This window comes from Haliotis rufescens, unplaced genomic scaffold, assembly GCF_023055435.1.
Source record: "Haliotis rufescens isolate VD_foot unplaced genomic scaffold, xgHalRufe1.0.p SCAF_9, whole genome shotgun sequence".
NCBI lineage: Eukaryota > Metazoa > Mollusca > Gastropoda > Lepetellida > Haliotidae > Haliotis > Haliotis rufescens.
The window spans coordinates 10691322-10747046 of NW_025964383.1; the positions used below are offsets into that span (position 1 = coordinate 10691322).

Genomic DNA, 55725 nt, shown 5'->3' on the forward strand with positions numbered 1-55725 from the left:
AAGGGTAGTTTCTCCAGGAGAAGGGAACCTGGCCCCTGATGTCTCGGGAGACTTGCACGTACTGGTTTTTTTCTGCCTATAAAAAGAAAAAAAATTCACAGTATTCAGTTATGAATATATATGTAAGTACGTTACATAAGGAATACATTTCTTGTACATATGTCTAAAAATGTTATTTATATCAATATATTTTCTGTATGTACACACCTTGTATATATTGAGCATGCCTGGCGTGCCCCAGTGAAATGTTTGATGGGTGTGAGTTGTAACCTTTGCATATATCTCAGCTCCAGTTAAACTGGCTAATTTCATACCCTGTTGACAATATATACATTTCTTTTATGGAACAGATGAGTGAGTGAGTGAGTGAGTTAAAGCTTTACGTCACATCGGCAATATTTGAGCCATATCGTGACGATGGAACAGATGAAACAACAGATGATGCATGTATTGGACATCCAGCTGCCAGATGACACCGAATAAATGCATGTAAAGGATCTGTCCACTGAGGTTGACATGTGGAGGAGACACCTTCGAAAGAATGGCTACCTGTCCCGTCCCCAGGAGCAAGGTGTCCAGGTCACATTGTCAGGGATCCCAGTGGACAAGGTTCTTGTACATTTTGCATCTAAATGCAAGAAGAACCGGACGGATTATTGCCAGGATGTTGTCACTTCCCAGGATAACGGTCGTATCCATCGTCTGGAACCAGTCTTTATATTTACCACAGACCGTGATAAATATTTTGACCTCAGCCGCCGGAGAAATGAGGACATTAAAGCAGTTATCCTTGGGGACATTGAGGTGATCCGTGACATGGGTGCCGATGATGTTGCGGATGCCCTTTCATTAACCTACCACAGGGACATCAAGCACAGTAGGGAAAACCTCTTGTTGACATTCCTGCGTGATGTTGCAGAGGTTCGATACCAATGGTATGTTTATACTTATAGCTTTACAATTCATTTGTTTTAATTTCACATTTCATTGACACATTGTATTGTGTCATCAACAATTACCTTTTTGAAAAAAAAAAAAATTCCGCATGTGAAGCGCACTTGATCTTTTTTTGCTGCCATCCAGATAAGTATTTCCTCCTTTCCCACGTTGGTGAATTTTAGCTCTGGAACAATGCCGTCCCCTGTTGGGAACATTTATTTGTTGGGACATTATAAAGTAATCAGTAGTTTATAAGGTACATGTCTACGTTGCAGGAACCTCTGGCGGCCCTCACAACCACGTGACAATAGAGAATTATTTTCATTTTAATAAGGTAATATATTTTAAACCTCACGTATTCGCCTCACAATGTTGCTTATGTCACAAATATTATATTGTATGATTTTTTTCTGATTATCACTATTACTTTTCAGATCAAATTCTTTACCTTGCTTGCTATTGTGGATGGGGTTGCTGCTTCTTCACCGGATTCCGTGTCAGACATTTCCATTTTGCTCCATGTGATGAGTATGTTATCTGATATGTTGAGCCTTTATATACCCAGTGAGACTTGTGTATTTTTGTCCGACCAATGACATTACTCCATTGGGCAATTATTGCAATCCACGGAAAGGCAATAAATGTTATCTGTTCCTAACTACTTTCTTATTTTGTCCCCTACACATCACCATAGAATTTGTTGTCGACTATTATTTATTACCCTTTTGCGGAAAATACGATATCTCACCCGGCATCCGGTCATGTGCAGTAACCCATTGCAGATGTCGGCTACCCACATGTGTTTCGTGTAAGTTTGGAAGGTAAATTTCAGCATTTTGTTGGTTTATTTTTGTATTTAGTGAATTGCTTGTGTATTTGGACTTTTATTACTCCTCGACAGTCGCTATTATGTAGGTGCGTGGGCTTTCGTCTGTGCATAATATGAATTTGCATTTGTCAGTCGAACTCATGCCTGACAACCGCTTTGCGGAAGTACGCATTAAAGGCACACTCCCTTGTTTTGATCGATTCACCCTTGCAATAGACCGAATGAATATGTATTGTAGCTCATTTCATCTATTATAGCTGGTATCATCTATTATAGCTCGTTTTAGGGGTAACCCGGACCTGAAGAAATATTCACATGTACCTGTTAAGTATAGAATCGTGTCCACAAGCTTCTTTCCCACAGCATGTTTTCATCAGTCTCGGTGATTATTTCTGCCGACTTTCTGGAGGCTGCTCCCAAACCAGCCGCTGCTCGTTCCTTCATGACAGCGTCCAATGCTGCTCTGGCCTCTCTAAATTCGTCGTCTTCAAACAAATTGGATTTTGAATACTGAGCTTTCAAGTGCGATTGAAAAGCCCCATACAAGCCATACAAGGTGTTGGATGGATAGTTGGTACGATCTTTCTTTGCCGCTTCAAATAGAACATACTTCAAAGCGATGTTCAGATCAGCTGCACTCATTTCGCTCAGTTCAGTTTTTAAACACTCACTTGGTATGTCCAAATTATTATCAATACTCCTACTTCGCCTTTCTTCTCGCCATCTCTTGAACACTGACAGAGCCCAGTCAATCTTGTTTTGGGGAATTCGCTTTTCAATTTTATCTGTCAGCTCTTTCTCGTTCAAAGGTTCCTTGAAACGAAACAAAAAGTCATCGTCACTCTCTGCTTCATCACTCTTTTCAACGGTTTTGGACTGGGTTATGAACAGTTCTCTGTCGCAGTCTGACACATCCATCTTGTCTCCGTCAAATGAATATTCTAACAGGTCATGTGATGCCGCGTAATGAAAATTCCGTGCAGCAAGTGCGGCCGTGCGCGCTGTTTTAAGATTAGGCCATGCTCCTCGATATACCAGCTGGGTACCACCAAGCGCGGTATAAACAATGCAGCGTTAGGACCGGCAGTACTTGGATAAAGGATACTGTTTTATTTGATCATTAAAATGTAATCTTTTCATTTGACGGTTCATATGTTGGATAAAGTACTCGTCCCCGGTCGCGGTCGGTCTTACTTTTACACTTCTTTCTCACTGAGGTCCTTACTTTTCCAATCATGATGGAGGACGAGTACTTTATCCTACACATATGGGCAGAAGTAGTTGCACCGGTCTCAGCGATCGCCAGTCGGTCGCAAAGGAATTCAGTCGCCATAGTTGCATCGCGGTCGCATTGTCTGTGTGACTGTAGCTTAACGCGTTGCCCATGCGTGTAAAAGGAATGAACTTCTAGGCTGTAGTGTATCAACCAGTTATGTTCTGTAGTCGACGTGAGCCACATCTTAACGTTGCCAGAGCCACAGGAAACGTTTTGTATAGTGACATAACCAGTCTATGGTTCGACGCCAAAAAAAATAGGTTTAAATATATAGAGTACGAACACGTTTTAGAGCCTAAGGATAGGGAGGCATGCCAATCCTGTTCATATGTTGTGTTCTCACCATAAACTCTGAAACAAAAGAATCCATATTGCCACTAGACTTTTATTCCCAGACAAGACCAAATCATATCTTACAGGTTAATAAGAACACGTTTATATTTCCATGCTAGCATCCAATAATAAAAGAATATAACCTGTTTTGGGAAATCGACAACAGCTTATTTAATAGAGCGTTTTTTAAGAATATATATATATATATATATATATATATATATATATATATATATATATGTGGGGGATACCATGGACAATGTGGTTGGGTGTGGATAGTCTCGATACAAACAGCTAATAGCAGATTCTTTAATTAGCATTAAAGATACTCTCGTCTAAAAAAGTAAAGATAGCTTTGTTTGCTATATCGTCAAAGCTATGGTATACTCATGTACATAAGGATTTAATAGGTCACAGACCAATTAACTGGAGTTTTGTTGCAATTACAATGGTGTAGAGTGCAGCCATCGTAGCCAAGAGCCTACACCCTGCCATGATGCAGTTTGACCAATTCTAGAATTGTGTGTATCTCTCAAGAAGGCCGATTTGCCTGGTGCCTCGTGGTTGGTGAAAACGTCTAATCCTTGCCCTCCATATGTCCACAGACGCTGCGAATAACACACGGAATTCGATACAGGCCCCTCCATATTACTTATATGAACGACTGTTGTAACCGGCTTTTGGTAGCTTTGGACATCACCTGATATTGTCCCTCCAATACGAGTTACCGGCTCCAGAGGTGGTAACTCCAGGGTTAAAAAAATATATATTTACACAATGTGGTATTAATAAACAAAGAAAACACTAATGACAAGAACCTAATTATGATCATGTCCAAAGATGATCTCTTTAATTTACTCAACCGGTTTCACCAATGTGAATTTCAAGAGGACATTTATACCGATTTGCTATGTTGATGTCACAGTACACTCTAACATAGTTTGATGTTATTTTGTAATTTAAAATAATCATGACGTCACAGTACAGAGGCGCAGAGCGTTGTGAGGGCCGTGTCTGCTACACATACCGTATTACCAAAATAAGTATTACGGTAGCAGGAATATGAACAATAATTATATAAATTAATTCAATTATTTGAGGCCGTTTAATATTGGTTTGAAAGTATTAAATATAAAATAACTTTCCATTGTCTTTCTCAGTGCATCATTTTCACATTTGTAAAACGGGAATATAACAAAATTTCGTGCTTTTTTCCTGGCACACTGATCAATGTGTTGACTGGATGGGATGCATCGCCAAGAAGGATACCGGTATTGTTTTGTTGTTGGTGGATTCTCATTCTCGGTATTAGGGTATCCCCTGTCTGTCCAATGTATAATGTACACTACTTCGCATCTAGCGCATTGTATGACGTTAAGCACGTTATGAGAGTAATGGGTTATACTGGACTTCCTCATTGATAACATCTATGCACAATTTGGGGGAAGACATGTAGGCAAGATGTAGGTGTCCCCATGGGCACGAATTGTGCTCATCTCTTGCGGATATGTTTCTTGATGCATATTAATGGGAACTTCTGCTCGGACTGGCACAGCCAAAACAGGGTAATTTAGCCGAGAAGTTTCTATTCAGCATCAGGTATAGTGATGATCTGATATCGTTCAATAACCATCAAATAGCCATTCCGATCCCTTCCACTGATTTACCCATCTGAACTAGTGAGATTAGTGAGACCGGCCCATCCACTTCATATTTAGATCAAGATTCAGAGTGACCAAACAAGACAAGACAAGAGACAAGAGGGATTACTTCATGATCAACTTTCCAATAGTCAACTTTCCCCTTATGTCGATTATTATCCCAGATTCAGCCTTTGGTGTTTAATTTTTTATATACAATCGAGCATGATCTTTATACCAAGATTTCAAAGCGCGTCATACGACTCTTGCTCGGAAGTTGTTAGATAAAGGTTACAACATTCAAGGCCTCAGGAAAGCTTTCAAAACGTTTTATGGTAGACATGTGGAGGACATGTGAAATTTGACGCATCACTGACAAAATGATGTCCGATGCAATACCCTATTTTGACTTGTACCATACGTTCCCGTGTTTTTTTCAGGTGAACAATTGTCTTTCCTTTGTGTGTGTTTGTGACAGGTGCCCCCGATTTTCGCGAACACCTGGTGTCATCACTATTTGATAGTGATTCATAAACACATGCTCCTAATAGAGTTGGCGTCCAAATAGCCAAGTACGAGCCCGCACTTTAGGCGTTGAGAATGTGAACATATTCATCTTTAAAGACTAAGTAATACAGATTTCTACGAACTGACTCTGAAATGATTGATGTCTTGTTGCTAAATGGCCCGTTGCAAACAATATAAACAACATGCGTGAAATCAACGTGAAGCAAATCTTTATTTCCCAGTGAGACAAACTGAAAATAACGTTCACTGTCCCACCTGCCCCTACGGTAAATATGTTGAATGGTGTTTTAATATTCAGTTTATATTATGATAGGAAAATCTGAATTGATGTACCACCAGAAGGAAATTAATGCTTGGAAGACAACTGATTGAACCTTAATGAACAAAGCAAGTTATCAATACATGTGGACATTACATCACATTACACGGTATATCCATGCAATAAATTGTTTTGTAAGTACTGCAAAAACAGAAATTGTGAGGTTTTAAGCTGACAATGTTTTAGCATATCAAGCGATAACAGAAGTTGGATATATACAAGTTTTGGACGACAAGTAACAAATCTGGCCTCTACAGATCTACTATATCAAGCACTGTAATATGTTAAAGGAGGGGTAGCACTTCTCATCGGGTACTTTTTTTCTATGGAAATAACTCCTCTTTAGAGCCCCATCTGAACATGGTTTCATCCGCATGTGCCCCCAAATGGCCTACCTTGCATCTGTGCACCTGAGTGCTGATTCGTACTCCGGATTGTAATCACGGATCAACACTCAATGATGTTGTATATAGCTAGCCACCATGTGTTTCCGGATCGGTTGCACGATGACAAAGGACGGAATTTTGAATCTAAGCTTACTTGGGCTTTGGGCAGGATTGCAGGTACAGTGACCACTAATACCCCACTTTGTCATCCTATGGTGAATAACATGGCGTGAGGGACGGTGGGATAGCCTAGTGGTTAAAGCGTTCGCTCGGCATGCCGGAGCACCCAGGTTCGATTCCCTCCATGGTTACAATGTGAAGCCAATGTCTGGTGTCCCCTGCCGTTATGTTGCTGGAATATTGCTAAAATCGGTGTAAAACCTTCATAAGCTTTCTCACTCACTGATATTGCGGGAAGGAGGTGTATATTTCATGAATACAATATTATTAGACACGCTGATAGCACAGGTCCGATCCTATTTCTTTCCAATATTCAGGCTTCATCCATTGATAGTTTTATATGTCTTTTCAGCTCGGTTATTTTATAATACTTATAATTTCAGAGTTATTTTATAATACTTTTCACTAATGACATAAAGATCATACGACAAATTTCCCAAGATATTGGTTCTCCAAGCTATCTCATTTTGGCTTGTAGAGCCCACCTTTTCGTGGTCTATCATATGCAGCCCATACCATTACTATAGAGGCAAAACAGATATATATCTCAATATAGTTACTTGTGGGATGCTTCCACTACGCATCAGGCAATCCGGCCATCACAAGACGCACTCAGTAATAGTCATATCTTATGGTTTTAAATACAACACCTTGATAATCTAGTCGTCTTTGTTGACGAATTTTATATATTTCTAAATGTATTTATTGTGATAGTATCATCGCTATAAGAGTGCAATATTGCCGATGCGATGTAAAATGTTAACTCACTCACTCTTGCATACACACACCTAAAAAAATCGGTTGCTTTTGAAACATACCCCACAGTCGCGTTTCAAGCTGTCACCTGGCAATTATGTTTATGTTGTATTAAACATGTAAATTAACATATATATTAATTTGGGCTGTCGCTTGCATAAACGCACGTAAATATATTATCAAATGAAGCAAAATATATGTGTCATCAACGCATTTACACTCTTTAAAAAAGGAAACGCACCGGTAGATTTTTACTAAATTTATTGTATCTAATAAAGTCAATATATTTGATTTAATATCATAGATACAAATATGAAATTTTTGAGCTCGATAGTCACATGTTGTCGTTGTACAAAGGCATTGAAAACTGTTTATTATCATGTCACATAAGGCCACAAAGTTGCGCTGAACTCAGTATCTTGTGTGACCGCCACGGGCAGCAATTACAGCCCTGCATCTCCTTGGCACTGTGGATGGATAAGTTTACGAATTCTGTCCTGCGGAATTCAGCGACATTCTGCTTGTAACGCGTTGGCAAGTTGTGGGAGTGTCTGCTGCGTGTTCTGACGATGACGTACACGTCGATCGAGTGCATCCCAGAGGTGTTCAAATTGGGGACTTCGCTTCGAAACATATTTTGACAAATTCTCGATTACACATTTGAAACCTGAACAAAAAACATTCTGGAATGGCTAATAGATGGTCTTGATTGTAAGGATTCAGTCGTTAAACTCGTAACTATTTTTCGGAATACACTATGTTAAAATGTGTGAGGTTGTATGATTAGAAATCACATTCCGACTGTCACTTTCATAATCTGGTAAGCGACGCACTGATTGGTCGGATGAAAGGTCGTTCTGACGTGACTCCTAACGGGATGTCTTCAGATCTTTGTTTAGCGGTAGCGAGAACTAAGGTCTGATTTTAATGAGATTGAATATAGAATTTATGTGGCTGACATCTTGAACCATTGTCATGAGAAGCCTGTGGTAACATTGTGCGATAATTTGGTTAATGCCAGATATTTGAGATTCTTATGTTTTGGTAATGTGTGTTACATATATAAGTTCAGCTAGATTACTAGATCATGTGATGCATGATGACGCGAGTTGGGAAATACTCGTTCCATTAATAGGCACATGTACAGTTAAATGTCGTTATGTAAAATCCAGATATCTAGAACAAGAACGTCTTCCTGCAAATTGTGTTCAATAAGGGTAAGTGACAACAAAGTCAGGAACACCCTGGTCGGATAAATGGGAGAACATATTCTTAGCACAGCCCCTTAATTGCCACGACCGTCAACAGTAAAATCCACAGCATGCTGTTGACTAATAAATATTAATTCCAACGCTTTATGTGAACATAAGATATACACTTAATTATATGTGATCATGATGAACATCCCATTCCCATACTATATTTGTCTTGTCGCCGTTTAGATGGAATCCAACGCAAATGCAGCAACAATTTTTCATGGATGGTTTGTACATTCGACCAAAGATAATGACCTTGTTACAATGAAAGATATGGTCATAGGAGTAAACAAGGGAAAGGTAAGTTGGTTTTGGTTAGAGAGCGAGATGTTACTCATAGATAATCAGAAATGTGAATGGGACATGAGTCATAGCAGACTATCCTTTGACATTTCAACTATGAATGATGGTAGATGGTATTGATGTAATATTTATGTTTCGAATTCACACCTTTGTAAATTTTATGGTTCCGAATTCTACACAGTAATCAGATAAAGTAGTTCATGATAATATATACCCTTTTTTAAACTATTTTCTTCAGATAATATTCATCGAAGACGAAACATGTCTGTCAGAGTTGATGAGTGAATACAATATACCTCCTGGGAATGTCCGGCATCTGGACAAAAGGTAAGGGATGATAAAGTTATGTTAACGTCAAACATATTACAATTATTGTGCAATATAAGTAAGTACAAATCCGTGAAGACCCGGTTCAAAATCGGTCTGCCATGTTCGCAGACTTGGCTGATGCATGTCATCGTATCCCAATTGCATAGTTCGATGCTCTTCTGGTCAATCACTGGATCACCTGGTCCAGACTCGATCATTTACACATGTCTTCTGCTGGAATATTGCTGAGTTCGGCGCCAAACAATAGACAAACAAATAAGTAAATGCACAAGAATAGTTTTGGCACGTACATGTATCTGTTTGTGAACGCCGCGGTCAGTGATATTACCGTTTTATTGCGGCAACATGTACATTATCGAGTCTAAGACGTTAAAAGTACTGTTGACATCTCCATCACCGGACCTTTATTGAGATACGACTGTGTCGCCTCTGTCGGCAAGCAGAGAGTGCTCGGTCCAACGCCGAACCGGTCCTTACCTTCAGACTACATCCTCCCGCATATTCGTGTACAGTATCCGTCTGTATGGTGAGGTCAGTACAGGTTGGTTATCTCCTAGGCAGTTCCTGATGCCCGGCATGGTGGACACCCACATCCACGCTCCGCAGTATGTGTTCGCTGGTTCTAACATGGATCTGCAGCTGCGACAGTGGCTCAGCACATACACATTGCCCACTGAAGCGAAGATGAAAGATCTGGACTTCGCCAATGACGTCTGTGATAAAGTCGTGGTGAGATTAATAATTCCATGAAGTAACATGCGAGTCGGTTCTAGAGTTGCTTTGAGCAGTAGGAAAGCATTCATGGGTGCGGGATTTAGAAGTTTACTGAATTTGAAACCGAAATTATAGTGTCTGCAATCCTAAACAACGCGAATCTGGGAGTTGAACCTAATGTAAATGATGGCCCATCTGTGGGACACAGAGCACCTTAGATCACCGGACCACCTATGAAGAAATTTAGTTTCCTAAAGAATAATCTTTTTGTTGATATTGCTGTTCTATTGCCTCAAAGGAAAGGCTAGTTTCCAGCCTTCCGATGATCATTGACATCATATTAAGATATCTACAGAAATATGTTGTGTTTTCTGCTTGTAACAGAACCGTACACTCAAGAACGGAACAACAACAGCGTGTTACTATGCCACAATGTACAGAAATGCCTCGGACGTGCTTTGTAAAGTTATTGGTAAATCCATTTTCACCCACTTCACCTCATGATATGCTTAATGTGAATACATCGCATCCGTAAAGGGTTTATGTACAGAGATGACTTGAACGATAGTTTTTCGATACGTGTTATATTTTGTATCAGAGAACTCACGACTGAGATACTCTATGTCCTGTTGTCATGTAAATTGTGTGATGTTGAACACTAATTTTTTGAACGCTCTCACTCTCTGTGTTGCCTAAGTTGGTCAAATTTTGTGCTGAGTGCGTTTTGGCAACGAGTGGATAACTCAAATGTTTGCTCGCAGGAATCACCATAAATTCCTCGAATAAGCGTATTCTTTATATATAGTTCACAAGGTCCTTTGACCCGAGTTTTATTGGAGGTGGACGTGCTTTTGCAAAATTGCTTTGCAATAGTGTTTCAAATGTCCCCCTCGATGACACTTCATTGCGTCAGTTGAACCTGCATTTATGCTACGGTAGACAGGCATATGGACCAATACCTTGACAGTTAATATAGACTCCATATAAGTGCTATTTAAAAGTTGGTTAATTCTTCAATGCTTTTCATGTTTGCAAAACATGTGAAGGTTGTGTTCATTTCTGTATTAACTTATAATAAGCTGTTGAATCTTATTTGACAAACAGAAAAAAAACTATAAATCAGAAAAGTGCTGTACTGTTGCCTGTTGCAGTTTATAAATATATACGTTTCTGTTGTTGAGCTTCCCAAGCAGGAGGGAAGAATTGCTGTCCAGAGGCAAACCTTTGTCAGAAATGTACACTGACGCCCACATGCGACATCACTATGTTATTATCCCCACTGCAGAAGTGTTCAATCTCCGTGTAACCATTAATGTTTTGAGTGTCGTAAAGCATTTAAAGGGAAGGACCTTGGTTATTTATTATTTGCTTGATATAAATTGACAACGCGTCTCCAAGAGCGTTGTTCCTGAAGTTGTTCATATGTTGCCAAAAAGGCAAAAAACATTATAACAGATGCATCAGTGGTGCAAGAATTGCGTCTCACTGACGCTGTTCATCCGCTGTTCAGAGTACGAATTCGAACTTACACCCGACCGCCACATTACATTGGATACAGCGTCTCCCCGGAGAGCGCAGGGTTAGTGGTCCGATCTCGTACACGCAGCCAAGCTGTATAGATGCCTTAATCTTGAACGCGACGTAAAACCTCACACGCATACCCACCCACGCGAGTTAGATCCTTGAACGTCCTGGATACATTCCATTCCATATGAGGTTCCCATGAAACATTTGGTCAACATTTCATAGCGACAAACACTGAAAGTCATCTATGTTTCAGAGAAAGCTGGACAGAGAGCCTTTGTAGGCAAAGTGAACATACAGACTCAGTATACATTGAAACAGTGGAGGAATCCATTGAAGAAACTAGGAGGTAATATAGTTAATTGCACCAACAATCTGAACGTAACATTTACACTTTACAAAACCTCAACAGTGCAGCGTGTTACAACTGTAACAACTGGAAACCTCACTAACATCGATGCTCTAGTATATTGGCACTACATACATGTAGTTAGATGATGTTCGTGTTCTGCGTCTTGTAAGCATTCATGTAAGACTATATTCACCTGTAGAAAACGTCATCTGGGTATTTTTTTCCTGGAGAATTAGCATCTCTTTGATCTACTTTCCGTGTCTCCGTATTACAGGATTATGATCCCCCCTCCGAGACGACCCTATCTTTTTTTCAGATTTGTCGAAGGCAACATTTTCAAAACGGTAAGATAGGCCTTGTGTTTATCTGCATTTAAAACAAAATTATTTCTTAAAGTAAAAATATTTTTGTTCGCGGAAAAACATCAGTTTGGAGGAAACTCTGCAAACGTATACGTACAGCGGACATTCAAAAATCGAAACGTGAAATCTGCAAACGTAGGTAAGTAACAGTTTTGTTTGCTTATCACTACAATGTGAAGACCTTTCCGTGTTGACAGTGATAACGTGTATGTTGGTTTGTCGGTTTGTTGTTTAACGCCGCACTCAGCAATATTCCAGCTATATGACGGCGGTCTGTAAATAATCGAGTCAGGACCAGACAATCCAGTAATTGATATCATGAGCATCGATCCGGGCAATTGGGATCGATGACATGCATCAACCAAGTCAGCGAGCCTGACCACCCGATCCCGTTAGTCGCCTTTTACGACAAGCATAGTCACCTTTTACAGCAAGCATGGGTTGCTGAAGGGGTATTCTCAGGACGACGACCCCTCGAATTTTTCCATTCGCAGGACGACGACCGCCGGTACGCCTTTGATGTGTGGTGTTGTTTTAGGAGGGGATTAACTCCTTGGTTAGTGTCAAAAACTGTAATGTGTCTTCTTGAGTTGTCCAGTATGGTATATTTCCTAAGATCTCTATTGTAACATGATACATACCTTAGATAACTTCGTGCCTTATTTGATCTGTCACTACCATGATCGTTGACAAAACAAAGGAATTTGCCAAGCATTGTGTTACATGAAGAAATATTGTCCTCAATATTGGTATGCAATTGATAATTCTTTATTCATTTATTTGTTTTATAGATAAATTTTATTTCATTTCCAATACATGTTAACAACTATATTGAGTAGGCAATGAACAATGTTTGAAGTGATAAGACTAATACATAGATAAAATATTTTATGAACGCTTCATGAGTCTAGCAGTCAGTTGCTTCCATTTTTTGTTATGACAATTGATTCTGTTGTTTTTCTTTGAAATTTATTTTACAACAGACAATAGCCCAATGATAAACATACGTGTGTATACATGCACTAGTATGCACGCACTATATGCACCTGGTGTCACGGTAATTGGAATAATATGATTTGAAATAGTATGTGTCATGTTTATTATGACTTTTGCTCATTGAAGAAGGACGATGCAGTCGTGTATATTGTCTTAATATTGCAGCTAATATAAAGATTTGGTACCTGCATCTGGGTATATTCCTGAAGTTCGAATCTGTCACGAGTGAGTTAGTATGATTTTATTTCGGAGTTATATTCCGGAGTATAATCCACATGTGAGCAGTCGTGTCAATGAAAACGGAGCTTTATTTTACATACATATTTTCTATTTTTCAAATTAAAAGCAACAAAACACTTCCATATTCATAAGACATTTCTGTCAATAGAGTCGATTGGACGATTCCGACTATGTCATTAGCATGTATTTATGAACCACTATCAAATAGTGATGATACCAGGTGTTCGCAGAGAGGTGTGCATACCCTCCTCCACCGGTGGCACCCGTCTTGATCACAAACACATACAAAGGCAAGTCATCTGTTCATCTGAAAAAAGCATATAGTGCAAAACAATAGGGAATAGAATCGGACATCATTCTTGTCACTGGTGCGTCAAATTTGGAAATGTCCTACACGTCTGCCATGAAACGTTTTTTAAAACTTTTCTGAGTCTTGTAACCTTGATCAAGCTGCTTCTGAACAGGAACAAATGATGTGTCGTTAAGCATGCCAAGCATATTACATTCCATTGTGGACCCATGAAGAATTAGAATAGTCTTCAGCAACCCATGCTTGCCGTAAAAGACGACTTTGCTTGTCGTAAGAGGCGACTAGCGTGGTCGGGTGGTCAGGCTCGCTGACTTGGTTGATGTATGTCATTGTATCCCAGTTGCGTGGATCTGTGTGCGGCGTCCAACAAACAAACACAAACAGACAAGACAGTCTATCGTATACACACTGACTTCGTTATTTTTTTATTTCAGAACCCTCTACTAACCCCAATAATAACACCGCGATCCATCAGAACATGCTCGGAAGAACTTATTAAGTCTCTTGGACAACTTAACCAAACATACCGGCTCCCTGTTCAGGTGAGTTCAATTGTGTGAGAGTTCGCTTAGTTTGCTTTATGTTTTTGATATGTATTGATTTCAAGCGCATTTTAATAATTATTAATTTAATTTTAATTTAATATCGTTTCATATTAAACCACGTGGGGTTTAATGGACAGATAGATACCTAGCAACCTCTGTTGATCGAAAGAGGCGTCCAAAGGGATCGGGGGATCAGAATCGGTTGTTGACGTGTCTGATCGCATCTTCCCGAGGCAAGGGAGTTAACTGACTGTAAAAGTCCAGATTCCACCTTTGACGAACTAGGCTGGAATTTCCATGTTCGATCGTGGCGCCACCAGTGGCTATTACGAGTTATGTCCCTTTAATGTCCCTCCTTTTGACCAAGCCGGTTCAACCTGTCATACTTGCATCTGCTTAAAAAGATATGGCGGCGCCCAAATAAGACGATCTGATTGATAATCAGTATCTTTATCATAATAAAAAGGAAACTGTCTCGACAATTGCAGCAAATAACTTAAGTACCTCGATTAAAAACCTGAAAATATTTGGAAAATATCTATCGACGGCCAGTTGACGGCACACATGCTGTGCAAATCCTGCAGTCGAACAAATTTGCACGTGTTGTTAGAAATCGGATGTCGATTTCCTTCCACGATTTTGATTGGACTATGCATTGACTCATTAGTCCCGCCAAACTGTAACTCCATAATTCCTGCCCAGTTCGGTCATGGCGAAAGTGGACTTTTATGGCCAGTAAACTCCTTTGCCTCGGGAATGTAGTCTGATCCACTAGCGATTATTTACGGCTGGAATGTTACTGCGAGAGACGTTAAACAACAAAATGAACAAACAAACAATATATCTGATAGGCCAACGAAGGGTGTTGTTATAGCTGACTTCATCCACACACAAAGACAAAGTATATATCTTTCTGAAATTATAATGATAAAGCTTACTCAGAACATCTTTTTCAGACGCATATCCTAGAAACACGAAGTGACATAATTCCTGGATGTCAGAACCATCTCGATGTATGGGATAAGCATGGACTTCTCACAAACAGGGTATGTTGTACATACAAGAGTTAACACAACGAAATCACAAAATAAGGTCAGAAAATAATAGTAGCCCAAATTTGTATTTTATATGTCAACTGTTTACATATCAACAAGTAATATTTTAACATACTATATTATTAGTATCGAAGCCCTTCGTGTCCATGCATATATCTGTTTCTAAATAGCTTTAAAGCTTGTTCTTAAAACGTATTGATGTTAATTTAGCTGTTTACATTATTATTAATATTATATGGCAAGTGCACAAATTTGAGACTGTATTTTACTAGTGTTGGCCTATATCTTGTCATAGTGAGTATCACCGTCATTCCTTCACACCAGACAATATTGGGTCACTGCATATACTTGTCTGACAACGAACTCGACTTGCTCAAGCTACGTGGATGCGGAATAGCACATTGCCCGAATTCTAACATCACGTATGTATTTAAACGTGTCCACCAAAATATATCTACATTGATCATACCATAACGTAACTGACTGTCCGGAAACCATATTTTATACATATATGCCAGTTTTTATAAGACCCTTTTCAGAACTTGCTGGGATTTTGTATCGAAATTAGATGTTGTTTTACAGCTTCAGCTGCAAACCCAGTAGGGATGTCACGTTAAATCGAAATATCGATATATTGCTATTGGTAAGCACTGGAAGTCAATAAATCGATCCTTAAATCAGTTTCCGGTCAATAGTATCGATTTCATTTAGGAATATCGATAGTTTCGATTGTATTTACCATATCAATAAAATATATTCAATGCTGTTCAAATTTGTTTTTGGAAGTTTCTTTTTCTTAAATTATTTGGGTAATGAAAACACAAATCAGTCACATCTCAAACCTTATTTTTTATTTGTTGTTATGTTTATCACATTCAAAGAAAAGTTAATTTCAAAGATTTAATTCAACTAAACTAATACACTGAAAACAATCGATGTTTATCGCAGTAGTTGCTTGCAATATCAATAGTTATCGCGATAGTTTCTTTCAATATCTATAGTTATGGCAACAGTGATTTCCAGACAAATATTTATACCCAGATATTTGTTTGTATTTAAAACAATGATCTTGATTTTTTTTAAAAAGAACCTACACCCGAATCTGAAATGGTCGGCTCACTAATGTGTTCTGAACTGTGTTTAGGTATTACAGGAATACCCTGAGACCTCCATATATCTTTGGACCTTCCTCCCACATAAAGCTGAACGGAAGTGATGTAAAGGAAATACGGTTGTGGGTTGCTCCTGCCTCGAGTGATATTAGCCGCTATCAAGTTCTTGTTTTTATCTATAGGCTTAGAAGCGGACTCCTTGACGTGAGGCACGTGCTGAATATGGGCTGCAAGATTGGACTTGGAACTGGTACAAAGAAGGATTCTTCTCACCAAGATCTAAGGTCTTAGTGAGCTTAACTTTTTTATCCACAGGAAAGGATCCCCACAACCATAGGCTCATAATGGGCGAGTAATTGAAAAGGGTGGTCAGGCCCGTTGACATGATTAATTTAATGTCATAATAGTGCTATCAGTGCTCGAGACTGTTATATATCAGCCATCATGAAATAAATTGTACATCGATGACAACGCCCTTAAACCTCAAACACATTACAAATGACTGAAAGTTCTTTCACCTCTTTATTTGTTATGTTAAAAACCTTTTCTGGTTATTTGATTTAAGTACTGGGTCTGGAGGCGACGACTGGCAGGGTTTGCCATTCCGAACTATGTTCTTGTCGATGCCTATATATATATATATATATAGTATTGTCTTTGAAACATACATTGAAACGTACCTCTATATATACAACCGAATAATCTGTCAAAAATACCCTCCATATACATTACATATATACACTACTGCCTAAAAGTTCATTCTCCTAACACGCGTTGAGACTACGTGTACACACGCATGTTGCACACGGGTTTAGCACCCGTTGGACACGCGTGTGCAACGGGTGTGCAGTGCGTGTACAATCCGTTGAGCACGCGTGAGTCACTCGTTGCACACGGGTGTGCCATGCGTGTAACACGGGACAGGGTTTCAGTTAAAGTTGGAAAATATGTCCAATTGATAGTGAAATAAATCAAAACAGTGAGATGTGAATCTTGAGTTAATGAGCAGCCATTGACCAGTGTTCACCAGACCCTGAACACAAGGTCAGCCTGTCTTAATTAGTGTTCGGTTGCTGGACTTTTATGGCATGAACCATTCCACGAGGGTCCAGTCTAGCCATTGTGGCTACCCGACAGTAGAACAGTAGTGAGTTTAGAAGCGAGTTTATTGCTAGGGAAATCCCCGAGTTGACACGATCTTCGCGGGTTGGTAAATGCCCGCCAATAATGAAGTGATTGTTTGTGGATTGCGAACATATTCGTTTTAAATTTGCCCACGTGAGTCATTCAGGGTGACTGCAAATATAACGTTTTTCGTTCGCCAAATTTAGGCTTTAGATAGTACAATTATCATAGAACAGTGATCACTGCTTATGTCTTATTATATCACGTAGGAATATGTCCCATTTTCCCACACCAAACTTTCTGTTTGGTATTTTGTAGAATTATTAAGAGAAAGTTTTGTGTGGGACTTTACATTTATCACTAATTCTATGAGGATATTGGAAGTGAATATGAACAGCCATTTTGTCTCACTGTTGATAGAATTTTAGATCTTCACAATCACCGAGTGTGACCATGTACACAGAACCGCGTTAGGGTTTGTGTTTTTTACATTTGCCCAATCACCCTGGTGAGTGTTGTTGGGGATACCAAAGGTGACAGTTTACTATCAGAGGAAATTGGTTGTGAGTACTTATTCCATTTGGATAGGATTTTAATCCTTTCTTTCTCTGTGGGTAATCCTGTCACGTTGAAGGAAGGAAGTCACTCAACCAGGTCATGACAATGGTTATGCGCAAGGCTCGGAATCGCGAAAAGATCACTGGAGGTGTTGATGGAGGCTGGACATGCAGCATACAGTATTTCCAGTGTAGGCTGGCACCTCGTCTTTGTTTCACTTGGTATTTAAAACCTTGACCATTCACAGGGGCATTTGTCTATTTACAATGAAGTTGTTTAGCGTTCCCAGTATTTCTATACTATCTCACTGATTACTTGTTAATTGGCCACTGCAAGTGCCTAAATTATTTAAATTTCAGTGAACTGAGTTTATTCACATGTTAGCTTTCAAAGGTTGTGATGGATACTTGTATAATCCTCAGTTGAGTTTACTCACTAACGACTGTGAGCGTTTTGGCATGACTTCTGTATAACTTGTATAACTGCTAAAAGCGGCGTAAAACCATGCTCACTCACAGTAACTGTTAATCCTCTCCATTGTGCTGGCAAACTGGGGAAAGATCTGTGACGATCAAACTTAGTTGGAATCCTTGTTTATCTGTGACATCTTCCAACTGGTGACATTTTAGTAAACTTCAAAAGTGATGATGAATTTTAATATTCATATTATTATAGTTTTTCAAATTGTAAATAAAACTTTGATAAAATTGTGCTACACTCTCTGGGAAAATGCATTGTCTGTGGGTAAGTTTATATGTCACGTCACATCAGCATTTATTCAGTTATATTGCGGCGAAATAATTGCAAGTTTGCAACAATAGATGAATAAGTTGATAAATTTGGACCGCAGTTACCGATTAACAACTTAAGACATAGAGACAGGTCGTCGATATTAGAACAAACGTTATGATCCTGTTAAGACGATTGACAGTTAGAATGTTGGAGTAAATGGCCATATATTGTAGGGTCAATCGCTTTTGACATGTTTAAACTCACTTTAAGGCACACGACAAGTCAACACCTGCCGCCCTGATTATGTTCTTATGTTTGACAGCAACTATGCCCGTGGATTTCAGAGAAAGATATGATTTTTACCTTGATGTTATTGCAATGAGCGAAAATGTCTTCAAAGTCCACAGTTTGTTAAATAGTACAAAAATAAGAGTGTTAAAAATCAACGTTTTCTTTTATTGAACACAATATTTGAACTGTATTGCTGTAAATAATCTAGTCTGCTGCCTATGTAACTGAAAGATATTTATGTATGATCTTCATATGCCACGTCTTATGACCTCTATTATTCCTGACCGCCTCCGTGGTCTTGTGGTAGAGCGTCCGCCCGAAGAGCGGAAGGTCCAGGGTTCGATCCCGGGCCGCGTCATACAAAAAGACGTTAAAAGATTGCACTTGTTGTTACCCTGTCTGGCGCTCGGCATTAAGGGGCTAAAACAAGGACTGGTCGGCTCGGAGTCAGTATACTGTGTCTGAGTGGGGTATTCATGTTAAACTGCGGCATGGTATCTCAGTGAGCTAGCACTATAAATCGGCATCAGTCCGGACTAGTACAAGCAGCCACACACACACTTACACTTGCATGCACGTCGCTATATAAGTGCAATAATCTTGGTCGCGACGTTAAACCCAATTTCACCTCACCTCACCTCTATTATTCCTGCTGACGCTATCATAATGTTCAATTTCAGTCTGGCACTCCAAGCGTGAATAAGCATTACACATATGTTAACATAAACCACACTGACGCATATACAGTTTTGTAGATATGAAACATTCTAGCTATTCTATTTTATTCTAGAATGTTACCCTATGAGATATGTGATCTACAGGTTCAGCCATTTCCAATTTCCTCCACTAGTTATTGGAAACGTTCAGGAAAATATTTCCTTTCTCCCTTAATCCGATCTGTCATGCATGTAACACATATACTTAGTGAGAGCTTTATATAAATCCATACAATAAACTAATGTTCATTAATTATGATATTGATGGGTGTAGGGAACAGTCATTGAACAGTATTGACAAATACTCTAAAATATATGACTGGTAAACCATTAATATACGTTGAAGAATATAAATTGTAAATGCCAGAATGATGTATCTAGGATCAAGTAGAAGATATATGGACAGTAACGCTGGGAATTTATTCAACAAGCCCGTGAAAACAACACTGCTTCAGCTCAATGTTTACCACTCCTGGCGGCCATTATGCAACGCCATCTTAAACACAACCCCGCGCTCACGTCTACAGGTCTTTTCCTGATGTACGGTAATTAGTAGAACCCCCTCCCTCAAGTGTATCCTCCATGATATAACCTACTCTCATTAATTAAATGCTGCCCTTTCCCAGCATCACGACTATAGAGCTGAGACAAAGAGACCCAAGCATCATAAAGTAATTAGGGTCTAATAAAAACAATGCTCCACCAAACCTCATAAACATGATCACTGAAAGTCGTGCTGCAGACGTTTAATGTCAACTCACAAAAAAACCCATTTAAATAGCAATAACATTTAACAGGAACATGTATTCTCTTAACTTCATCGCAAAACATCATGTAGAAGCCACATCAGTAATCATGTCTAAAAATGAGACATCAGCAAGTACTTATAATAAAATGTGTGTTAACATTTTTCCTCAAGAAATCCAAAGGTTATCTCCTTGTTACCACCTCCAGGTTCAGCTAAACATGGGTCCTCCTTTGGTCAAAAGTTTGTTCCCCCTCTAATGAGTGTGACACGCGTTGCACACGAGTGACGAACGGGGTGTACACCCGTGTTCAACGCGTTGCAAACGGGTATCACACGCGTGGCGGACGGGTTCCACACGAGTGACCAACGGGGTGCACACGGGTTGCGTAACGCGTTGCCCATGCGTGTAAGGGGAATGAACTTCTAGGCAGTAGTGTATATCGCACAGACAAACATCCTAACTCATATCATCCATCGAATACGCAATTCATATGCATGCAGTACACCATATACCAGTGTACTACAATTGCAGATTGTCGTATGAGGCGACCTCCGTGACTTGCTGAATTGTCACTGGATTGTCTGGGCCATACTCCATCCATTTTTTACAGACCGCCATCCTGTCTCCTGACTATTGCTGAGTGCGCCGCAAACCAATAAAGAAACCAATAATGTGTACAGTGCGAAAACGTTAATTAATGAAATAAAAATAATAATTCCTTCTTGAAGCCAATGGAGAAACGATTGGAAAGAGATGTTTTAATAACGGCATTTTGTCATGAATACACAATGCCCTTTTCTTCTTTTCAGACGTGGCTGGAGGATACAGCAGCTCCATTTTGGATGCTTTACGCTCTGCCTGTCAGATTTCAAAAACTCTTGCGATTCAAACTGATGGAGGAAGCTACAAGGCCTTGACATACCAGGCACTATTTCGACTTGCAACATTAGGTGGAAGTGAAGGTTCAACGAAAGTTTTCAAATATTTTCTTTTTCAGTGCATTTGGTTAGGATCTGATATGACCATTACATTTATAACAGTTTGGAGACATTTAGAGCAATATCCACTACGCATTCTTCCCTTGATTCAACAGAGTGAAGTGGGGGCACGGGTGGCCGAGTCGTCTAAGGTGCCGCGATTCGCTGTGCAGAGTTGCGTCCCTTGGGCACGCCAGAAACCTATGATTGTGGGTTCGAATCCCGGTTCGCCCCAATTAAGCTTCTAGGTTTGCCAGCAATATACCCGTGATCGTGGGTTTCACCGAAGTGGTAAACGTCTGAGACCTGCTTTCCTCCCACATGAAGCTGACACGCCGTGATATAGCTGGAATAATGTTCAAAGCTGCGCTAAACCCAACTCACTCACTCACATACCTGAAGTCTCTATCTATAATTTGAATTCGTACGCAGTATTTCTCAAGATTAAATATTAAGATATATCATAGGCTCTGGGACATCTGAACTAGAAACAGTTCCCACAACTAACCGCCTCGTGCATCACATACTTACATCATAATGCAATATAATATATTGACATAAGAATCCAGAGCATAATGATACAATGTAGTAACTGTCGCACTACTCACATACTACTGGACAATCTCGTTGAATATGAGACTAAAGAATAACAGATTAATTCAATAGCGCAGATCATTAACTGAATATAGCATGACAAATTGTTAATTCATAAACGATTTGTCACGTTATATTTTTAATGATTTTAAATTGTGTAATTTGGTGGAACATGGTGAAAATATTCTCATTGGAATTGGAACGACTAACGAGTAATGCACTCTTAAACTACTTCTCTCTCGATATTGATAGGAACGCATATTATACAATTTATACTAATACCACCCGCAGTAATAAGGTTCACAGTGCTCATGAGTGATGTTTGTTTGTTTGTTGTTTGTTGTTTGTTTAACGACACACTCAGCAATATCTGCTGTATGACGGCGGTCCGTAAATAATCGAGCCTCTACCAGACAATATGGTGTTTGACATCATGAGCATCGATACGATGGGATACGATGACATGCATCAACCAAGTCAGCGAGCCTGACCAACAAGCATTGTCGCCTTTTATGGCAAGCATGGGTTGCTGAAGACCTATTCCACCCCGGATGTTCGCGGGTCCTCATGAGTGAAATGAATATCCGGTGGTTACAGTGGATGATATTGATCACGATAAATTACCTCAATATGGAGTTATCTTAACTTTCATCCACAGGAAAGGATCCCCACAACCATAGGCTCATAATGAGCGAGTAACTGAAAAGGCTGGTCAGGCCCGTTGACATGATTGATTTAATGTCATCATAGTGCTATCAGCGCTCGAGACTGTTATATGTCAGCCATCATGAAATAAAATTGTATATCGATGACAACGCCCTTAAACAACAAACACATCACAAATGATTGAAAGCACTTTCACCCCCTTAGCGTATTTGTTATGTTAAAAGCCTTTTCTGGTTATTTCATTTAAGTACTGGGTCTGGAGGCGACGACTGGCAGCTTTGTCGTGGGAAAGGACTTTGACGCCATTTTGGTCGACCCATTGGTGGCGGATTCGCCGTTTGATGTCTTTTCTACTGACACTTTCTCTGATGTACTTCAGAAGTTTCTGTTCTTAGGTAAGGAAAGGCAATGAATAAATTATCCTTATAATGCAATAGGATATAGGATATGATAGGAATTTTCAGGCTTGCTCATGGAACAGATTTGTGCAGAATGGAGAAATATAATAATACACCTTTTATAGGCATTGGTGTGCATTTTGAGAACGTTTTTTATGGATGTCAGCTACTATAAAGATTCCGACATCCAAAACCCTTCCAAACAAACGACTATGTCGCATGTTTTTTTCGCCAGGGGATAAAATATCATTTTATGGCAGGGTCAAGAGATCAGTGTTACTGTTGTATTTATATCTAGAGTTGTATTCGGCTACATACATGAAAGTCGTGCCATATTTATGCAAGGTGGTACCATATTTAGGCAAGGTGGTGCCATAGTTAGGCAAGGTGGTGCCATAGTTAGGCAAGGTGGTGCCATAGTTAGGCAAGGTGGTGCCATATCTAAGCAAGTTGGCGCCAAATTTAGGCAAGGTGGTGCCACATTTAAGCAAGGTGGTGCCATAGTTAGGCAAGGTGGTGCCAAATTTAGGCAAGGGGGATGCCATAATTAGGCAATGTGGTGCCATATTTATGCAAGGGGGTGCCATATTAAGGCAAGGTGGTGTCATATTTAAGCAAGGTCGTGCCATATTTAGGCAAGGGGGTGCCATATTTAAGCAAGTTGGTGCCATATTCAAGCAAGGTGGTGCCATAGTTAGGCAAGGTGGTGCCATATTTAGGCAAGGTGGTGCCATATTTAGGCAAGTTGGTGCCATGTTTAAGCAAGGTGGTGCCATAGTTAGGCAAGGTGGTGCCATATTTAGGCAAGGTGTTTCATGTTAATAATGTCAACTTAACACCATAAGATGGAATTATGAAGGTATTGGTATGAAACTATTATTCCAGCCATGGCGGTAATTCAAGGGAAGACCTCTTCGTGTGCAAGGAAGTCAATATTTGAAACCTTTGTGGTCACCACAAAAAAGTCACTTGGATTACCAGGTCAATTAGTAACGTATTTTGATATGGCGCAGCAAGTGAGGGAACCCCGACCTTCCGCTCTCAGTGGGATCTTTCTCCCTCTAGACCAAGTAGGCAATCCTTTAGTGGTATGGGTAAACACAAATAAAAGAAAATCTTGCTAGAATTGTAACCTTGCAATATCATTTTCGACGACTTGCCGACGATTACTATTTATTTTCTTAAATATCCCCATGACAATATATAACCGAGCAGTTGTTTTTCTAAACAGGTGATGACAGGAACATGATTGACGTGTTTGTGTCTGGGAAGCGGGTGTGTGGAAATAATAAAATGGAAAACCCACGACAACCCATTGTCCAGAAGTACAGGACACAAGCTGACATATATCACATCGAACACAGGATACTGAGGTACCATTTTGCACCACTTAACACATGATTCAGATGTTGTATCTGAATCTACAGTATACCTTTGGAGGAATACAAGGCTCCAGCGAAACCCGTGCTCGAGGAATTTACCAAAGTGATAAATAGCGAAAACACTTAGTCGTTACACCATCATTCAGGTGAAGGCTGATTAAAAACTGAAATACTGTTTTAATGAGCGTTAAGTCAAACTCATAGAGATCCTTAGCCACGATCATCGCTTTTTGTGACCCCCGAGGAAAGCGGCACTGGACATTGATTTGTGCAACATCAGTTATTTCCGAGGCCCGGATAACAGCAATGGCGTTCTTTAAGTGTTCATAAAATACTGGAGTATTCATGTGTATGGTACAAAGTGTTCCGCCTTATTAAAATTATGTGTGTAACATACTGATATAAACACATAATCAGATTTGATTTTTCTCTTAGGCTCTCCATGTTACACCTACAATTAATAACCCTGTCTCTACTTCCTCTGTGACTCTGATACAATGCTAACGTTTAAAATCACATTGGCCATATCATTAATTCTACAGCTGAAAGCAGTTAATGAAGAAATAAACACACTTGTTTGTACGCGTAAGTTTGAAAACTACATATAATTTTATTATCACCCATAAGAACACAGAAGCAGGGTTGTGTCCTCAATAACTTCATTTTAGCAAGCTAGTCAAGGCTTCTTGTATCCCATTAACGAAAATGGTCATGCGCATGTTATATAAGTGGACACCATCTTCCCAACAACCCAGGATATCTGGCTACGTTATCTGAATGTTGTATTGCTACATTTTAATGGTATTGATGCATTAACCTGATTGAAGGTCCCCAGGCATGTCTACTAGGTTGTCTGAGCCTAAGTGTATTATCAGTATGTCAGGAGGTGCGCTATGTTTCAGCTGACGTAAATTGTAGAAGCTAGCTTGTTCCTTTTTATGCCCAATATTGCTACGCACTTCGGCTGTGCTCTAATTCTGGTCAATATTCAGATGTTTGGTGAATCCCAGAGACGTTGCCCTTCCGATCCCTGCCCCCTGAAGTTGTAGGAGCCCACTACCCAGGCAACTGCAAAGCCTGCAAAGCTTTCGATATGATTATTTACTTGCTCACATAACGAAATTGACAAAAAGGAATGTAGCTCTTAAATGACTCTGCCTTCTATCAATCTGACAGTTTAATCGCACTTGATGGAACCCCTAAAATAGCTAAATTTGTGGCTGCTCCAATACGGAAAGAATGTGTCCATTATCCAAAGCCAAAAACCTGAGAGCATTGTGCAGAACTGATGCAAAGTGTTATCTAGTAACTGTTGGTGAGTGAGTGAGTGCGTTTGCTTTTACGCCGCTTTGAGCAATATTCCAGCAATATCACGGCTGGGGACACCGGAAATGGGTTTCACACATTGTACCCATGTCGGGATTCGAACTCGGGTTTTCAGTGTGACGAGCTAACGTTTTAACCGCTAGGCTACCCGACCGCCCCAGTAACAGTTGGTGTTCGTGCAGATAGATAACTTGACATGGCTTGAACTGGACAAATGTTGTCGCTGTTAGCCCTCAAGCCCAATGTACAGGAACGGCTTGTCTTGGAAAATCGAATTCAAATTGCTAATTTCATTGGTTGAGCCTAAAATTTCCCAACTGCAGCACTGAGCTAGCATTGTGTGTGTGTGTGTGTGTGGGGGGGGGGGGGGGGGGGGTGTGAGACTTGACAAGATCACCGATGCGCAAGAAGGCAAAAAAGGCTAATGAAAGCATACTGTGTCTTCGGCGCTTGAATGAGTGAGTGAGTGAGTAATACTTTTTAGTCACATCGACAACATTTCAGTCATATCGTGACTATCAAGGGTTAAACGTAATAAATACATTGAAACTTATATATAAAAAAAAATGCCAACGAAGAACAGTAAAATAACTAGACTTATCACAGAAAAAGATATAAATCTGGTATGGAATCATGAACAGGATAGCACTATACAAAACAATACAAGATAAAAACGTGCTATAGATCGCCAGCCACTGAAGGGAGCCACCATACAGGGGAACTTTGGGACTCACAGTCCCTTTGCTCCCTGCATGGACCCCAGCAGGATTTACATCATACCTTCAATGTTAGCCACATTTATAATTACAAATATTCTACGTTTAGAGGAGTAATAGGCAGAAACATTCTTTGAATGACATGGATTTACGATATTCTCTCAGAGGGACAATAATTTTACTCTACGTCAACCCCTTTGAGGATACAGCAAGTAACAAACTCAGATATAAATTCATTCTACCAATTTTAAAGGGTCATTTATTTTAAACAAAACATCAAAATTTATTATACCATTCTATTTCTTTTAAAAAAAACAATAAGTAAATGAGAATTAATATTTAATTTATTAAAAATATCCTTAATGGATGATGATTTGAAATATTTATCCCTTGTGATTGCAAAATCAATACAGTCAAGCAGGACATGTTTGACAGTGATTCTCTCATCACAAGGGATACAAAATGGAGAATCCTCACCTTTCAAAAAACAATCATTTGTATACCTGCTATGGCCAATGCGACATCGTCATATTATGACCTCTTCAAATCTAGACTGACAACCCAAGTAGGTGTAACCAATAGTTGGTTTTATTTCACTTCTTTTGCATCAGCTCTCGGATGTAACATCTGATCACTGGTTTATAATCGCTGTATGGAATTTGAAGTGGCGTCACAGATTTGTTAAGAGCTGCTTTAGCTGCAGCATCAGTCATTGTGTTACCATTATTCCAACATGGTTGCGTAACCAGCAAAATACAATGTCGTATTGGCCAGTAGCAAGATCATTATATAATTCAACAAATTCTAATAAAAGTGGATGATGGCATGCATTATTTTGAATAGCCTGAAGACATGAGAGAGCCATTGAGTGTCAACAAGGATGGTGCTGCAGTGGAAGCCAGGCTGCAACACCAGGGCTACAGGGGTGTTACACTCCAGAAATAAAGATAGCTGTCATTTATAAAAGGACCAATGTCAGGCTGGTTCGGCCCATGGTATTTTCCTATAAAAACACAGAATTCAGCGGTCCGTATCACCAGATTGGCCCATGAGCCACCGCCTTTTGGCACAGGACTCTAGGCAAAATTTTATTTGACATAACGAAGGTCATCATATATTCTTGTCATAACCTGTGTGATAGGATATGTCTAAATTATCAAATATCCCATGCACAGGGCATGGCGTGACCGGCCGATTGATATAATCGGGCCCATCCTTCCACCCGTCCAGGTGAAGTAAGGGTCGAAGTGAACAGCTCAGTGTACACTACCACAAATCAATTTTGGAAACATTGCCCCCCTTCAGCTTTTCTCCTCACCACCATGTCAGTTAGTGAAGCCAGGGGTGGACCAATTTATCAACAAAAATATAATACATTACGAAGCACATATGATACTTACAAATTACAATATTACAGACGGATCCAAGGGTAGTGACGCTGTTACCAGCACCACTGTCCTTTGATTCAGGACTATCTCATCCAGATTACCTGGTAACCTGATTCTATTTTCAGAGCAGAGGCAAATGCTATTTTATCATCACTAAAATATATCAACATCCAAACTAACCATAATCAGTTCATCATTTCCTCAGATTTTTCTTTCTTGCCTTCAGGCTATTAATATAAGACACCTTCCACACATCCATTTTGAATTGAAATTGTTGAATTGTTTAATGATCTTGCTACTGGCCGATACAACATCGTTTTCTGTTGGTTACCCAGCCATGTTGGAAACACTGGGAACGCAATGGCCGATGCTGCTGCGAAAACAGTCCTCAACAAATCTGTGACGCCACTTCTTATCCCATATAGCTTTATCAAACCTGTGATCCGGTGTTACACCAGAGATCTCACGCAGAAGTGAGACACCTAAGTAGGTATCAATATATTACATGAGATAAAACCGACAATAGGTTACACCTGCTTGGGTTGTCAGTCCAGATTTAAAGAGGCCATTATGCGACGAGTGTTTGATAAAGGGTGTGGTTCCTCCGTTCTGTATCCCTTGTGTTGAAAGAATCACGGTAAAGCATGACCTGCTTGACTATAGATTTGTCCATCACAAGGGATCAATATTTCAAGTTTCATCCATAAAGGCTCTTTTAATAAAGTTCTCATTTAATCATAGCGTGTTTTTTTTTAAAGAAATAGAGTTAATTGATAAAGTTTGATGTACACAGTTATTATTTTACGAAAAGGTAGTTTATGATTATTAACCGCCTGTTTATGACTGTGCCCTGGAAGGGGGTTGAAGTAAAATTATGATTACCCTGAGAGGGTATCAGAAGACCGCATCATTCAAATCTTGTTATTCCTACCTCAGTTTTCAATCGTAGAGTGAGTGAGTAGGGTTTTACGCGGCTTTTAGCAATATTCCAGCAATATCACGGTGGGGGGCACCAGAAATGGGCTTCACACATTTTACCCAATCGATCCCGGGTCTTAGGCGTGACGAGTGAACACTTTAACCACGAGGCTACCCCGCCGCATTTTGGCCGAAGGAAACCATAGAATTGACTTCATGTGAATCGAATCCGGGTCTTCATTATGTCTAATATACCAATTAACACTGTAATCACAAGGCTACACAATCACCCTCAGGAGGGGCGGTCGGGTAGCCCAGTGGTTAAAGCGTTCGCTCGTCACGCCGAAGACCTGGGTTCGATTCCCGACATGGGTACAATGTGCGAAGCCCATTTCTGGTGTCCCCGACGTGATATTGCTGGAGTATTGCTAAAAGTGGCGTAAAATCAAACTCACTCACTCACTCACCCTCACGAACATAGTTGAACCTAAGAGTACATCATCACAGTTGTAGTATACCTTAGTTCATTCGTATCATCAACAGGGAAATGATATTTAAGCCGCAAAGTCACATTTCAGTTAATTCTTTTTATTTTCTGAAGTTCGAAGAAGTTATAGAACAAAAAAATGTTGTAAAACACGCATCCATTTTTGTCTTCTGATGCTGCTAAGCAAATTAAAAAACTACATCTTTGGAACAGTACATTTTGAACGCATCAACCATATTATATAACCTTCAAGAAGCAATAATCTTAGATATAAACGCGGTCGTGTTTTGGTCGTAAGTTGAAGTTCCTACTCCAATTATGGATATTTCTAGTGTAGAGTTATCTGGGGTGACAGATAGACGCCTCCCTATGTTGCGACTCGACTGGTACATCAGTCGCATTATCTCTTGTCCATGTGACGATAGCTGTTATCACTGAACCATATAGGTGATAACACCTCACGTCCTTCGCCTTCATCTCGTAACTAGACTCGTAAACATGTTTGTCTGTTACATGTTCATTGTTAGATAAACGACGTTCGGGTATTGTATAGTGCATCAGTAACCTACAAGCAGTATATGATATGAATTTAATTACTTTGAGTATTGGTCATAACTTAAACATAACATTGGAGACACAAAAGAATATCAAAATTAACAGCATATGTTTCAATTAAGGAATTCAAAACTGATGCAATCGTCTTTTTCACAGGGGTCAAGTTCTATAAGTTTTGCGTCTCTGTAATGCTTCCGCTTGCAATTCACCTGTCCATTTATAGCTGATTAAAAGGATTAAAATAATGATACACTTTGTTTCAAGTGATGTTTAATTACCCGGCAAAAAACAGTCTGAGGGTTGTAAGTACTTTTATGTACCGTTTCATACCGAGGTGCAGCGATAGTTCAGAGGAATATCCAGACATTCCATTGTAAGCATTATTTGCAAGAACCATGTTACATGCTGCACTGATAAATAATTTGTAATATTGATTATTAATAACTATCTGTTACAAGGCTCCGCTGACTCAAATGCCATTGGTAAGATTTCGATAGTTCAGTATTGATAACTACTGCTATGACTTCGAATCGGCGTGCACTTAGCAAGCACATGATGTAGTGAGTGTTGATAACCTTACACGCTATCCATATGCGAGTCAAAGACGTGATGACGTGATAACTACGCCGCTGAAGATGAGTACTGGTTGAGGAGGACCATTACACGTTTCATGAATGTATATTTAACTTACAATAAGTTCAACATGCCCCACGCTGCTACATTTAAATAATAACATTTAAAGTTATAATCACAGGTTCGTTTTATTCGAGCGTCGGTGGTGACAAATAACCGTTATCGTCTTCTAGGTGTTTAATCATCGCTATATAATTTCATACTTTAAACTTTACACTGTTTTTTTCATGCTGATTGGCTGAATGGATAGTCACGTGATGTGGGAACGGACAGAAAAGTTCACACGATGTGAACATTTGTGTATGAAATTGATTCCCTGAAGTCTCGATCGGTGTTTACAATCAACTCGTTTTTTTCTTTTTAATCCCTACATTATAATCAGCAATATAATTAATTTAGTACTTTTGCCTGGAATTGTAACATTTCCACTGACTAAAAAAATTTATAAATGCTTTGGTTCTGGTGTTTAACGTCGTCTAGCTGCTAAATGAAACAAAATGGATTGTCCTTACGGTGATTTGGATATGGAATGGCTATCTATCAATACTAATAAAGCAAGTGAAGAAAATGAATTCTATAAAATAACTGAGGTGAACAGAATTGATTTATTGAGCGATATTGACTTTGATGACTTGATTTCGGAAATGACAGGAATCTAACACCAAGACAATTGCGAATGAAAACAATGTACTGTGTCAGATGTGGCACAGACCAAAGCGACTGCTCCTAATCAATTCCGAATCTAAAATCCGATTCGCTATTGTATTGAAAAACATAAAAATGTAAGGAAAGAAACTTAATTTTAAAAAACAAAAACAACAAAACGAAAAAGCCTAGTACCTGTTTTACCGACTGGTCACTGGAAACGAAACAAATGTCTGTAGACAGAATTACTATCCCGGTTTCTGAGTTGGCCGACCTTCTCCATGCATTCTGGGCCGAGAAGCGGCGGCACAAGAGGAATGATGGGTCACAGATATGAAACTGGCACCAGGTCCATCACAGGTGACAAGAAACGCCAGCTAAGCAACGTTTTACAGCATACACAACAAATCCTAAACTCCAATTATAACATACCATGACGTTGCAAATTAACACAAAACACACAAGTTTCATAGCACTCCGTTCAGTCCCCACCAGTCCATTCCACATGGTCCGAATTGGTTTGTGATTATCCAGACACAAGCAACACATTTATAAATCAGCGATATTCCCAATTTGCTAGTGCCATGGGAAGGTTCATGCGTCGGGGTGTTTTCCAGAACTGTTCAATAAACTTCATTTTCAACAGCAGTGGGTATAAATTTCATCCTCATGACCCCGTTCGACTCGAAATGCACAATTTTACAAACTTATGTGACGTCATATATAAATCCACACTTGATGGTTGACCTCGCCTCGGGACATCGCGTAATGTTTATATTTTTGTTCTCTTTCCTGTTACCTATATTTAAGATTTGATTGATCCCAAATATCGTTTGTCAATTTTTTCAGAGGATACAATTATGTTGATGTTGACATATTTTCAGATTATGTTGTATATATTCAAAAAAATATTTTCTTTGCGTAGCTGATTATGAGTGGGGAACGTATGTGACCGAGAGCCGGCGAATATCGACAAAATAACATTGTTGCAATGTTCTTCAGCGAAACCAAAGGACTTCAAAATATTGTTACTATATTATTCAGCGAGACCAGTGAACTACAAAGTATGAACTCGCTTATTTCGAACCAGAAAGCTTTATTCGGGGATTGAAGCAATTGTGCATTGTGACCAATTAAGAATTGAAGGTCAGCTTGGATGGGTTCATGGAAGTGTGAAACATTTAAAAGCGCTGGTTAAACTTTCGCTTGAAGACGAACAGGTTAACCAGCTCTTTTAAATGGTTCACACGGTCGGGTAGCCTAATGGTTAAAGCGTTCGCTCGTCACGCCGAAGACCCGGGTTCGATTCCCAACATTGGTACAATGTGTGAAGCCAATTTCTGGTGTCCCCCGCCGTGATATTGCTGGAATATTGCTAAAAGCGGCGTAAAACCATACACACTCACTCACTCACTATTCTACTGATTTACCAAAACAGTTTCATAATTCATGCAACTATCCCTCAGTAACGTTCTGACAGTTTTCGTAGATCATTAACATTTTATGTTGTTTGTTTGACGCAGCACTCACCAATATGACGGTGGCCTGTAAATAGTCGCGTCTGGGCCAGAATATGCAGTGATTGACATCATTAGCATAGATCTACTAAATTGGAAAACGATCAACCAAGTCAGAGAGATGCCGCAAGTCTCACGACAAGCATTGGCTTCTGAAGACGTATTCTCTTCCCGGATCTTCATGGGTCTATAACGATCTGTGAGGTAAACAGGGTAGTCTGCAACACTGCAGCAAGGACGATTTATAGGAGAGAAAATAAGCGCGGAAACTTAAATATTTTCCAAGGAGACAATTTTAAAATAAGTTACTCGTGTTATCATAGAAAACTTGGATTGATAAAAAAGAGCGAGAGAGTTTAATTCGTGATACGCCATCGCGTTAAAGATTATTTATGTCATATCGACGTGCATGCACATATATATAAATATATCCACTATATCCACTATCAGTTATCCACTCGTAAGGTGATAAAATCAAGGGTATAGGGCACAATTATGACGGTAGGGTCAGTTTTCCCGAATCATTTTGTAAACCGTTAAAAGGTCTGTCATGGTGGCATTGGTATCACAAATATCAATAAGCTGTGTGGGGATCAGAACAGACTCTCATTCGACGGCACGCAGAATATATCAGAGTTCGGTGACTTCAGGTGGACGCCATTTCTCTACTTGTGCTTGCAATAAACCATGTATACATTGTAGTCGAAATGTCGGCTGGTGTAGGAAATGGTGTTTATCAAACAATGGTTAGTGTCATCGTTAACCGACCCCAAAACATAACTACTTTTTCAACATCAATGCAATGTATGTTTAATGTTATTAATGGAATAACCACGAATACAAACTTTCACAAACCTAGTAATAATTTATGAAAATAAGTGTGTCACTTCATCTTCAACGTGAAAATATACTCAACAACAAAAGTTCCTGTGACACCAATATTTTAGTGTATTTAAACAAGTAAAGTTTGGTTTTCATTATTGTAGTACATGTATTGCATCAAGTCACAAAAACGCAACTGCTACAGAAAAGCCCCATGCATTTCACTACCCAAGAATGGGTATAGAAACATGTGCGTTAACGGGATTCCATATGCATTGTTAAGCATCGTGCTGACAACAACTACTCAGAAAAACAACAAAATTACGCAATTATTCAACATTATGAAATGCCACGCCTGTCCGAAAATGAGCATCTGCTAGCCATTGATATGCTTGAAGCAGGATAGAGTCAACGTCATGTTGCAAGACAAGTTAACGTCCACAGAAACACCATTTGGTGTTTATGGCCACGTTGGCAACAGACGGATGCAGTCAGAGACTAACCAATAATCGTCAAGACAGCTGGATTCGAACAACACACCTACGAACTCGATTCCTGGCAGCAACAGTGACTGCAAGTAGCATCCCTGTCCTTCGACGAATATCTTCACAAACTGTACGTCGCCGCCTCAGATTTGCAGGGATTGTCGCCAGAAGTCCCGCCAGACGTCCCAATTTGACAGGAAACCACCGTCAAGCACGCCTACAGTGGTGTAGACAGCGTCTACGCTGGACGGCCATGCAGTGGGGACAAGTTCTATCCACTGACAAGTCCCGTTTTCACCTCAGCCACAGCGATGGACGGATTCGAGTCTACTGACGTCGAGGTGAACGTTCATTGTGTCATGGAAGAAGATCGGTGCGGGGGCGGCAGCGTTATGGTATGGAGTGGGATTACAGCAAGACAGAGGACCCGATTGCAAGTGGTAGAGGCAAATCTCAATGGACAGCGCTACCGCGACGAGATCATCGGCCCTGTTCTACCGTTTTTACGTCGTCGTCATTACCTTTCAACATGACAACGCCCGGCCTCATATTGCTCGACTTTTTCAGGATTCCCTTCAACAAAACAACGTGAATGTCATCCCCTGGACGGTTCGCTCCCTTGATCTCTCACCAATCGAGGACATGTGGGATGAGATGGATCGACGCCTTTGACGTCAACCGCGTGTTCCACAGACACTCAAGGAACTTCGAAACATGCTCCAGCAGATATGGACAGATATCCCACAGGACTTTGTGCGGCGCCTGGTACATTCCATGAGACGAAGTTGTGTTGCATGTATCGCAACCAGAGGTGGGCACACAAGCTATTGATTTGTAAAATGAAATTTTGGCATGTTCATGTTTTTGTATGAAATCACACATTTTCTGAAGTCAGTATGGCATATTAAACCACGCTTACAAGAGTCTGTTATCTGTTGAAAACCGAAATTGTTTTAGATTTGGTAAATTTGTATTCAATCATATTCAATGTCACAGGAATTTTTGTTGTTCAGCATACATAAAGCATCAACGGGCATCAGACATAAAGGAACCTGTTAGCGGCCAACATAGTTTTAAATATGGATATGCTTCAGTTTTAACACAGTTGGCCTGGCGCAAGTAAACATTAATAGTAAACACTAGCATTGTGTGTCTACAAAACACAACCATATTGGCTACCTCTCCCTGAGCTGTTAGATTTGAAGCATGTCAGTAGCCCTTTGGCGTTCTGCGCGGTTAAGACGACACATTCCGAATGTTATCACGAATACTGCATTAAATCAAGTGTGGAGAGTTTATGCATTAAGGTAGATAATAAATATCAACAATACTGATGGTTCAGAGGGCTTTGACATTCTTGGTTTTCAACATTTAAGCAACATTCCTTTGTTGAATGCGTGCATCCTTCACATTTCTGGGGTGAGATGTATTTCTTCAAAAACCTGGTAATTCTCAAGCACGAATACATTGTTGCCTCTAATAACTTAGATCTTGAACCCTGCATTTTGGCATACATTGGGTAAAGACAAAGAGTTTGAATGCACGAATATTCCCGCTACCACCTATCATAGTAAACAAAACGAAGAAATGCACCCCTGAATGCTAGCATTCAAACGGATGAACTTCCTGGACACATGATTGGGCTTGCCGTTCATCCTTCCTTTGATCTACCCTGACTCTACCATCGGCATAAAACAGTTTTCATCTACTCTCATCACCAAAAACATAAGCCGAGCCAAGCCATGTCGATGTCGAAGTTGCACAGTTGTCACTTGGCGTTGTCGATTGATGTGATGCAGCTGTGGTTTGAGAGTTTGAGCGACAGGACTGTTTGTTGCACAAAACTGTGACATACCAATGACTCTCCCTCGTTTCGGCATTATTTTGGTGTTCTTTCACTACAAAAATACCATTAAACTCGATCTATCGGTTTTTATAGTGCTGCACAAACGACACATGTAAATGGCGAACCATGCTTTTTTCATGACTTTCACCCAAATCGAAGTAGACCGGGCTCAGGTTATTTTTTGCGAAACGTTAATGTCATGTTTGCTCAGAATATTTCTTTATTGCTGAAACTCAGCACGGTTTTAATTTGATCTTTGCTGCGAAATAGGTGTAACGTTTCTTTTGTTCTTCAGTTTAGATTCAATATCGATTGATTTTGTGTACGCTGAACTCTTTTGTATGTATCATATATTTTACTCCGAAACATCTGCAGACCTTCCAGGTGATCTAATAGTGAGTCAATGTTTTCTCGTATTTAAATATGTTTCTCTGCTCATCAGCGTGTGCAGTTGTATACTTTATAGTCGATCTCGCTTTAAGGCCCCCTTCAGCAAAGTATCTCAAGGTACACAACACTTGGACTCTGTAGATGTGTAGATGCACGTGTGTAGCGACCAGAACTGGGATAAATAGCATAGAGAATTATTTCTGTGGCATGCAACTATGTGTTTAATTGACAAACATTTAATAAGAGCAAAATCACCTGCACTTCTTGTCTTTTGTATTTTTACTCCGTGGTAATGCGGAACTAAAGTGGAATACAATTTCTTCTTTTTATGCAGATCGCTAATGAAAAAATGCAATTCCTATAAAAATGGTCGTGCTGCATATTATCTGTAATTACTGCCCATTGCCTTGTTTAATTTCTAACCATGATATCACTCCCAAATGTATTATTTGATTGTCTATCATGTCATTACCTTCGTGAGGTGGTGACATGTTTAATAACAGTAAATTCCTGTGAAATAGTTATCTTGGCCACTTCTGAACACAGTGTTTTCCTACAAAATAGTAAAAGCTAAATGAAATTCTTTTTTTTCCTCTAATTTATGTATGTTAAAGATGTTATGCCACTCATTGGTGGGGATACAAATGTAATAATTCAAGTTTCTAGGATGTTTGTGTTATGCTATTTTTCAAGAGACATATTTCTTTTCATACACAGGAGGAAAATGTCTTGGAGATTACCCTCATGACATTGTACAATGGGCGATGATGTTCACAATATATATCTTGGAGGGTATGTACATTAATAAAATAATATTATTTATTTTGAATATTACTAAGTGTGTCATTAAACATCAAACAATGAATACTCAACATGTCAGAGTTAAAGGGGGTACAATTACATGTGTACTATTCAAGGGATTTCTAAGTCCCAATACCTCACAGCCCTCTGGTAACTGATGCGTGTATTTTTGTTTGTATTCTCAAGTCCCAAAGTCATTTTTTGTAAATATTATTATCACTATAATGATAGATTTTAGTAGTAACAATTATTCAAATCACTCAATTTGATTATTGTGTACATGATGATAAAAGCAACTATTTATTTTAATGTTGGAGGTACCTGTAACTGTATCCAGGCATAGCAGATGTGGGATTTGAGATAGTTTGTGCTTCATCTTAGACGTCTAACTTTAAAAATAAAAGAAAATAATTACATACAGAAATATTCGAGTAGAAATTGTTGAAAAAGATTTCTTTAATGTTCCTTTGATTCACCCACCACCCTATTCTTTTTCTCATTTTTTAAAGGACAAAATACCATATGTAATACTCGTTATTACAAAATCTCCATCAGCAATAACTTGGAAACTCATTGAACCTTTCCTGGTAGCTTATTGTCATATATACATGGAAGCTTTATAACAGTTTGGCCAGCAAAATGTTCTCATATATATGGAGGGACCATAAACATGTTATGGTCTCTGTTACATATGGAATCTAAATAATATCATTTAATATGATTGAAATATTTACAAAGGCTTCAAAATTACCAACTTAAGACAAATAACATACATTTAATAAACCCATTACTAATAGAGAATTGAACTTGTTATCTCATGACATTAATATTTGCAAGACAAAGCAACAGTAAGAGTAATCCTATCCTCCCTTCACAACTTGATCAAAATGGCTCCCATGTCACGACTATCCACCGATGCTTATGAAAACTGCCCTGCGGATGGTGCTCATTGGGTAGTGACGGCTAGGACTCCAGCTGCAGGGGGTTTCAGCCCTTTTAGCCATCTCTCGTTTGAAGACGCAGACTCAACTCTCAACATTGAGGAGGAGGTGGAGAGTACACAATCACCTTCTGGTAAGAATAACGGAACTGTTTGGGGCGTCTAGAAGCGCACCTCCCTATAATGTGGTGATTGTATGTATATATGCCAGATTTCATGGCAGCTTTGAAGTGTTATTTGTATATATTTTATTTCAATTGTAATAAAATATTTTCAATGTATGCACTTTAAGGTATTCTTAAAGACTTAAAGAGAGAGGAGGGAGTTGGGGGTGGGGTGGGGTGTGGTGGGGAGATATACGAGGTTTACCTACGTCACAAGTAGAATATGTTGTATGACGTCACACACACATGCTTAGGGAATGATCACGCGATGTTACATACGTGTTCGACGATGCTATGACATCACACAACACGACCACCGACCCAAAATGGCGATCACCCAAGGGACAATTCCCCAAAACTCAACATGTATCCTTAGGATCCTTGAGAATATAAAGAAAACATTTCTCATTTGACTTTACATTTCATTAGATTGTGTTCAAATGCGAAATAAATTTCTATCTAGAAACATTAATATGTTACAATATTAACGGAATAACATCCCTGTTTATGATTTTACCCGACTAGAGGAAATAGGTAGAGGTTATTAGAACAGATGGTAAATAATATCGATTATCATGGCAAATATATGAGCTTGCCATGAACATATGGCTCATTGTGAGGACAGGCTTCACACGGATGGATCGGTTGGAGAACTGCTGGTTTGTTGAGGGCAGTTAACTTCATGGTACGAATTCATTTATTATTTCTCTTTTAACCACCATCGGTGGTACATGAGCAATAGCATAACATATGATATACAGAATGTGAATCAGTGAATACACGTTCAGTTAATGCGAATTGTATTCTGCATATATGACTATTTAGTTAACTCTGCATTTACAACTGCCAGGAACCTACCAAGTTGCTTTAAGTATTTACATTTTGGAGTACAATACAGGCGTTTTAGATTCGAAATGTTTGGGCAGTTAGGTATTTATTATCGATATGTGTTATTCTTTGTTTTCTAAAAGCCTCATGATCACAACGAAATATATAATGAAATTCGTCTGTATTGCCTGCATTTGTGACCATCTCGTCCCATTCCTGGGCAAGCCGAATGTAGACTCGTGTCCCTCTCGAAGGTTTCGACATTGTCGCATGATGCTTGTAGACAAGCTTCTATGTATTTGTTAAAGAGAACCATGAGTTTTGAGCAAAGGAAAATAGTTTTGAGAAAAGGGAAATATTCTCGCCCAGAGGCGAAATATTTTTTAATAACGCCATAAATTAGTTGAATTCAGTTAAAATGTGTTGAATCATGTGTCATAAAGCTTGTAGACAAACCTCTATGTATTTGTTAAAGAAAAACATGAGTTTTGAGAAAAGGAAAATATTCTAGCCCATGGGCGAAATATTTTAATAACGCCACAAATTATGACACATGATTCAATACATTTTAACTTAATTCAACTAATTTGTGGCGTTATTAAAATATTTCGCCTATGGGAGCCCCAGTGAGAGGGGAGATTCAGACATTGGGACAAGCTAAACTTGCTTAATTGAGAACTATAGCATTACAGTAAGGGCTGGGCGGAAGGGGACTGTGAGACAGCGAGCATGTATCACCAGAACTCGCGAACGTAATTATCCCGTCTTCTTTCTGGCTAACCGTTCCAACAAATACAGCTGTATGTACGTCGTTTTCGCATCCGTGTCGCAGCCCGTTTGCGAAAACACACAGATATTTTGTAGGCTAATGTATGTGGTGATTATTACCAATGATTATGATCAATTAAAAAAGCAAACACAAAGACGATAATATTTTCGCTGTTATCTTGATTTTATGATTTTGATTTTATATATTTTGTTTTCAAAATATTGAATATTTCTATGTAATGCTATTAAACCAACTTAAACATTATTGACTGGCACAACAGCAAACACACTGCCCAAAAAATGTCGACCTTGATGGCGAAGCACTGCCTTATACCATACATATTATTCATAACTTCGAAACAGAAACAGTCGCGATAGAATATATGCAAATTCTCTATTAACTCTGTCCAGAATTAACGTTGTTCAGATTGTAATTGTTTGTTTTTCAACGCCGCACAAAGCAATATTCAAGCTGTATGACGACGGTCTGTAAATAATCGAGTCTGGACCAGACAATTCATTGATTTACATCATGAGCATCGATCCACGCCTTTGGGATACGATGACATGCATCAACCAAGTCGGCGAGCCTGACCACCCGATCCCATTAGTCGCTTCTTAAGACAAGCATATCCTGACCTACCGGTGGTACCAATCACTAACACCTGTAAAAATATTTCAGCTATATGACAAGCATGAGTTGCTGAAGACCAATACTAACCGGGTCTTCATGGGGAAGGAATGCAAATAGAATAGATAGCATTACTGTAATAACGTCATGTAGTCTTGATGGCCATACCAGCTACATCATTTAAGGATTAACCAGTTCAGAAATAACTTACAATAAATATGTGTACAGTTACCTGCTTCTTTTAAACAGCATCCATATACCACATGCTTAATGAATATTTACTATTAAATACTATATTCAGTGGAACTCTACCATATTTCATTGATACCATTTTCGTACAATTTCAGATGCAAGATCGAAAAGTCTTAATTATCCTAATTGGGGCCTACGTGGCATGCTTCATGTACCTTTTCGCGTTGCCATCATATACCGGAAGTCGCGGTTTTGTTTCTCCCCTTGATGAAGGAGCGCGTCAATTTTCATCTCTGAAGGCAGGCACGTGGGAGGATACTTTGATTGGGAAAATGACATCAGGATCAGACAGGGTTAAGAGTAACTCCTACACAATCTTACAACATGCGTCATCTCGGCTTGTCTTCAATGAAGCCATTACAAAGTACTGGAATCCAATAGATGGGGTCAATATGGATCTCCCATTCAAATACAAGTCCTTGACAAATTACCCTGTAAATGGAACAAAGCTTATTGTATTTGATAATTGTCCTGACTGGTTGCGCTCAGCACTTAAAGGTACGATGAAGCTATGCAAATACAGCAACTGTTTGTTGTCAGAGAATCGCTCAATGATTGCAGAGGCAGACGCAGTGCTCTTCAATGGCAGATCGATAACCCCGACACCCCCAACCCCCACCCCGGGACAAGTGTGGATAATATTCGCTTGGGAGAGTCCTGCTAGCCTTGCACACACAATGACCACAATGCACACACTGAAATGGAGAAGAGTATTTAATTGGACTATGACATACAGAACAGATTCCGACCTCTTCGCGCCCGTGGGGATGTTTGTACCGACTCTGAAACTCCCCTCGTATCATGATCTTCTGAATATCGTGCAACGCAAGACGAAGGCAGTTGCTTGGTTTGTTAGCGATTGTAAAACAGTTTCAAGACGAATGGCATATGTCGAAAGGCTAAAGAAAATCATTGACGTTGACGTATTTGGACGTTGTGGGCCTGAGGAATGTCTAAAATCTAGTCCAGAATGCTTAAACATGCTAAACCATACCTACATGTTTTATTTGTCGTTTGAGAACTCCTTGTGTAAAGACTACATCACGGAGAAGCTGTACAAGACATTCAACGTGCCCTGCGTCCCGATAGTCAGGGGAGGGGCCGACTACAAACACCTTGTACCCAATGGGACGTACATCAATGCAGCTGATTTTTCCAACCCGGAGTCTCTGGGCTGGCATCTCAAGAGTCTTATGTCTAACACGTCTGCTTACATGGACATACTCATGAGGAAGGAACAGTACAGGGTTTTCGGGTCACATCATGGGAAGCAAATGGCATTTTGTGAACTTTGTTATCGACTTAATAACCCAGGTACTCTGTGGGACACACAGACAGATGTAGAGAAATGGAAAGAAGAATGCCATGCACCAAGAGATCTTGGCTAGGTGAAACCAAAAGGATTAATGTTCGAATAATAAATTTACAGATTAATTAAAAAACAGTGATTGTTGTAGGCCTTGAAGAGGCATGAGTATCGCAGGGACGGGGAAACAATTTGTTTTCAATTGAAGCAACAAGAGCTAGTGGTTGACGCCACCACAACCAAAATGAGTCCGTGGGTTCGAACCAATGTGTTTTGGGGTTATCATCCTTGGTCAGTGGATGCAATAATCCCGATCATTTTAAAGGGATAAACCTCTTTGTCAATTATCGCGCATAAGTCTCAGAATTAAGAGGGCACACTTTGATATAACTGATCCACTTTTCAAAACGTTGATTCTCTCACATTCTCTCTGAAGATTGAGATATTCTGTAACGACCCAGTTGGTGATTATAAACAGATGTTCAACAAACAACATACATCTCAATATCTAACTATACACAAAAAAAATAGATGAGGACCCCCTGTATTTTTAACAATGACTGGTTGTACGAGCGTTGGCATTTAAACCCCAATAGCAATAAGCTCGGAAAAACGAATGTTGTTTCATAAAGACACCTCTGACTATAAGCAAACATAAAAAGTTTATCCTGTTTTCAAATTTTAATCATTATTCTCACAAAAACTCAGAGGCACTGTATTTGTGCAAAACAGGAGCAACAAAAAATATGTAGGTAAAGAATCAGGAACACATTAATTCCACATCATGATTCATGATGAAAAATGTCATTTTCAGTTCAAGATTACATTCATGACACAAATCATTGATAGCGGGAAACCCGCAATGTGCCCGAATAACAGCTTACAGCCTTCGTCTCCTCCCTCGAGTATGTCGTCTGATCTGTGGAAGAGGCAACTGCAGCCATTCCCCAATGAAAAGCTGCCTCCCATCGGGTCAGAGCATGTACCGATGGGTCCAGTGCCTGTACTCGACGCCCCAAAATGTCCTAAATATGCTATTGTGGTTAAGTGCAGGTGTTGCCACATCGGCATTCTGGAGAAAAGCCATTACTGCTCTGGAAATGTGGTCGATGACGAGTGGGTGGTTGTCGAAGTAATGTACAACAAATGATTGCAGGACGTTACGAATGTACCGATCATCATTGAGAGTTCCTTGGATCCACTCTACGCGTCACAGGCAACCTCAAACCATAACGGAACCTCCACCATACGGGGTCGTAGGTTTTACGTTCCTGGGTGTGTAGGCCATATTGTATCCCTCTAAACCCTTAATCGGCCATGCGTGACGTAGGGAAGGAAACTCCTTCCATTGGACCAATGGACTCTTCGTCAAGGCCTCAGATTCCAAGCTCTCCGGGCCAAACACCATATTAAACGAATTTTCCGATGATGATCGGCAAGGAAGGGACGCTTGATGACCCTTCTGGACTTCATACCTGCCGATTTCAGTCGATTCCTCAATGTTCTGGTGGACATCCGTCTATTGAGTAACCATTGGCGTTTCAGAACAGAGGATGTTGCAAATGGTTGACGACGTACAAGCTGAAGCAGGGCTATGACTTCACGCCTTGACGCCATGCGAGGTCTTCCTGGGCGTAGAAGATCCTGTACGGCATTGGTGTGGCCGTGTGATCGTATCAGTCTGATGATTATGGTATAATGATATCCTTATTGACGTCCTATGCTTTAGTTGGTCATGCTTGTCGAATGCACACCAACAATGCGCCATCTTTGCGCCTCTGATAATCTTTTTCGTGCCATATTCACAGACAATGCTTCAACAATGCAAGACGGTGACGTTAAATACCCACAATTGCGGTGTACATATATTGCAATGTTAATTTTAAAATGAATGGGTGGAATGCTGCACGTGCATGTCGTACTGCGATGTGACGTTACAGTTGCCATTGTACTGTCCTATTATTTCGAAGGAACCCCGAATCTCATTAAAATCAGATCTTAGTTCTCGCAATTGCTAAACAAAGATCTGAGGACATCCCATTACCGGTCAAGTCAGAACGACCTTTCATCCGGCGACCAATCAAAGCCTCGCTTACCAGAAAATGAAAGTGGCAGTCGGAATGTTTCTAATGATGCAACCTCGAAAATGTTAACACGGGGTATTCCGAACGATTCCGTCAGAATTATCGTCCATCTCTCGCTTCCGTGGGATACAAATTTGAACGGAAGAGGCGTTGCACAGTACGCTGAAAGCACTGCCGTACAATTTCAACCATATATTAGACAAATGTTCGTTTGTTCGTTAGTTCAGAGAACTTTGTCAACATATGTTTCAAGCGTAGTCTGAAATGGAAGTCGCCAGGTTGAAAAGAATGACGTAAAGCTCGAGAAAGCTGCTTTCTAATTGGCTGATGTCGACTTCTTGTTAGTCGTTTCAGTGGTCGGTCAAAGTTCGCGAAGGGTCGTTCTGACGTGACCCGTACTGGGATGTCCTCAGATCTTTGTTTAGCGATAGAATTGAGATTGACAGAACCCCATTCTTGACATATTGAACACGAAACCTGCAGTAGTTACGAATGGGGATATTTCAGTATAACTTAGTTCCAGGTGTCCTTTGCTTGTTTCTTTGTGTATATATAGATCTTGGATAATTAATGTTGTCTAATGCAATAGAACTAAGTTGTAGGCCTATACATACACTATTAAGCACGTCCGTTTAAATTACATAACTTTCATTCTGGAAAATGTGCCTACAATATTACAACTTTGAAACAGAAAGTCACATGTACCTAGATGCTCTTAAACAAAGTTATAATAAGCACTACAAACCGAACGAGCTCGAGTACCAGTGGCTAAAGCGAACAACGAGTAAAGTGTGTGAAGCCCATTTCTGGCGTCTCTGGCCTGATATAACTTACTTGAATATGAAAACCAAATCCACTGACTACGAATTGGAAGCATGTGTTGTACGTTACTGTAGCATACTGTAAATACAGCCAGAATTATACTGTTTGCAAGTCCTTCAAAGTGTGAATGACCATGACCAGTGTAAAAGTGAACTAAGAGTGAACTTAAATGAAGTATCCCACATTTTGTCAAGTTTCTCGTGACCTTGACCTTCATTGGTTATCAACAATCTTCTCCAAAAAGAGACAATATACCCAAAGTTTGGTTAAATGTCTGTAGTTATAGTAGGAACACAATTTGGTTTGAAATGTGATAAAAACATGGTATATTAATTCTTACAATACTACAAAACTATGAGAAGCTGACACAGACGAAAAGCACAAGTAAGGTACACCGGTTTCTGAACGAGTTCGTAACCTGAAGATAGAACAGAAACCAACACAACACTACATGTGCATTCCGTTTGATGCAGGCGGCTGGGGGCCCCAAGAAAGAGGAGAAACCGCAACAGTGAGGCCAGATTTCAAATGTACGAACTGACACTTGTAGAGCTTGCCGATGAGACTGCTGATCTGCTATCCATTTAGAACAAACTTGTATACGCCTTCAAATATATGCCATTCGCCAAAAGCTTTCCTCTGTTATATTGTTCCCCTCTCAGATAACATCGGTCAAGGGGGAACGGGTGGCCCGGTCGTCTCAGGCGCCGCGATTCGCTGTGCAGAGTTGCGTCCCTTGGACACGCCAGAAACCTATGATTGTGGGTTCGAATCCAGGTTCGCCCCGATTATGTTTCTAGGTTTGTCAGCACCATACCCGTGCTCGTGGGTTTCACCGAAGTGGTAAACGTCTGGGAACTGCATCACTTTGGGCTTTCCTCCCACATTAAGATGGCACGCCGTGATATAACAGGAATAATGTTAAAAAGGGCGTTAAACCCAACTCACAAACTCACTAACATCGGTCAAAACGAGTGCAAGGTTCAACAGCATGACCAGAGCGACCTTCTTTTCCCTCGAATTTGGACTAAATATACGCAAAGGTCGCTCTCCTGACACTTCCCCGGAGTTATGCTGTGTGGAGCGTTAAACAACAAAAACAATAATAAATACTCAAGTTATCATGTGCACAATCTCTTTGATGCCTACTTCAAGTTGTCATCGAATCATATGTCAGGAAAAAATCAGGTCTGCACATGAGGTATATCAGGCAGTGGAAACCCAATTGCAGCAGTGGCAGAGCTCAAATATAAGCAAATAAACAAAAGTTCCTGTGACACCAATATTTTAGTGTATTTTTTAAACAATTAAAGTTTGGTTTTCAGTGTTGAAGTACATGTATTGAATCAAGTCACAAAAACGCAACTGCTACTGAAAAGCATGCATTCCATGCAAAAGTTAACTTTTAGGCAAGGATCATGCATTTCACTACCCAGGAATGGACATAAAAACATGTGCCTTAACGGGATTCCATATGCAATGTTTAGCATCATGCTGACAACATGTACATTACTGCCTAAAAGTTCATTCCCCCAACACGCGTTGAGAACGCGTGTAACACGCATGTGCCACGGGTGCTCAACGGGTTGCACACGGGGTGAGCACCCGTTGGACACGGGTGTGCAACGGGTGTGAATCGCGTGTGCAACCCGTTGCACACGCGTGTGCCACGCGTGTAACTCGGGACCGGGTTCCAGTTGAAGTTGACAAATTTATCAAATGAATAGTGAGATAAAACAAAACAGTGAGATGTGAAATTTGAGTTAATGAGCGGCCATTGAGCTGTGTTCACCAGACCGTAAATACAAGGTCGGCCCATCTTAATTAGTGTTCGGTTGCTAGACTTTTATGGCATGAACCATTCCACTAGGGTCCAGTCTAGCCATTGTGGCTAGCCGACAGTAGAACAGTAGTGAATTTAGATGCGAGTTTATTGCTAAGGAAACCCCCGTGTTGACACGATTGTCGCGGGTTGGTAAATGTTCGCCATTAATAAAATAATTGTTTGTGGATTGCGAACATATTCATTTGCCCACACGAGTCATTTCATTTGATTGCAAATATAACGTTTTTCGTTCGCCAAATTTATGCTTTAGACAGTTCAATTATGACATAGCCGTCACCACTACTAATGTCTCATTATTTCACGTAGGAATATGTCCCATTTCCCCACACCCCACGTTCTGTGTTGTATTTTGAAAAATAAATAAAAGAAGGTTTTGTGTGGGACACTTTTATACTAATTATAAGAGGATGTTGTAAATGAATATGAACAGCCATGCTGTCTGACAGTTGATAAAATTTGAGATCTTCACAATCACCGGGTGTGACCATGTAGACAGAATCTCGTTAGGGTTTGTGATTTTTACATTTGCCCAATGACCATAGTGAGTATTGCTGGGGATACCAAACGTAACAGTTTATTATTAGAGGTTGTGAGTACCTATACCACGTAGATAGGATATCTTTAGGATTTTAATCCTTCTTTGACATTTTCATAAACTTGGCAAGTGATGATGAATTTTAATATTAATATTATTATAGTTTATAAAATTGTTAATAAAACTTTAATAAAATTGTGCTTCACTCTCACGAAAAATATATTGTCTGTGAGTAAATTTATTTGTCACGTTACATCGGCATTTTTCAGTGATATTGGGACTACATGAAACATGGCTGGTTTTACATTTCTGATACAGGTGCTTGACTGACTGAGTAGTTCATGATCAATAAGATATGTTTAAATCAGTCAAGTTTGCAACAATAGATGAATAAGTTGATACATTTGGACCGCAGTTACCGATTAACAACTTAAGACATAGAGACAGGGAGGAGATATATAACCAAACCTATGATCCTGTTGAGACAGTTGACAGTTAGAACGTTGGATTAAATGACAGTAACTAATTTGAACATTCCCCAGTTATATCATAAAATACATCATAACTCATAACAGTCCGAGAGACAGCTTCCAGACATATACTAGTATTGAAGGGACAATCGCTTTTGACAGTTTAAAAATAAACTCACCTTAAGGTGCTTGGCAAGTCAAAACTGACCTCCCTGAATATGTTTTTTAGGTTTGACAGCAACTATGCTTGTGGATTTCAGAGATAGACATGATTGGTTAGCTAGATGTTATTACAATAAGCGAAAATGTCTTAAAAATCCACAGTTGGTTTAATAGTACAAAAAATGTGTTATAGATCTATCAACGTTTTCTTTTTTTGAACATAATATTTGCACTATATTGCTGTAAGCTGTAAATAATCTAGCCTCCCCATGTACGTAACTTACATATATTTATGTATGGCCAGAACAGCAAATAGAGTTCTGGTAGATAGGTACCTCGGAGATTTAACGTGCGCTTTCCGACTTAAGCCTATCTCGCACACGGGAAAGCACTTGTACTATTAGGGTAAAAAGCGTAATGATTAAATAAAGAAGTGCAACCCCCCAAGATCAAAGGCGCCGCACAGCATTTATTAGATAACAGACGGGGTCGTCCGTTTCGCTTTGAACAACCACCCCACCTGTCTGTAGGAGTTATATAATCGGTGCGCAAATAATTGTGTCAAGTCCACTGCCGGGCTGATGCGGTGTCAGTGTCAGCGATGAACATGAATGCTCAAATTATAGACTTGTAGCACTCACAAGTTGCTTAGCCAAAATATTTGAAAAGTGTATATTCAATTCTCTGATAACAGCAAATATAACCTTAGAAATAGATTCAACATACAAACAATCAAATGTAGAACACAGTCCTATGCTTATTATCATTTCTTCTGGATATGATCAACCTGCGGAACCCTCTATCCGATGAAGTAACTAATGCTCGCTCATTAAAAGAAATCAAATCCTTAATTAATCGTTCTGATGCAATTATTAATAATTTTGACTTCAAATATTTTCATAGATCATGCCAAATTGTCCACTGTCGCCTTAGGCTCGGCTGCAGTGACTTAAACGCTGATAAGTTTAGACGACATGTATCAGACATACCAGACTGCATTTGTGGATATCACCTTGAAGATGCAATTCACTTTTTCTATAACTGTTAAAAAATACGATAATATCAGAAACACTGTGTATTTCTACACACATGGGTATGGTCTAAAAATGATATTATATGGCAGTAGTTAAGCAGTTCTACAAACATGACTCTTCTTAAATCAGTTCATGACATCATTGTCAAAAGCAAAAGGTTTGAGTAGCATAATTTTATGCATGTAGTAAGGGAAAACTGCATTACCTTATTTTACAGACACCACTTGCTTCAGTGTATTGGCTTCGTGTATTTCATTTGTGCATTTTGTATGTTTATGTTCATCACTCTCTTATATATATCCAGCTGTTGTTAAGTTGTTACCTGGAGAGGTATTACATAAGCAAGTTTTGCTTGTTTACCGATCCAGATTTCTTTTGAAATAAAAATACGTTTAAGCCAACACAGCTAACCGTAAAACACATGATTGTAAACTATTCAAAAAGGGGCACTAATCTCTGGCTTCTTCTCGGGTGTCGGACTCAAACTCATTTATTCTTAGAATAACATGACATACAATTATCTACAATTTGTATTATGTACAATTTAATAAAAATAGGATACGTGGATACTAATACAATTTACCAATTGTATTGTACACATTGTTAAGGAATTTAGATAGGCCTTTTAGATTTCTTACACTGTTAGTGGTCATAATTTTCTTAAATGTTTGGAAACTTAAGATATTGCTTATTTAAGAGTTCATATCGCTGTTGGTGAAAAGCTATACATCGGAATATATAATGCAATTCATCTCCCACAGCGATAGAATCACAGAGTGGACACTTGTTGTCTTCCCTGGGAATGTTCAGCCATCGACCAGTTTCAACTGGTACTCCTTGGTTAGAAAGTTCTGACTTTTAGTATTGGGAGAAATATTGATTTTGAGAGCAGTAGATGTTTCGCAAATGAAGGTTGATTCTTCAGGTAACACGACCTTTGGATTTCCGCTTGGGCTTACTAGCTGCCGTGAGTCAATTTGCTCGTTAACGCAACCGAGCGTGACAAGAGACTGGGCTACCAGTCTGCAAGGACAGCTAAATAAACTTAGGCATTTTTGAAAACTGATTGGTTACCCGTGATCTATGAAGATTTCAACAAAGGGCGCATGGTAATTAATTTCTTCAGCCTAAACAAACAGACAAATAACGGCGAAAGCTCATCGGATGTCGTCATTTGGAAATACCCCTGATTGTTACAGTTTGATAATAAAAAAAGTATCCCTGAGTGAAAGCATTTGCGGATTTCGGATTGCGTGGATGATACAATTACTACTCCCTTGTTGTCATCCACATTTTCTGGTATAACCCTACACTTCTGTATTTGTCGTAATTCACTTGCTGCTCAGTTAATGAATTTATAACATGTATACTTAGTTGTAGCACCACTCAGGTTACCCGATAAAGGTTCAAATTTGGTCTTTCTTGTACCTGGGGTAATTATTTAATCTAAATCCAGGTTTGAGGTGAGGTGGAATGTGAGTTAGGCACGTCGCAGCCCAGCAAGTGATGTATGATCAGTTGCTTTACTTTTTTTGTAAATCAACTGATCATTCCCAGACATCAAAAGATCAACAGGAAATACGTTGATTGATTAATTACTGTTATCTTGCACAGTGGATATGTCAAAAGTAAGTGTTTACATGTGAAGGTAGGGTTACTAAACCTAGGGAATACTCATATCATGGCGTGAAGTACAGATGTAAAAACAACATACTTTGTTCAAAGGGTAACCGATAATACACTGACTGGTTGTTCATTGTTATCTAACTCAATGTATGTTTTTAAGAACCGTGGACATTATAAAAACAGTTGTCACGTGGGCTTTCTCAGCTAACTTGGCACCTATGTGAAACAATTGAAACAAAATAAGTGATCAGTTAAGAAACAAACACGGGTTATACTATTCGATACATTTAAATAACGTTTAAAAACGATATATTTAAATATTTTAATATATTTCATATATATTCCAAATATTGTTTCCAAATAATTATTATTAAAGTATTTGATTCTCACATAGACATTTTACATCGAATAAGTATTTTTGTACAGCTGCAGACGCAATGGATATTGTTCCTGTATGTTGATATTCCCGGATACATTATAACTTTGGTAGGTTGTTATAATGATATTTGCATTTTGTTTTCATTCATTCGCTGCAGCTTTGAACAGAATCATTCTTGTTCCTTTCCGTTTGGTTGGGAAGTTTTTCGATGCGCGATAGACGGTGTTTTCACAAGTATTTTCTTTTGTAAGCGTGTATATGTTACAGTAAATGTGTAAAATATGATTCACTCAGGCAATTTATTAAATATCTAAATATTTCAGTCATTTTACAAATTGACTGAATAATCCATTCATTTATTTAACCGACTGACTAAAAATGATAAAGACGACCAAGAGAGCTTAAACACATCACAATATATTAATCATGCTAAGAAAAGAAGCCAAACAATACAGAACTGTACTTGGTGATGATATTAAACATAAACAAATATTTGGCATTCGTTATCATATTAATAAAGATGGACATATTTTTCAGTTAATTTGTAAAATAAACTGAATATTTAGGCGTTTAATACATTTCCTTAGTGAAATCTGTTTACATTTTGAATGTAAACATATACACACGGTAAAATAAGCAATGTTCAGTGAAATATTTACTCTGTGTTGCAAGTCAAAATAGTGTACACGAAGATCGCACAATTACCAAGCAAGTGACTTATCAAAACTGCATCACCATTACCGATGCTCCCCACAAATATACCTACATTTCAAAAACTGTATTTCATTTTTGTTGATCAGTTATACGTCCTTCTACTTTCAATTAAAATGCGCTTACGAATGACGAGCACAGGTCGCGAACAAGTCTAGATTTCTGCTATATCATCCGGGTACTCACTGGGAAAATACAGTAATGCACAGGTAACAACTACTCCCGCGGAATTGCTTTAGATCAGTGCTCCTTTGTACGTTGAAATACTATATATTGTGAATGCCAAAATGATGTATCAAGGATCAAGTAGAAGATACATTGACCGTAGCGCTGGGAGTTTATTCAACAGACCGTGAAAATAACACTGCTGTATCTTATTATTTATTTTAGAAGAAGAAGAAGAAAATTGTTTTATTAAAGTGTCACATGCTGCAGTACTAAATATATGGACATATAAACATTTCATTAAAAAACAGCACCCGGCCAGTTGGCCTACGAGACACTAATTACATAATGGTACATTTAAAATATTTTTAAAAAAATAAATAATCATAATAATAATAAAAAAAAAATAAAAAAAATAAAAAAATAAATAAAATAAAAAATAAAAAAAAGAAGTAAAAATTAAAAAAAGAAGAAGAAAAAAAAAAGGGAAAATTAGTTGCAACTTTGTATATTACTACACCCACACTCACACCGATACACCCACACACACATCCGCATTAAAATCCCGCTCAAAGCATTCAAACAGGTAAGCATACAAACAGGTAAGCATACAGGACGCTCACAGCAATCTCATACAGGACACTTTTAGATGACGCAGGCAAAGCTCACTTCTCCTGGCGGCCATTATCAAACGGCCAGCTAAAACCCCGCGCTTACGTCTACAGGTCTCTTCCTGTAGTACGGTAATTAGTATTCTCTCCCTCAAGTGTATCCTCAATGATATAACCCACCCTCATTAATTACATGCTGCTCTTTTCCAGCCTCACGGCTATGGAGCTGTGATAAAGAGTCCAAGTCATCATAAAGTAATTAGGGTCCAATAAAAACAATGCGCCGCCAAACCTCATACATATTATCACTGAAAGTCGTACTACAGACGGTTAATGTCAAATCACAATAAAAGCATTTCAATTGCAATAACATGTTCCAGGACGATTTAGAAGCAATGGTCGTACAAAACAAAACAGATCTATTTAATCGCAACAGTATTCATGTTATTCCCACAAAATCACATAAAGAAAGGAGACATTAGGAAATACATGTGTATTATCATTTTTCGTCAGGATAACAAAATTTTCTCTCCTTGTTACCACCTCCAGGTTCAGCTTAACACGGGTCCTCCTTTGGTCAAAAGTTTGTTCCCCCTCTAATGAGTGTGTCACGCGTTGCACACGAGTGGCGGACGGGGTGCACACCCGTGTGCAACGCGTTGCACACGGGTCTCACACGCGTGACCAACCCGATGCACACTGGTTGCGTAACGCGTTGCCCATGCGTGTAAGGGGAATGAACTTCTAGGCAGTAGTGTTCAACCACTCAGAAAAACAACAAAATCACGCAATTATTCAACATTACGAAATGCCACGCCTGTCCGAAAATGAGCGTCTGCAAGCCATTGATATGCTTGAAGCAGGATCGAGTCAACGTGATGTTGAAGATAATTTTACGTCCACAGACGAATGTCAGAGATCATCCCCGGAGAGGCAGGCCACGCGTAACCAATAATCGACAAGACAACTGGGCTCGAACAACACATCTACGAAATCGATTCCAGCCAGCAACAGTGACTGCAAGAAGCATCCCTGGCCTTCGACGAATATCTTCACAAACCGTACGTCGTCGCCTCGAATTGTCGCCAGGAGACCCGCCAGCCGTCCCATTTTGACAGGAAACCACCGCCAAGCACGTCTACAGTGGTGCAGACAGTGTCTACGCTGGACGGTAATGCAGTGAGAACACGTCCTATTCACTGCCGGGTCTCGTTTCAGCCACAGCGATTGACAGATTCGAGTTGTACCGACGTCGAGGTGAACGTTACGTCAATCACAGCAAGACAGCAATTACAGCAAGACAGAGGATCCGTTTGATAGTGGTAGAGGGTAATCTCAATGGACAGCACTACCGCGACGAGATTATCGGCGCTGTTGTTCTACCGGTTTATCGTCGTCATGGCCCAGGCATTACCTTTCAACATGACAACGCCCGGCCTCATATTGCTCGATTTGTTCAGGACTCTCTTCAACAAAACAACATGAATGTCATCCCCTGGTCGGCTCGCTCCCCTGATCTCTGACCAATCGAGCACATGTGGGATGAGATGAATCGGCGCCTTCGACGTCAGCCACGTGTTCCACAGACACTCCATGAGTGACCATTGAATGACATTGAGACTGGGAACAACTGATTGATTGCGTGGCACACATCAGGTCTTTGTTGCAATGTCGCATATGTTTAGCAATACTGGATTGTTGATGTTAGACTTTCTATCAGTGGGTGGATTTGATTTTGTCTACAGGGATTCTTGATGTTATCTGAAACAAAATCCATTATCGTTCTATTTGTCCCGCGTATGTGAACATTCCATTCCATTGATTAAATTACGTAAGAGCAGGTAAAATCTGTGTAGGGCCAAACTACTTCTCTTTGCTTCTGTTCACTCATCATATTTCCTTTGTTTCACATGGAGTTTAACCATACCATATCAAGAAACCTTTAAGTGTATATGTTTCCTTCTACTCTTTTGTCTCAATTTGATGTAACACACTTCAACACTTTAAGTTATGTAGTAGCGATAAGACCTGTACAAGGTAAACAAACAATTGCTCTCGTTTATATTTGTATACTGGCATCCCCGGCTGTCATTCTTGTTGTTCAATGACAATGGAACATTGATTGCTTCCTTTTCTCTTTCCCCTTAAGAAAGATATGTTTTGGTTTTATTTATCATTACATTTACCTCAGTTTAGTGTATGACGTTCCATAAATTATGCATGGACAGAAAAAATAATCCTTGCAGTTGGACGAAACTCTATATATAGACATTTATTTTCTAAATGCGGTGATAAGGGATTTCATAAAGGCATGTTAAAGATGTTTAATTTAAATTATGTATTTATACAAAGAGAAATTCACTCTTGTATACTTTGCTGGTACGGGTTGGTGTACTAGTATTTGAAATTAAGGCTTCTTATGAGTCCATCTTATTCTTGGTGTTTCTTTGTTTCTTCAGTTGTTATAAAATTCCACTGTCGTAATATGTACAACATGAAAATAACAAATTCTGGAAGGCATACAAAAGTCAGCATTTCAAAATTGATCATGTATATCTATCCCATTTGTCATCGTAATGGGGTCTTAAAGAGTAAGAATTATGTCTATGAACTGTAGGGGTATTGGCGACAACCTAAAGCCAAAACAAGTCTTTTCCTTTCTCAAAAAGAAAAAAAGCATCCATTTATTGTTTACAAGATTTGCATTTTACGAAACAACAAGAACAATTCATCAAACAACAATGGGGCTATTCAGAATGTTATGTTACCTCATATAAATCAAACGCTCGTGGAACTGCAATTCTTTTTAATAATAACTTTGAATTTAAAGTTTGTAAAGAATATTCAGGTAAGGACTTTAGGAATTACAAGGCCCTATATATTGAAATTGAAAATAAGACATACCTACTCATAAATCTGTATGGCCCAAATGAAGATAACCCCGAATTTTATGAACAGATTGCAGATATTTTAAACGAATCCGAGGCTGAATTTTTAATCATTTGTGGAGATTGGAATTGTACTTTAGATCCTCTAATTGATCAATTTAATTGCAAGAATGTAAATAATTATTACTACTTTATAACTAAAGCGATAGCTTACTCTAACTGTAACTGCTCGTGAAGCTTTGGTCCAGTTGCCACAAACTATTTTTGTAACCATATCAACTCAAATACTGAATTATCTGAGTTAATATGCCCCCATGATGTATGATTCTGTTGTTGTTTTAAGAATCGCTGTATGAACATTAATATGTGTGAAATTCTGTACGACAAAATAAGTTGAATAATAAAAAAAAAAAAATAGACGACTCTATCTATAAACACTAGGTTCTTGACCACCAGGATCCAAAACGAGACCACCTTACATAAGATCATTAGGGTAAACTG

General features: G+C 39.3%; 2 protein-coding genes across 2 annotated transcripts; one reads left to right on the forward strand and one right to left on the reverse strand.

The window, feature by feature from the left end:
- Positions 1-2092: 2092 nt before the first annotated feature.
- LOC125377495 lies at positions 2093-2686 on the reverse strand. Its single transcript, XM_048391088.1, has one exon. It carries the CDS (start codon positions 2684-2686, stop codon positions 2093-2095), a length of 594 nt encoding a protein of 197 aa, XP_048247045.1.
- A 5948-nt stretch (positions 2687-8634) lies between these two features.
- LOC124123175 (guanine deaminase-like) lies at positions 8635-24492 on the forward strand. Its single transcript, XM_048391089.1, has 11 exons — positions 8635-8742; positions 8984-9072; positions 9633-9804; positions 10174-10272; positions 13906-14115; positions 15075-15164; positions 15498-15595; positions 16468-16535; positions 21266-21418; positions 22942-23088; positions 24323-24492. Exons 1-11 carry the CDS (start codon positions 8707-8709, stop codon positions 24490-24492), a joined length of 1332 nt encoding a protein of 443 aa, XP_048247046.1. The 5' UTR covers positions 8635-8706.
- Positions 24493-55725: the final 31233 nt, after the last annotated feature.

Bases quoted from the DNA above. Each gene is read 5' to 3' on its own strand.
- LOC125377495 (XM_048391088.1), bottom strand. From the start codon at position 2,686: ATGGATGTGTCAGACTGCGACAGAGAACTGTTCATAACCCAGTCCAAA.
- LOC124123175 (XM_048391089.1), top strand. From the start codon at position 8,707: ATGAAAGATATGGTCATAGGAGTAAACAAGGGAAAG. The intron at 15,165-15,497 runs GTATGTTGTACA...CCTTCACACCAG, and splicing joins ATGGACTTCTCACAAACAGG to ACAATATTGGGTCACTGCAT. The intron at 23,089-24,322 runs GTAAGGAAAGGC...TTTTCTAAACAG, and splicing joins TCAGAAGTTTCTGTTCTTAG to GTGATGACAGGAACATGATT.